General features: G+C 55.1%; 6 protein-coding genes and 1 long non-coding RNA gene across 7 annotated transcripts; all 7 read left to right on the top strand.

The window, feature by feature from the left end:
• The first annotated feature begins 15,952 nt into the window (after window positions 1-15,952).
• On the top strand, window positions 15,953-17,761 carry LOC145517356 (uncharacterized). Its single transcript, XR_014061993.1, has 2 exons — window positions 15,953-16,856; window positions 17,109-17,761. It is a non-coding gene; the product is annotated as an uncharacterized LOC145517356 (long non-coding RNA).
• A 5,847-nt stretch (window positions 17,762-23,608) lies between these two features.
• On the top strand, window positions 23,609-25,410 carry LOC145517320 (uncharacterized). The gene is made up of 3 exons (XM_081519599.1): window positions 23,609-23,785; window positions 24,185-24,497; window positions 24,750-25,410. The coding sequence occupies exons 1-3, from the start codon at window positions 23,651-23,653 to the stop codon at window positions 25,376-25,378; spliced, it is 1,077 nt and encodes a 358-aa protein (XP_081375725.1). The 5' UTR covers window positions 23,609-23,650; the 3' UTR covers window positions 25,379-25,410.
• Window positions 25,411-31,248: 5,838 nt separating this feature from the next.
• Window positions 31,249-33,051, top strand: LOC145517322 (uncharacterized). The gene is made up of 3 exons (XM_081519601.1): window positions 31,249-31,426; window positions 31,826-32,138; window positions 32,391-33,051. The coding sequence occupies exons 1-3, from the start codon at window positions 31,292-31,294 to the stop codon at window positions 33,017-33,019; spliced, it is 1,077 nt and encodes a 358-aa protein (XP_081375727.1). The 5' UTR covers window positions 31,249-31,291; the 3' UTR covers window positions 33,020-33,051.
• A 5,832-nt stretch (window positions 33,052-38,883) lies between these two features.
• Window positions 38,884-40,694, top strand: LOC145517229 (uncharacterized). Its single transcript, XM_081519499.1, has 3 exons — window positions 38,884-39,069; window positions 39,469-39,781; window positions 40,034-40,694. The coding sequence occupies exons 1-3, from the start codon at window positions 38,935-38,937 to the stop codon at window positions 40,660-40,662; spliced, it is 1,077 nt and encodes a 358-aa protein (XP_081375625.1). The 5' UTR covers window positions 38,884-38,934; the 3' UTR covers window positions 40,663-40,694.
• Window positions 40,695-46,517: 5,823 nt separating this feature from the next.
• LOC145517211 (uncharacterized) lies at window positions 46,518-48,335 on the top strand. The gene is made up of 3 exons (XM_081519479.1): window positions 46,518-46,710; window positions 47,110-47,422; window positions 47,675-48,335. The coding sequence occupies exons 1-3, from the start codon at window positions 46,576-46,578 to the stop codon at window positions 48,301-48,303; spliced, it is 1,077 nt and encodes a 358-aa protein (XP_081375605.1). The 5' UTR covers window positions 46,518-46,575; the 3' UTR covers window positions 48,304-48,335.
• Window positions 48,336-54,167: 5,832 nt separating this feature from the next.
• LOC145517247 (uncharacterized) lies at window positions 54,168-58,121 on the top strand. The gene is made up of 3 exons (XM_081519519.1): window positions 54,168-54,353; window positions 54,753-55,065; window positions 55,318-58,121. The coding sequence occupies exons 1-3, from the start codon at window positions 54,219-54,221 to the stop codon at window positions 55,944-55,946; spliced, it is 1,077 nt and encodes a 358-aa protein (XP_081375645.1). The 5' UTR covers window positions 54,168-54,218; the 3' UTR covers window positions 55,947-58,121.
• A 3,681-nt stretch (window positions 58,122-61,802) lies between these two features.
• On the top strand, window positions 61,803-63,609 carry LOC145517208 (uncharacterized). Its single transcript, XM_081519475.1, has 3 exons — window positions 61,803-61,995; window positions 62,395-62,707; window positions 62,960-63,609. Exons 1-3 carry the CDS (start codon window positions 61,861-61,863, stop codon window positions 63,586-63,588), a joined length of 1,077 nt encoding a protein of 358 aa, XP_081375601.1. The 5' UTR covers window positions 61,803-61,860; the 3' UTR covers window positions 63,589-63,609.
• Window positions 63,610-67,861: the final 4,252 nt, after the last annotated feature.

The following is a 67,861-nucleotide window of genomic DNA, read 5'->3' as shown; positions in this document are numbered from 1 at the left end:
CTCAGCCACCCGCAGAAGCCGAGCTGGGACACTTGAACAGAATCTCAATGGAAACAGAGGACCAGAAAGTTGGCCACTCTTTTCTATAAGAGAGGGAGACCTTCGAGTCTTCCTTTCGGTCCTCCAACTTGGATGCGGGGTCTCAAAACAGTCAGGAGGGGGAGTGCCTTTTCCTGGGTACCACGGCACATCCAGGCCTCGTTCTGCCCCATTCTGTGCTGTGTCAGCCCAGGAAGGAATCTTTCTTTCTGAAGTCTCAGCGCACACGCTCCACGTGATATCGGCCCCAGGTGGAAAGGCATGGAGCTGCTCGTAGGCCGACAGACCTAGGAAGCAGATGGGAGAATGACCGCCACTCTGCAGATGGAGAGACTGGGGAAACCCTGAGGGGCATATGCTTGTCCAGGGCCACACCACTTATGAGAAGAAGGAGCCTGGTCTGAGAGCAGCGGGGCCCTCGGAGCTCAGGCCCTGGCTGCACCCAGGCCTCCCCAGGGCTGTCGGCTGGGCTGGGTGGGTGTCACTGTGCCTGCACATGGCTTAAGGGTGGTGGTCGAGCAGTCAGAAACCCAGAGATTCCCTTGGGAAGTTTTGGGGAAGGGACCTCAGCACGAACCCCAGGAAATGATGTCACCTGCCGGCAACAGAACCCAACAGAACCCGCAACCCGGGTATCCAGGCCTCGAGAGCGGAGAGGAGCCCCCAGCCAGATCACTTGCTGCCGAGATGTTCTGCTGTTTGCCCCTGCCCAGAGGCCGGGGCCTCAGGAGAGCTCACAGGCAGTGTGCGTGGGCACCCTGTCGACGTTGGCTCAGGGCACCCCCGAGACGCCTCTGGCCCTTTGCCCGGAGAAACAGAAAGGTAACACGGGGAGCCCCAGGCCGGGCCAGGCCACCTCTCCCATGCCACCCGGAAACACCGGGTCCTTTGCCTGTGTGTGTGGATGCGGGTTTCTCGGGGTGTGTCTCCCTCAAGGAAGCCCAGGTGGATGTGGGGTCAGAAGCCTGCGGACAAGTTGTGTCCACACCCCAGGGGAGAGCATGCTGGGCGGGATGGGGAGAGTGCGGGCAGGGCCGGCCGCCCAGGCTGACCTCACACCCTCAGGTGGGTCTCTTTCCTCCCGGGTGGGGATCTGAGCAGACACACGTCTCTGACCCTTCTGGGCAGAGAAGTTCGAGCAGGCCGAAGCAGCGGCTCCACTGGCCAGGCCCAGCTCGGAAAACTCCCAGCATGGCTGGCTGACGGTCACTGTCGTTGCAGAGCTTCCCACGTGATGAGGCCGAGGACGGGGACACCCCACCCAGCTCCCGGAGGGAGGGGTCGGAGCACCACCCCCCCGCCCGTGAGGCCCAGTGCAGGCTCCAGGTGAGCGTGCCCACGGAGGCATCAGCCCCACCGGGGGCGAAGCGGAGGCGGGGAAGGCCTGCTGCCGAGACACCGCCCAGGATACACCCGGCGGCCCAGTCTGAGGCTGCCACGGAGCTCAGCACACCCGGCTCTGACCCAGAGTCCCGAGAACCCCGGCCTCTGAGGCAGCAGGAGGACCTGGAGCCCAGCACGCCAGAGCACAGAGGTGAGGACGCTGGGGCTGGTGTACGGGAGTGTGTGCGGAGGGGGTGCTGAGCTACACAGGGACGAGTCCCCGAAAGCTGCTGCTGGGCCTGCAGCAAGCGCTGGCCTCACACCCCCCGCCCCCCATCTTGCACACTTCAGTCCCAAAAGACATCCGACCCTGGGTATTCTTTGGGAATCTCTTGGAAGCTTTCTGTCCCGGGATACGCACATGCCAAGGCTGGCCTGCGGGCAAACGATGCTTCTCCCACAGCTCTAGCACTGGCCTCCAACTGGAACCAGGCTCCACTTCCCAGACCTGTCCCTACAGAGGTGGTGGCTCCAGGTGCAGGACCCAGGGATCCACCGAGGGCAGATGGAGAACCGAGACTTGCCCTCGCAGAGACACCAGGCCAGCTGGGTACTGGCCAGCACACCGGGCAGATCGGATCTCCGTGCCTGCAGGACCCCCAGCCCCAGGCACTGATGTCCCACCCCCTCAGCCAGAACCTCCACCTCCACGTGCACCTCTACCTGCTCGGCCTTTGGCAGGAGAACCCGAGGCAGAGGAGGAGTCACCGCCTCGGCAGGGAGAGCCTGCCCTGGCTCCCGCGCAACACCCAGACGCCCACGATGACTCACCCACCCCTGCAGGGAGAACGAGCCCCCGCTCTGGACAGAGACCCAGAGCCCTTGCCGGAAACACCACGTCCAGGGGAGCGGTCGGCTCTGCAGCCTCCATCCCTGTCTGCTCACCGTGGACGCCGTCAACTCGGTCTGCCCCCAGGGGACATGGAGTTCCTTTCCCCCGAACTGCTTTGCATTTGGTTTGTTTCCACCTTTCTGGTGATGTTTTCTTTTTTGCGTGGTTTCCTGTATTTTTGTTGGTTAAGTTGGGATTAGTAAACTTTTTCATCATTGTTGCAATTTGGGAACACTGTTGTGTAACTCTGGTGATACTGTGTTACCATCACCACTTTGTAGTTTCAGACCCGTTCCATCTTTATGCCCCACCCCCCAACAAAGCCTGGATTCAAGGCAAGCACGCCCTGTTCATCCCTCCGCCCGATCCTGAACACAATTTCATCTTTTCCTTCTGCATTCCTTCCTATATTCTTGGTGTCCCCAGTCAATGACTCTCAGTGAAATGACTGAAGGAGTTTTTTTTCGGACGCTCCACCTACTGTAAGACTCCACTGGAGAGTTCTCATGTTTATGTCCTTTGAACTAGCCTTTGATAGCTGAAAGGACGTTGTACGTCCTTTCAAGATACCATGTGCCAAACGAAGCCCTTTTGGCAAATGCCATCATTATCTCCAGGCAGGCATTGCTGTTTGATGGGTGCCATCTCAGCCAGAAGGCAGAGGCTGAGCTCCTCTTGTTGCACCAGCTCCCAAAAGAAGCCAAGAAAGGGAGCTGGAACAACAAACCACCCCAACGCCCAGGAAAGCGTTCTTCATGACAGAAGGCTAGAAAATGACCCAACATCCTTGTGGCCCAGAACCCCTCTAGAAATTCACTGTTCCATAAAAAAGAGAAACAGATGGGAAGTTCCAAGGAGAGGCAATGCCCATGGCCAGTGTATTTTAGAGACGGCCTGACCGCTCCGGGGAAGACACGCACTGACAGAACCCCTTGGGAAACAGCCGTGATAGTCCTCACAGTCGTAAGGGATTCCTCTGGGGACAACCTGCCCTGGGCACCACACGAGGGAGCAGACCGGCTTCTCTTCCTCTGCCCCCACACCATTCACTCATGAAGGCAGCTCAGGTGTTCTCATGCCCTGCCTGCCTGCCTGCCTGGCTCATCCGTGAGCTGTGACCACCTCCAGGACAGGACTCCACCTTCTGCTCTCTGTGTACCGTGAATCTGCACACAGTGGGCTTTCAGAACCTTAGGAGACTTGAGCCATTCCCACTCGAGCCAGAACCCTCCCCAGGAAGGAAAACAGCTGTGGAGTCCTTTTGGCCCCAGCACTGGTTCCGAAACCCTGGCGGCTCCTAGAGCCTCTACGGTGTGAAGAGGGAGGTCCCTTTTGACAGAGCTTTCCGGCCGTCAGATCTAAGCTGCTGTTTCACTGTCAGCTGTGTCTCTTCCGTTGCAGTGTTGCAGGTGGGCCACGCTGCTCCAAAGGAGCTCACAAGCTGAGTTTCAAGGGAGGTATTGAGAGGACAGGGATGGCTACAACGTGCTGCAAACTGAGTGAGGGTCCCCACAATCCTCAGCAAAGGTGTGTGGTGTGCAAGTGGGGAGTAGAGGGCCCCCAAGTTCCAAAGGAAGGGAGGTACTCGGGAGCTAAAGCCCTTGGCTGCTGTGGTAGCAGCTGCAGATGGCAGCTCGTCCACAGTGCACTTCGAATGAGGTCATATGAGCGGGACTCTGGAAATGGCTCCGAAATCCAGAGAAAGGGGTCAGGGTATGTGGGAATCCGGCGGGGGTGGGGGTGGATGAAGGAAGGTGTCCTTCCTCTCTCCAGTGCAATTTGGTTTGGTGAGTCTCAAAGCTACCAGATGGCACTTCCCAAGTCAGGCCCCCGCAGGAATCAGGGTGGGCTGCATGCCTCGGCCCCTGCCACAGGGACAAGCCACACCAGTGGCCTCCCTGAGCTCCAATGGCCGGATCTGGGGGTTCTGTCTGGGTGCACACCTGCTTGTTCTGGCCAAGTTCCCCGCTTCTCTGAGCACCAGCTTCAACCTCTCGAATGAGGACATCGATTGCTACCTTGGCACGTTACTCTCTTCATCCTGTGAAGACTCATTAGGCTTATCCTACAATTACTAGCTGGCCCGAGGAGATATCTCCTGAATCCAGATTAAGCTGGAGTCTCCCAGGCTCATCTGGCATGTCTTCCCTGAAGTCTGCCAAAACCCACACCCTTGCGTTTCCAGGGACTCCCCTTAGCCAGCTGGGCAGAAAACCCAGCATGTTTCAAACAAGCTGACAGACAAGCGGGAGAGGACTCACGGGCAGACGGCTTCCCTCAGGTCTCGGGTGGAGCTCTGGGACCACAGCAGCAACAGGCCATCCCAGTCCCTGGGCTCAGCAGCGCCCTCATTCTCACGCCGGCGGCTCTGCCCTGAGGGGAGCAGGAAGGTCACCAACTGCCGCAGGCGGACCTCACGCCCCTCCCACTTATGGAGCCTGACCTCCCCCGGCCCCACCCCTTCCCCTACCCCAGCAGGACGAGAGCTCCTCTTCCCCTGGCTTCTAACGTGAGGCCCGGCCCTGGGCCCCGATTGGGCACTGCCCCAGTCCGGAGCCAATCACAGTGGCCAAGGAGGTGGAAGGCACCGATTGGCCAGGGCCAGGTCATGTGACCATACTCCCCAGGAAACTCAAATATTACCAAGATTCCCTAAGAAACCAATGAACAAAATTATCCAGTAAAGGCAAACCGTACTTTTTAATGAGGCCAAAGTCACAGGAAAAAAAAAAAAAAAAGCTTCACAATGAAGTGCTCAAGGAAGCTGCAAAATAAACTTTCAGAAAAGTTTAGTAGTTTTTTTAATAGGGTGACGGAGAGCTATACCTATCCCATATATGTGAATTTAGGTTTAAACTAGATTTCCCTTGGCTATTTTATAAGACAAAAAAACCCACATCACCCCCTTTCACTCCCCCCCACACCCAAAAAGTGTTTTAATCTATTGAATTTTTGTGTCCTCAGTTGTGTCTGATTCACGGCAACTCACGATCTCTACACAGCCAGGCTCTTCCGTCCATGGAATTCAGGGCAATTTTTTCTGTCACAGTAAATGCCCACCCTGGGTGATCCAAACGGAAGGGCTCAGAGGCTCCTGAGAGACTAACTCCTTTCAGCTGAGCACAGAGCTGGCTCCTCACTGGGATGCCTGTGGCCTGGGGCTCCCAGAGGGGAGAGCAGCACTCGCCCCACCGTGTGGTCACTGCTGGAAGTGCAGGCTGCTCCTCACTCCCCCTTGACAGTGTCCCTGAGGGCAGAACAGTGTGAAGTTAATCAAGGTGGAAACGCAAACTCCAATGCAAGCAAACTTCCCTCAAGGTCTCCAATACCACTCAGGAACAGGGTATTGGAAACTGCAGGGGATGACATGAATGAAGATGGAGACTTGACACCTTACACCGAGTTCACTTCCAGTTATCCCTAGACAAACATTCCATGAAAACTTGTCACAAATCTAGAGGAACAATGAGCAGAAACCGGACACGTGCTTTGAGTCTTCACACACAAAACTAAAAGGCAGTCCACAAAAAAAACCAGGAGAATACAGTGGACTTTGCAAAATCAAAGATATCTACTGTGGGAAAGACCTCAGTACAAAAGCAAAAGACAGGTCATACATCGCGAGACGAATGAGTGGAAACACAAAGCTTATCAAGGATGTGTCTCCAAACAGACAAAGAACACCAACACAACAAGCCTGTGAAAACTAGGGAAAGGTCTGAAGGGACACCAGACTGAGGAAGACACACACAGAGTATCCCGGATGATGTCCAGCACTGAGGGCCTGAAGAATCAACAGTCTAGTTGTACCTCCTCAGGCCTGTGTGACCCTGGGTGAGGCCTCTGTTTCCCGGTGGCCCTGAGAGATGGACAGGGAGGAAGGGGAAGAGAAATCACTTGCATTTCTAATACTCACAGCAAAGTCTTCCAATGAGAAGGGAATTATCACCCCCACTGACAATGCCATTCACTGAAGTGATCCCCACGGGTCCATCTAACCCAGAAGGGAAGGAAGGACCTGTTCTCACAAAACGGCGAGAGATGGAAGAAGGAAGATCAAGCCCACACCAATCCCTGGAAAGAGAAGCTGTGCTCAGGGCTTGAAAGAATTCCTATTTGGAAAATGATATCCCAGCCCCACAAGGCAATCCACAGCTTCGATGCTATTCCTCCCAAAATGCCAATGCATTTTCGCACCCAACCAAGAATTGCAAAAGGGGTACGGAAACAGAAAAGAGCCTAAATTGTCAATACAATCCGACGAAAAAGCCCCGATACGGACATCCAAGGTTGTGTGAAAGGAAATTAGACGACCAAACTAGGATCCTCAGGAGAGTATCGGAGAAGGCGATGGCGACCCACTCCAGTACTCTTGCCTGGAAAATGCCCTGGACGGAGGAGCCTGGTAGGCTGCAGGCCATGGGGTCGCGCAGAGTCAGACACGACTGAAGTGACTTAGCCGCAGCAGCAGCAGCAGGAGCCGGACAGTATGCTATTGGGAATACAACAACACACACAGATCCAGATCGATGGAATAAAGTTGAGGGTCCAGACACAGACCCCAGCATCCATGCTCAACTCATCTCTGACACAGAAGGGGAGAATATCCAAATGGGAACAAGAAAGCCTCTTCAATACATGTCCATGGGAAAACCAGACAGCTACATCTGAAGAACGCTATTGGTTTTGATCTCAGACCACCTCAATATCGGGGAAAACCTCACCCTAAAGGCTGATGTCATGAGATAGCTAGAAAGAAGCGTAGGTCAAAGGCTCCTTAACATCAGAGTCTCCTTGCCATTTGCTGGGCGGAGGTAGAAATGGGTCTCTTCAAGTAAGGGAAAGAGGTACACGAAGTACACCAATGGGTTTCCATCCAATGGAACCTCTTCACAACAGAGAAGCTAAGCAAGCATTCACAAATGCAAAAGAGAGGAAACGGAACACGAGAGACTCCTTGCAAGTGGTGTATCTGAGAAGGGGTTCATATGGAAAGAGACGAAGAATGCACAGCACTCAGATTCCAAGAAACACCACCACCACCCTTGACCCTTCCCCCATGACCAACTCCGACCTAAAGCCTTTCTCTCCCTCTAACCTATCCCTAAAACATAACCCTCATCTAATCATATACATGTGCATTCCTAGCATCCATCCGTCCACACACGAGAGAGAAAGAGGAAGACACAGACTGAATTGAGAAAGGAAAAGAGAGGGACACAGCCAGAGAGAGACACGGAACCAAAGAGAGGAAAGGAGTCGATGGTCCAGACTTTTCATCAATCTGTCTCGAAGGTAGAAGCAATGACAGCGCCCATCCACCCCAGAAGGGGGAAAAGGACGGAAGGTTTGGAGAGGAAAAGACAAGAACGCAGGGAGCCATTAGAAGCTCAGCCACCCGCAGAAGCCGAGCTGGGACACTTGAACAGAATCTCAATGGAAACAGAGGACCAGAAAGTTGGCCACTCTTTTCTATAAGAGAGGGAGACCTTCGAGTCTTCCTTTCGGTCCTCCAACTTGGATGCGGGGTCTCAAAACAGTCAGGAGGGGGAGTGCCTTTTCCTGGGTACCACGGCACATCCAGGCCTCGTTCTGCCCCATTCTGTGCTGTGTCAGCCCAGGAAGGAATCTTTCTTTCTGAAGTCTCAGCGCACACGCTCCACGTGATATCGGCCCCAGGTGGAAAGGCATGGAGCTGCTCGTAGGCCGACAGACCTAGGAAGCAGATGGGAGAATGACCGCCACTCTGCAGATGGAGAGACTGGGGAAACCCTGAGGGGCATATGCTTGTCCAGGGCCACACCACTTATGAGAAGAAGGAGCCTGGTCTGAGAGCAGCGGGGCCCTCGGAGCTCAGGCCCTGGCTGCACCCAGGCCTCCCCAGGGCTGTCGGCTGGGCTGGGTGGGTGTCACTGTGCCTGCACATGGCTTAAGGGTGGTGGTCGAGCAGTCAGAAACCCAGAGATTCCCTTGGGAAGTTTTGGGGAAGGGACCTCAGCACGAACCCCAGGAAATGATGTCACCTGCCGGCAACAGAACCCAACAGAACCCGCAACCCGGGTATCCAGGCCTCGAGAGCGGAGAGGAGCCCCCAGCCAGATCACTTGCTGCCGAGATGTTCTGCTGTTTGCCCCTGCCCAGAGGCCGGGGCCTCAGGAGAGCTCACAGGCAGTGTGCGTGGGCACCCTGTCGACGTTGGCTCAGGGCACCCCCGAGACGCCTCTGGCCCTTTGCCCGGAGAAACAGAAAGGTAACACGGGGAGCCCCAGGCCGGGCCAGGCCACCTCTCCCATGCCACCCGGAAACACCGGGTCCTTTGCCTGTGTGTGTGGATGCGGGTTTCTCGGGGTGTGTCTCCCTCAAGGAAGCCCAGGTGGATGTGGGGTCAGAAGCCTGCGGACAAGTTGTGTCCACACCCCAGGGGAGAGCATGCTGGGCGGGATGGGGAGAGTGCGGGCAGGGCCGGCCGCCCAGGCTGACCTCACACCCTCAGGTGGGTCTCTTTCCTCCCGGGTGGGGATCTGAGCAGACACACGTCTCTGACCCTTCTGGGCAGAGAAGTTCGAGCAGGCCGAAGCAGCGGCTCCACTGGCCAGGCCCAGCTCGGAAAACTCCCAGCATGGCTGGCTGACGGTCACTGTCGTTGCAGAGCTTCCCACGTGATGAGGCCGAGGACGGGGACACCCCACCCAGCTCCCGGAGGGAGGGGTCGGAGCACCACCCCCCCGCCCGTGAGGCCCAGTGCAGGCTCCAGGTGAGCGTGCCCACGGAGGCATCAGCCCCACCGGGGGCGAAGCGGAGGCGGGGAAGGCCTGCTGCCGAGACACCGCCCAGGATACACCCGGCGGCCCAGTCTGAGGCTTCCACGGAGCTCAGCACACCCGGCTCTGACCCAGAGTCCCGAGAACCCCGGCCTCTGAGGCAGCAGGAGGACCTGGAGCCCAGCACGCCAGAGCACAGAGGTGAGGACGCTGGGGCTGGTGTACGGGAGTGTGTGCGGAGGGGGTGCTGAGCTACACAGGGACGAGTCCCCGAAAGCTGCTGCTGGGCCTGCAGCAAGCGCTGGCCTCACACCCCCCGCCCCCCATCTTGCACACTTCAGTCCCAAAAGACATCCGACCCTGGGTATTCTTTGGGAATCTCTTGGAAGCTTTCTGTCCCGGGATACGCACATGCCAAGGCTGGCCTGCGGGCAAACGATGCTTCTCCCACAGCTCTAGCACTGGCCTCCAACTGGAACCAGGCTCCACTTCCCAGACCTGTCCCTACAGAGGTGGTGGCTCCAGGTGCAGGACCCAGGGATCCACCGAGGGCAGATGGAGAACCGAGACTTGCCCTCGCAGAGACACCAGGCCAGCTGGGTACTGGCCAGCACACCGGGCAGATCGGATCTCCGTGCCTGCAGGACCCCCAGCCCCAGGCACTGATGTCCCACCCCCTCAGCCAGAACCTCCACCTCCACGTGCACCTCTACCTGCTCGGCCTTTGGCAGGAGAACCCGAGGCAGAGGAGGAGTCACCGCCTCGGCAGGGAGAGCCTGCCCTGGCTCCCGCGCAACACCCAGACGCCCACGATGACTCACCCACCCCTGCAGGGAGAACGAGCCCCCGCTCTGGACAGAGACCCAGAGCCCTTGCCGGAAACACCACGTCCAGGGGAGCGGTCGGCTCTGCAGCCTCCATCCCTGTCTGCTCACCGTGGACGCCGTCAACTCGGTCTGCCCCCAGGGGACATGGAGTTCCTTTCCCCCGAACTGCTTTGCATTTGGTTTGTTTCCACCTTTCTGGTGATGTTTTCTTTTTTGCGTGGTTTCCTGTATTTTTGTTGGTTAAGTTGGGATTAGTAAACTTTTTCATCATTGTTGCAATTTGGGAACACTGTTGTGTAACTCTGGTGATACTGTGTTACCATCACCACTTTGTAGTTTCAGACCCGTTCCATCTTTATGCCCCACCCCCCAACAAAGCCTGGATTCAAGGCAAGCACGCCCTGTTCATCCCTCCGCCCGATCCTGAACACAATTTCATCTTTTCCTTCTGCATTCCTTCCTATATTCTTGGTGTCCCCAATCAATGACTCTCAGTGAAATGACTGAAGGAGTTTTTTTCGGACGCTCCACCTACTGTAAGACTCCACTGGAGAGTTCTCATGTTTATGTCCTTTGAACTAGCCTTTGATAGCCGAAAGGACGTTGTACGTCCTTTCAAGATACCATGTGCCAAACGAAGCCCTTTTGGCAAATGCCATCATTATCTCCAGGCAGGCATTGCTGTTTGAAGGGTGCCATCTCAGCCAGAAGGCAGAGGCTGAGCTCCTCTTGTTGCACCAGCTCCCAAAAGAAGCCAAGAAAGGGAGCTGGAACAACAAACCACCCCAACGCCCAGGAAAGCGTTCTTCATGACAGAAGGCTAGAAAATGACCCAACATCCTTGTGGCCCAGAACCCCTCTAGAAATTCACTGTTCCATAAAAAAGAGAAACAGATGGGAAGTTCCAAGGAGAGGCAATGCCCATGGCCAGTGTATTTTAGAGACGGCCTGACCGCTCCGGGGAAGACACGCACTGACAGAACCCCTTGGGAAACAGCCGTGATAGTCCTCACTGTCGTAAGGGATTCCTCTGGGGACAACCTGCCCTGGGCACCACACGAGGGAGCAGACCGGCTTCTCTTCCTCTGCCCCCACACCATTCACTCATGAAGGCAGCTCAGGTGTTCTCATGCCCTGCCTGCCTGCCTGCCTGGCTCATCCGTGAGCTGTGGCCACCTCCAGGACAGGACTCCACCTTCTGCTCTCTGTGTACCGTGAATCTGCACACAGTGGGCTTTCAGAACCTTAGGAGACTTGAGCCATTCCCACTCGAGCCAGAACCCTCCCCAGGAAGGAAAACAGCTGTGGAGTCCTTTTGGCCCCAGCACTGGTTCCGAAACCCTGGCGGCTCCTAGAGCCTCTACGGTGTGAAGAGGGAGGTCCCTTTTGACAGAGCTTTCCGGCCGTCAGATCTAAGCTGCTGTTTCACTGTCAGCTGTGTCTCTTCCGTTGCAGTGTTGCAGGTGGGCCACGCTGCTCCAAAGGAGCTCACAAGCTGAGTTTCAAGGGAGGTATTGAGAGGACAGGGATGGCTACAACGTGCTGCAAACTGAGTGAGGGTCCCCACAATCCTCAGCAAAGGTGTGTGGTGTGCAAGTGGGGAGTAGAGGGCCCCCAAGTTCCAAAGGAAGGGAGGTACTCGGGAGCTAAAGCCCTTGGCTGCTGTGGTAGCAGCTGCAGATGGCAGCTCGTCCACAGTGCACTTCGAATGAGGTCATATGAGCGGGACTCTGGAAATGGCTCCAAAATCCAGAGAAAGGGGTCAGGGTATGTGGGAATCCGGCGGGGGTGGGGGGTGGATGAAGGAAGGTGTCCTTCCTCTCTCCAGTGCAATTTGGTTTGGTGAGTCTCAAAGCTACCAGATGGCACTTCCCAAGTCAGGCCCCCGCAGGAATCAGGGTGGGCTGCATGCCTCGGCCCCTGCCACAGGGACAAGCCACACCAGTGGCCTCCCTGAGCTCCAATGGCCGGATCTGGGGGTTCTGTCTGGGTGCACACCTGCTTGTTCTGGCCAAGTTCCCCGCTTCTCTGAGCACCAGCTTCAACCTCTCGAATGAGGACATCGATTGCTACCTTGGCACGTTACTCTCTTCATCCTGTGAAGACTCATTAGGCTTATCCTACAATTACTAGCTGGCCCGAGGAGATATCTCCTGAATCCAGATTAAGCTGGAGTCTCCCAGGCTCATCTGGCATGTCTTCCCTGAAGTCTGCCAAAACCCACACCCTTGCGTTTCCAGGGACTCCCCTTAGCCAGCTGGGCAGAAAACCCAGCATGTTTCAAACAAGCTGACAGACAAGCGGGAGAGGACTCACGGGCAGACGGCTTCCCTCAGGTCTCGGGTGGAGCTCTGGGACCACAGCAGCAACAGGCCATCCCAGTCCCTGGGCTCAGCAGCGCCCTCATTCTCACGCCGGCGGCTCTGCCCTGAGGGGAGCAGGAAGGTCACCAACTGCCGCAGGCGGACCTCACGCCCCTCCCACTTATGGAGCCTGACCTCCCCCGGCCCCACCCCTTCCCCTACCCCAGCAGGACGAGAGCTCCTCTTCCCCTGGCTTCTAACGTGAGGCCCGGCCCTGGGCCCCGATTGGGCACTGCCCCAGTCCGGAGCCAATCACAGTGGCCAAGGAGGTGGAAGGCACCGATTGGCCAGGGCCAGGTCATGTGACCATACTCCCCAGGAAACTCAAATATTACCAAGATTCCCTAAGAAACCAATGAACAAAATTACCCAGTAAAGGCAAACCGTACTTTTTAATGAGGCCAAAGTCACAGAAAAAAAAAAAAAAGCTTCACAATGAAGTGCTCAAGGAAGCTGCAAAATAAACTTTCAGAAAAGTTTAGTAGTTTTTTTAATAGGGTGACGGAGAGCTATACCTATCCCATATATGTGAATTTAGGTTTAAACTAGATTTCCCTTGGCTATTTTATAAGACAAAAAAACCCACATCACCCCCTTTCACTCCCCCCCACACCCAAAAAGTGTTTTAATCTATTGAATTTTTGTGTCCTCAGTTGTGTCTGATTCACGGCAACTCACGATCTCTACACAGCCAGGCTCTTCCGTCCATGGAATTCAGGGCAATTTTTTCTGTCACAGTAAATGCCCACCCTGGGTGATCCAAACGGAAGGGCTCAGAGGCTCCTGAGAGACTAACTCCTTTCAGCTGAGCACAGAGCTGGCTCCTCACTGGGATGCCTGTGGCCTGGGGCTCCCAGAGGGGAGAGCAGCACTCGCCCCACCGTGTGGTCACTGCTGGAAGTGCAGGCTGCTCCTCACTCCCCCTTGACAGTGTCCCTGAGGGCAGAACAGTGTGAAGTTAATCAAGGTGGAAACGCAAACTCCAATGCAAGCAAACTTCCCTCAAGGTCTCCAATACCACTCAGGAACAGGGTATTGGAAACTGCAGGGGATGACATGAATGAAGATGGAGACTTGACACCTTACACCGAGTTCACTTCCAGTTATCCCTAGACAAACATTCCATGAAAACTTGTCACAAATCTAGAGGAACAATGAGCAGAAACCGGACACGTGCTTTGAGTCTTCACACACAAAACTAAAAGGCAGTCCACAAAAAAAACCAGGAGAATACAGTGGACTTTGCAAAATCAAAGATATCTACTGTGGGAAAGACCTCAGTACCAAAGCAAAAGACAGGTCATACATCGCGAGACGAATGAGTGGAAACACAAAGCTTATCAAGGATGTGTCTCCAAACAGACAAAGAACACCAACACAACAAGCCTGTGAAAACTAGGGAAAGGTCTGAAGGGACACCAGACTGAGGAAGACACACACAGAGTATCCCGGATGATGTCCAGCACTGAGGGCCTGAAGAATCAACAGTCTAGTTGTACCTCCTCAGGCCTGTGTGACCCTGGGTGAGGCCTCTGTTTCCCGGTGGCCCTGAGAGATGGACAGGGAGGAAGGGGAAGAGAAATCACTTGCATTTCTAATACTCACAGCAAAGTCTTCCAATGAGAAGGGAATTATCACCCCCACTGACAATGCCATTCACTGAAGTGATCCCCACGGGTCCATCTAACCCAGAAGGGAAGGAAGGACCTGTTCTCACAAAACGGCGAGAGATGGAAGAAGGAAGATCAAGCCCACACCAATCCCTGGAAAGAGAAGCTGTGCTCAGGGCTTGAAAGAATTCCTATTTGGAAAATGATATCCCAGCCCCACAAGGCAATCCACAGCTTCGATGCTATTCCTCCCAAAATGCCAATGCATTTTCGCACCCAACCAAGAATTGCAAAAGGGGTACGGAAACAGAAAAGAGCCTAAATTGTCAATACAATCCGACGAAAAAGCCCCGATACGGACATCCAAGGTTGTGTGAAAGGAAATTAGACGACCAAACTAGGATCCTCAGGAGAGTATCGGAGAAGGCGATGGCGACCCACTCCAGTACTCTTGCCTGGAAAATGCCCTGGACGGAGGAGCCTGGTAGGCTGCAGGCCATGGGGTCGCGCAGAGTCAGACACGACTGAAGTGACTTAGCCGCAGCAGCAGCAGCAGGAGCCGGACAGTATGCTATTGGGAATACAACAACACACACAGATCCAGATCGATGGAATAAAGTTGAGGGTCCAGACACAGACCCCAGCATCCATGCTCAACTCATCTCTGACACAGAAGGGGAGAATATCCAAATGGGAACAAGAAAGCCTCTTCAATACATGTCCATGGGAAAACCAGACAGCTACATCTGAAGAACGCTATTGGTTTTGATCTCAGACCACCTCAATATCGGGGAAAACCTCACCCTAAAGGCTGATGTCATGAGATAGCTAGAAAGAAGCGTAGGTCAAAGGCTCCTTAACATCAGAGTCTCCTTGCCATTTGCTGGGCGGAGGTAGAAATGGGTCTCTTCAAGTAAGGGAAAGAGGTACACGAAGTACACCAATGGGTTTCCATCCAATGGAACCTCTTCACAACAGAGAAGCTAAGCAAGCATTCACAAATGCAAAAGAGAGGAAACGGAACACGAGAGACTCCTTGCAAGTGGTGTATCTGAGAAGGGGTTCATATGGAAAGAGACGAAGAATGCACAGCACTCAGATTCCAAGAAACACCACCACCACCCTTGACCCTTCCCCCATGACCAACTCCGACCTAAAGCCTTTCTCTCCCTCTAACCTATCCCTAAAACATAACCCTCATCTAATCATATACATGTGCATTCCTAGCATCCATCCGTCCACACACGAGAGAGAAAGAGGAAGACACAGACTGAATTGAGAAAGGAAAAGAGAGGGACACAGCCAGAGAGAGACACGGAACCAAAGAGAGGAAAGGAGTCGATGGTCCAGACTTTTCATCAATCTGTCTCGAAGGTAGAAGCAATGACAGCGCCCATCCACCCCAGAAGGGGGAAAAGGACGGAAGGTTTGGAGAGGAAAAGACAAGAACGCAGGGAGCCATTAGAAGCTCAGCCACCCGCAGAAGCCGAGCTGGGACACTTGAACAGAATCTCAATGGAAACAGAGGACCAGAAAGTTGGCCACTCTTTTCTATAAGAGAGGGAGACCTTCGAGTCTTCCTTTCGGTCCTCCAACTTGGATGCGGGGTCTCAAAACAGTCAGGAGGGGGAGTGCCTTTTCCTGGGTACCACGGCACATCCAGGCCTCGTTCTGCCCCATTCTGTGCTGTGTCAGCCCAGGAAGGAATCTTTCTTTCTGAAGTCTCAGCGCACACGCTCCACGTGATATCGGCCCCAGGTGGAAAGGCATGGAGCTGCTCGTAGGCCGACAGACCTAGGAAGCAGATGGGAGAATGACCGCCACTCTGCAGATGGAGAGACTGGGGAAACCCTGAGGGGCATATGCTTGTCCAGGGCCACACCACTTATGAGAAGAAGGAGCCTGGTCTGAGAGCAGCGGGGCCCTCGGAGCTCAGGCCCTGGCTGCACCCAGGCCTCCCCAGGGCTGTCGGCTGGGCTGGGTGGGTGTCACTGTGCCTGCACATGGCTTAAGGGTGGTGGTCGAGCAGTCAGAAACCCAGAGATTCCCTTGGGAAGTTTTGGGGAAGGGACCTCAGCACGAACCCCAGGAAATGATGTCACCTGCCGGCAACAGAACCCAACAGAACCCGCAACCCGGGTATCCAGGCCTCGAGAGCGGAGAGGAGCCCCCAGCCAGATCACTTGCTGCCGAGATGTTCTGCTGTTTGCCCCTGCCCAGAGGCCGGGGCCTCAGGAGAGCTCACAGGCAGTGTGCGTGGGCACCCTGTCGACGTTGGCTCAGGGCACCCCCGAGACGCCTCTGGCCCTTTGCCCGGAGAAACAGAAAGGTAACACGGGGAGCCCCAGGCCGGGCCAGGCCACCTCTCCCATGCCACCCGGAAACACCGGGTCCTTTGCCTGTGTGTGTGGATGCGGGTTTCTCGGGGTGTGTCTCCCTCAAGGAAGCCCAGGTGGATGTGGGGTCAGAAGCCTGCGGACAAGTTGTGTCCACACCCCAGGGGAGAGCATGCTGGGCGGGATGGGGAGAGTGCGGGCAGGGCCGGCCGCCCAGGCTGACCTCACACCCTCAGGTGGGTCTCTTTCCTCCCGGGTGGGGATCTGAGCAGACACACGTCTCTGACCCTTCTGGGCAGAGAAGTTCGAGCAGGCCGAAGCAGCGGCTCCACTGGCCAGGCCCAGCTCGGAAAACTCCCAGCATGGCTGGCTGACGGTCACTGTCGTTGCAGAGCTTCCCACGTGATGAGGCCGAGGACGGGGACACCCCATCCAGCTCCCGGAGGGAGGGGTCGGAGCATCACCCCCCCGCCCGTGAGGCCCAGTGCAGGCTCCAGGTGAGCGTGCCCACGGAGGCATCAGCCCCACCGGGGGCGAAGCGGAGGCGGGGAAGGCCTGCTGCCGAGACACCGCCCAGGATACACCCGGCGGCCCAGTCTGAGGCTGCCACGGAGCTCAGCACACCCGGCTCTGACCCAGAGTCCCGAGAACCCCGGCCTCTGAGGCAGCAGGAGGACCTGGAGCCCAGCACGCCAGAGCACAGAGGTGAGGACGCTGGGGCTGGTGTACGGGAGTGTGTGCGGAGGGGGTGCTGAGCTACACAGGGACGAGTCCCCGAAAGCTGCTGCTGGGCCTGCAGCAAGCGCTGGCCTCACACCCCCCGCCCCCCATCTTGCACACTTCAGTCCCAAAAGACATCCGACCCTGGGTATTCTTTGGGAATCTCTTGGAAGCTTTCTGTCCCGGGATACGCACATGCCAAGGCTGGCCTGCGGGCAAACGATGCTTCTCCCACAGCTCTAGCACTGGCCTCCAACTGGAACCAGGCTCCACTTCCCAGACCTGTCCCTACAGAGGTGGTGGCTCCAGGTGCAGGACCCAGGGATCCACCGAGGGCAGATGGAGAACCGAGACTTGCCCTCGCAGAGACACCAGGCCAGCTGGGTACTGGCCAGCACACCGGGCAGATCGGATCTCCGTGCCTGCAGGACCCCCAGCCCCAGGCACTGATGTCCCACCCCCTCAGCCAGAACCTCCACCTCCACGTGCACCTCTACCTGCTCGGCCTTTGGCAGGAGAACCCGAGGCAGAGGAGGAGTCACCGCCTCGGCAGGGAGAGCCTGCCCTGGCTCCCGCGCAACACCCAGACGCCCACGATGACTCACCCACCCCTGCAGGGAGAACGAGCCCCCGCTCTGGACAGAGACCCAGAGCCCTTGCCGGAAACACCACGTCCAGGGGAGCGGTCGGCTCTGCAGCCTCCATCCCTGTCTGCTCACCGTGGACGCCGTCAACTCGGTCTGCCCCCAGGGGACATGGAGTTCCTTTCCCCCGAACTGCTTTGCATTTGGTTTGTTTCCACCTTTCTGGTGATGTTTTCTTTTTTGCGTGGTTTCCTGTATTTTTGTTGGTTAAGTTGGGATTAGTAAACTTTTTCATCATTGTTGCAATTTGGGAACACTGTTGTGTAACTCTGGTGATACTGTGTTACCATCACCACTTTGTAGTTTCAGACCCGTTCCATCTTTATGCCCCACCCCCCAACAAAGCCTGGATTCAAGGCAAGCACGCCCTGTTCATCCCTCCGCCCGATCCTGAACACAATTTCATCTTTTCCTTCTGCATTCCTTCCTATATTCTTGGTGTCCCCAATCAATGACTCTCAGTGAAATGACTGAAGGAGTTTTTTTCGGACGCTCCACCTACTGTAAGACTCCACTGGAGAGTTCTCATGTTTATGTCCTTTGAACTAGCCTTTGATAGCCGAAAGTTCGTTGTACGTCCTTTCAAGATACCACGTGCCAAACGAAGCCCTTTTGGCAAATGCCATCATTATCTCCAGGCAGGCATTGCTGTTTGAAGGGTGCCATCTCAGCCAGAAGGCAGAGGCTGAGCTCCTCTTGTTGCACCAGCTCCCAAAAGAAGCCAAGAAAGGGAGCTGGAACAACAAACCACCCCAACGCCCAGGAAAGCGTTCTTCATGACAGAAGGCTAGAAAATGACCCAACATCCTTGTGGCCCAGAACCCCTCTAGAAATTCACTGTTCCATAAAAAAGAGAAACAGATGGGAAGTTCCAAGGAGAGGCAATGCCCATGGCCAGTGTATTTTAGAGACGGCCTGACCGCTCCGGGGAAGACACGCACTGACAGAACCCCTTGGGAAACAGCCGTGATAGTCCTCACTGTCGTAAGGGATTCCTCTGGGGACAACCTGCCCTGGGCACCACACGAGGGAGCAGACCGGCTTCTCTTCCTCTGCCCCCACACCATTCACTCATGAAGGCAGCTCAGGTGTTCTCATGCCCTGCCTGCCTGCCTGCCTGGCTCATCCGTGAGCTGTGACCACCTCCAGGACAGGACTCCACCTTCTGCTCTCTGTGTACCGTGAATCTGCACACAGTGGGCTTTCAGAACCTTAGGAGACTTGAGCCATTCCCACTCGAGCCAGAACCCTCCCCAGGAAGGAAAACAGCTGTGGAGTCCTTTTGGCCCCAGCACTGGTTCCGAAACCCTGGCGGCTCCTAGAGCCTCTACGGTGTGAAGAGGGAGGTCCCTTTTGACAGAGCTTTCCGGCCGTCAGATCTAAGCTGCTGTTTCACTGTCAGCTGTGTCTCTTCCGTTGCAGTGTTGCAGGTGGGCCACGCTGCTCCAAAGGAGCTCACAAGCTGAGTTTCAAGGGAGGTATTGAGAGGACAGGGATGGCTACAACGTGCTGCAAACTGAGTGAGGGTCCCCACAATCCTCAGCAAAGGTGTGTGGTGTGCAAGTGGGGAGTAGAGGGCCCCCAAGTTCCAAAGGAAGGGAGGTACTCGGGAGCTAAAGCCCTTGGCTGCTGTGGTAGCAGCTGCAGATGGCAGCTCGTCCACAGTGCACTTCGAATGAGGTCATATGAGCGGGACTCTGGAAATGGCTCCGAAATCCAGAGAAAGGGGTCAGGGTATGTGGGAATCCGGCGGGGGTGGGGGGTGGATGAAGGAAGGTGTCCTTCCTCTCTCCAGTGCAATTTGGTTTGGTGAGTCTCAAAGCTACCAGATGGCACTTCCCAAGTCAGGCCCCCGCAGGAATCAGGGTGGGCTGCATGCCTCGGCCCCTGCCACAGGGACAAGCCACACCAGTGGCCTCCCTGAGCTCCAATGGCCGGATCTGGGGGTTCTGTCTGGGTGCACACCTGCTTGTTCTGGCCAAGTTCCCCGCTTCTCTGAGCACCAGCTTCAACCTCTCGAATGAGGACATCGATTGCTACCTTGGCACGTTACTCTCTTCATCCTGTGAAGACTCATTAGGCTTATCCTACAATTACTAGCTGGCCCGAGGAGATATCTCCTGAATCCAGATTAAGCTGGAGTCTCCCAGGCTCATCTGGCATGTCTTCCCTGAAGTCTGCCAAAACCCACACCCTTGCGTTTCCAGGGACTCCCCTTAGCCAGCTGGGCAGAAAACCCAGCATGTTTCAAACAAGCTGACAGACAAGCGGGAGAGGACTCACGGGCAGACGGCTTCCCTCAGGTCTCGGGTGGAGCTCTGGGACCACAGCAGCAACAGGCCATCCCAGTCCCTGGGCTCAGCAGCGCCCTCATTCTCACGCCGGCGGCTCTGCCCTGAGGGGAGCAGGAAGGTCACCAACTGCCGCAGGCGGACCTCACGCCCCTCCCACTTATGGAGCCTGACCTCCCCCGGCCCCACCCCTTCCCCTACCCCAGCAGGACGAGAGCTCCTCTTCCCCTGGCTTCTAACGTGAGGCCCGGCCCTGGGCCCCGATTGGGCACTGCCCCAGTCCGGAGCCAATCACAGTGGCCAAGGAGGTGGAAGGCACCGATTGGCCAGGGCCAGGTCATGTGACCATACTCCCCAGGAAACTCAAATATTACCAAGATTCCCTAAGAAACCAATGAACAAAATTACCCAGTAAAGGCAAACCGTACTTTTTAATGAGGCCAAAGTCACAGAAAAAAAAAAAAAAAGCTTCACAATGAAGTGCTCAAGGAAGCTGCAAAATAAACTTTCAGAAAAGTTTAGTAGTTTTTTTAATAGGGTGACGGAGAGCTATACCTATCCCATATATGTGAATTTAGGTTTAAACTAGATTTCCCTTGGCTATTTTATAAGACAAAAAAACCCACATCACCCCCTTTCACTCCCCCCCACACCCAAAAAGTGTTTTAATCTATTGAATTTTTGTGTCCTCAGTTGTGTCTGATTCACGGCAACTCACGATCTCTACACAGCCAGGCTCTTCCGTCCATGGAATTCAGGGCAATTTTTTCTGTCACAGTAAATGCCCACCCTGGGTGATCCAAACGGAAGGGCTCAGAGGCTCCTGAGAGACTAACTCCTTTCAGCTGAGCACAGAGCTGGCTCCTCACTGGGATGCCTGTGGCCTGGGGCTCCCAGAGGGGAGAGCAGCACTCGCCCCACCGTGTGGTCACTGCTGGAAGTGCAGGCTGCTCCTCACTCCCCCTTGACAGTGTCCCTGAGGGCAGAACAGTGTGAAGTTAATCAAGGTGGAAACGCAAACTCCAATGCAAGCAAACTTCCCTCAAGGTCTCCAATACCACTCAGGAACAGGGTATTGGAAACTGCAGGGGATGACATGAATGAAGATGGAGACTTGACACCTTACACCGAGTTCACTTCCAGTTATCCCTAGACAAACATTCCATGAAAACTTGTCACAAATCTAGAGGAACAATGAGCCGAAACCGGACATGTGCTTTGAGTCTTCACACACAAAACTAAAAGGCAGTCCACAAAAAAAACCAGGAGAATACAGTGGACTTTGCAAAATCAAAGATATCTACTGTGGGAAAGACCTCAGTACAAAAGCAAAAGACAGGTCACACATCGCGAGACGAATGAGTGGAAACACAAAGCTTATCAAGGATGTGTCTCCAAACAGACAAAGAACACCAACACAACAAGCCTGTGAAAACTAGGGAAAGGTCTGAAGGGACACCAGACTGAGGAAGACACACACAGAGTATCCCGGATGATGTCCAGCACTGAGGGCCTGAAGAATCAACAGTCTAGTTGTACCTCCTCAGGCCTGTGTGACCCTGGGTGAGGCCTCTGTTTCCCGGTGGCCCTGAGAGATGGACAGGGAGGAAGGGGAAGAGAAATCACTTGCATTTCTAATACTCACAGCAAAGTCTTCCAATGAGAAGGGAATTATCACCCCCACTGACAATGCCATTCACTGAAGTGATCCCCACGGGTCCATCTAACCCAGAAGGGAAGGAAGGACCTGTTCTCACAAAACGGCGAGAGATGGAAGAAGGAAGATCAAGCCCACACCAATCCCTGGAAAGAGAAGCTGTGCTCAGGGCTTGAAAGAATTCCTATTTGGAAAATGATATCCCAGCCCCACAAGGCAATCCACAGCTTCGATGCTATTCCTCCCAAAATGCCAATGCATTTTCGCACCCAACCAAGAATTGCAAAAGGGGTACGGAAACAGAAAAGAGCCTAAATTGTCAATACAATCCGACGAAAAAGCCCCGATACGGACATCCAAGGTTGTGTGAAAGGAAATTAGACGACCAAACTAGGATCCTCAGGAGAGTATCGGAGAAGGCGATGGCGACCCACTCCAGTACTCTTGCCTGGAAAATGCCCTGGACGGAGGAGCCTGGTAGGCTGCAGGCCATGGGGTCGCGCAGAGTCAGACACGACTGAAGTGACTTAGCCGCAGCAGCAGCAGCAGGAGCCGGACAGTATGCTATTGGGAATACAACAACACACACAGATCCAGATCGATGGAATAAAGTTGAGGGTCCAGACACAGACCCCAGCATCCATGCTCAACTCATCTCTGACACAGAAGGGGAGAATATCCAAATGGGAACAAGAAAGCCTCTTCAATACATGTCCATGGGAAAACCAGACAGCTACATCTGAAGAACGCTATTGGTTTTGATCTCAGACCACCTCAATATCGGGGAAAACCTCACCCTAAAGGCTGATGTCATGAGATAGCTAGAAAGAAGCGTAGGTCAAAGGCTCCTTAACATCAGAGTCTCCTTGCCATTTGCTGGGCGGAGGTAGAAATGGGTCTCTTCAAGTAAGGGAAAGAGGTACACGAAGTACACCAATGGGTTTCCATCCAATGGAACCTCTTCACAACAGAGAAGCTAAGCAAGCATTCACAAATGCAAAAGAGAGGAAACGGAACACGAGAGACTCCTTGCAAGTGGTGTATCTGAGAAGGGGTTCATATGGAAAGAGACGAAGAATGCACAGCACTCAGATTCCAAGAAACACCACCACCACCCTTGACCCTTCCCCCATGACCAACTCCGACCTAAAGCCTTTCTCTCCCTCTAACCTATCCCTAAAACATAACCCTCATCTAATCATATACATGTGCATTCCTAGCATCCATCCGTCCACACACGAGAGAGAAAGAGGAAGACACAGACTGAATTGAGAAAGGAAAAGAGAGGGACACAGCCAGAGAGAGACACGGAACCAAAGAGAGGAAAGGAGTCGATGGTCCAGACTTTTCATCAATCTGTCTCGAAGGTAGAAGCAATGACAGCGCCCATCCACCCCAGAAGGGGGAAAAGGACGGAAGGTTTGGAGAGGAAAAGACAAGAACGCAGGGAGCCATTAGAAGCTCAGCCACCCGCAGAAGCCGAGCTGGGACACTTGAACAGAATCTCAATGGAAACAGAGGACCAGAAAGTTGGCCACTCTTTTCTATAAGAGAGGGAGACCTTCGAGTCTTCCTTTCGGTCCTCCAACTTGGATGCGGGGTCTCAAAACAGTCAGGAGGGGGAGTGCCTTTTCCTGGGTACCACGGCACATCCAGGCCTCGTTCTGCCCCATTCTGTGCTGTGTCAGCCCAGGAAGGAATCTTTCTTTCTGAAGTCTCAGCGCACACGCTCCACGTGATATCGGCCCCAGGTGGAAAGGCATGGAGCTGCTCGTAGGCCGACAGACCTAGGAAGCAGATGGGAGAATGACCGCCACTCTGCAGATGGAGAGACTGGGGAAACCCTGAGGGGCATATGCTTGTCCAGGGCCACACCACTTATGAGAAGAAGGAGCCTGGTCTGAGAGCAGCGGGGCCCTCGGAGCTCAGGCCCTGGCTGCACCCAGGCCTCCCCAGGGCTGTCGGCTGGGCTGGGTGGGTGTCACTGTGCCTGCACATGGCTTAAGGGTGGTGGTCGAGCAGTCAGAAACCCAGAGATTCCCTTGGGAAGTTTTGGGGAAGGGACCTCAGCACGAACCCCAGGAAATGATGTCACCTGCCGGCAACAGAACCCAACAGAACCCGCAACCCGGGTATCCAGGCCTCGAGAGCGGAGAGGAGCCCCCAGCCAGATCACTTGCTGCCGAGATGTTCTGCTGTTTGCCCCTGCCCAGAGGCCGGGGCCTCAGGAGAGCTCACAGGCAGTGTGCGTGGGCACCCTGTCGACGTTGGCTCAGGGCACCCCCGAGACGCCTCTGGCCCTTTGCCCGGAGAAACAGAAAGGTAACACGGGGAGCCCCAGGCCGGGCCAGGCCACCTCTCCCATGCCACCCGGAAACACCGGGTCCTTTGCCTGTGTGTGTGGATGCGGGTTTCTCGGGGTGTGTCTCCCTCAAGGAAGCCCAGGTGGATGTGGGGTCAGAAGCCTGCGGACAAGTTGTGTCCACACCCCAGGGGAGAGCATGCTGGGCGGGATGGGGAGAGTGCGGGCAGGGCCGGCCGCCCAGGCTGACCTCACACCCTCAGGTGGGTCTCTTTCCTCCCGGGTGGGGATCTGAGCAGACACACGTCTCTGACCCTTCTGGGCAGAGAAGTTCGAGCAGGCCGAAGCAGCGGCTCCACTGGCCAGGCCCAGCTCGGAAAACTCCCAGCATGGCTGGCTGACGGTCACTGTCGTTGCAGAGCTTCCCACGTGATGAGGCCGAGGACGGGGACACCCCATCCAGCTCCCGGAGGGAGGGGTCGGAGCATCACCCCCCCGCCCGTGAGGCCCAGTGCAGGCTCCAGGTGAGCGTGCCCACGGAGGCATCAGCCCCACCGGGGGCGAAGCGGAGGCGGGGAAGGCCTGCTGCCGAGACACCGCCCAGGATACACCCGGCGGCCCAGTCTGAGGCTGCCACGGAGCTCAGCACACCCGGCTCTGACCCAGAGTCCCGAGAACCCCGGCCTCTGAGGCAGCAGGAGGACCTGGAGCCCAGCACGCCAGAGCACAGAGGTGAGGACGCTGGGGCTGGTGTACGGGAGTGTGTGCGGAGGGGGTGCTGAGCTACACAGGGACGAGTCCCCGAAAGCTGCTGCTGGGCCTGCAGCAAGCGCTGGCCTCACACCCCCCGCCCCCCATCTTGCACACTTCAGTCCCAAAAGACATCCGACCCTGGGTATTCTTTGGGAATCTCTTGGAAGCTTTCTGTCCCGGGATACGCACATGCCAAGGCTGGCCTGCGGGCAAACGATGCTTCTCCCACAGCTCTAGCACTGGCCTCCAACTGGAACCAGGCTCCACTTCCCAGACCTGTCCCTACAGAGGTGGTGGCTCCAGGTGCAGGACCCAGGGATCCACCGAGGGCAGATGGAGAACCGAGACTTGCCCTCGCAGAGACACCAGGCCAGCTGGGTACTGGCCAGCACACCGGGCAGATCAGATCTCCGTGCCTGCAGGACCCCCAGCCCCAGGCACTGATGTCCCACCCCCTCAGCCAGAACCTCCACCTCCACGTGCACCTCTACCTGCTCGGCCTTTGGCAGGAGAACCCGAGGCAGAGGAGGAGTCACCGCCTCGGCAGGGAGAGCCTGCCCTGGCTCCCGCGCAACACCCAGACGCCCACGATGACTCACCCACCCCTGCAGGGAGAACGAGCCCCCGCTCTGGACAGAGACCCAGAGCCCTTGCCGGAAACACCACGTCCAGGGGAGCGGTCGGCTCTGCAGCCTCCATCCCTGTCTGCTCACCGTGGACGCCGTCAACTCGGTCTGCCCCCAGGGGACATGGAGTTCCTTTCCCCCGAACTGCTTTGCATTTGGTTTGTTTCCACCTTTCTGGTGATGTTTTCTTTTTTGCGTGGTTTCCTGTATTTTTGTTGGTTAAGTTGGGATTAGTAAACTTTTTCATCATTGTTGCAATTTGGGAACACTGTTGTGTAACTCTGGTGATACTGTGTTACCATCACCACTTTGTAGTTTCAGACCCGTTCCATCTTTATGCCCCACCCCCCAACAAAGCCTGGATTCAAGGCAAGCACGCCCTGTTCATCCCTCCGCCCGATCCTGAACACAATTTCATCTTTTCCTTCTGCATTCCTTCCTATATTCTTGGTGTCCCCAATCAATGACTCTCAGTGAAATGACTGAAGGAGTTTTTTTCGGACGCTCCACCTACTGTAAGACTCCACTGGAGAGTTCTCATGTTTATGTCCTTTGAACTAGCCTTTGATAGCCGAAAGTTCGTTGTACGTCCTTTCAAGATACCACGTGCCAAACGAAGCCCTTTTGGCAAATGCCATCATTATCTCCAGGCAGGCATTGCTGTTTGAAGGGTGCCATCTCAGCCAGAAGGCAGAGGCTGAGCTCCTCTTGTTGCACCAGCTCCCAAAAGAAGCCAAGAAAGGGAGCTGGAACAACAAACCACCCCAACGCCCAGGAAAGCGTTCTTCATGACAGAAGGCTAGAAAATGACCCAACATCCTTGTGGCCCAGAACCCCTCTAGAAATTCACTGTTCCATAAAAAAGAGAAACAGATGGGAAGTTCCAAGGAGAGGCAATGCCCATGGCCAGTGTATTTTAGAGACGGCCTGACCGCTCCGGGGAAGACACGCACTGACAGAACCCCTTGGGAAACAGCCGTGATAGTCCTCACTGTCGTAAGGGATTCCTCTGGGGACAACCTGCCCTGGGCACCACACGAGGGAGCAGACCGGCTTCTCTTCCTCTGCCCCCACACCATTCACTCATGAAGGCAGCTCAGGTGTTCTCATGCCCTGCCTGCCTGCCTGCCTGGCTCATCCGTGAGCTGTGACCACCTCCAGGACAGGACTCCACCTTCTGCTCTCTGTGTACCGTGAATCTGCACACAGTGGGCTTTCAGAACCTTAGGAGACTTGAGCCATTCCCACTCGAGCCAGAACCCTCCCCAGGAAGGAAAACAGCTGTGGAGTCCTTTTGGCCCCAGCACTGGTTCCGAAACCCTGGCGGCTCCTAGAGCCTCTACGGTGTGAAGAGGGAGGTCCCTTTTGACAGAGCTTTCCGGCCGTCAGATCTAAGCTGCTGTTTCACTGTCAGCTGTGTCTCTTCCGTTGCAGTGTTGCAGGTGGGCCACGCTGCTCCAAAGGAGCTCACAAGCTGAGTTTCAAGGGAGGTATTGAGAGGACAGGGATGGCTACAACGTGCTGCAAACTGAGTGAGGGTCCCCACAATCCTCAGCAAAGGTGTGTGGTGTGCAAGTGGGGAGTAGAGGGCCCCCAAGTTCCAAAGGAAGGGAGGTACTCGGGAGCTAAAGCCCTTGGCTGCTGTGGTAGCAGCTGCAGATGGCAGCTCGTCCACAGTGCACTTCGAATGAGGTCATATGAGCGGGACTCTGGAAATGTCTCCGAAATCCAGAGAAAGGGGTCAGGGTATGTGGGAATCCGGCGGGGGTGGGGGGTGGATGAAGGAAGGTGTCCTTCCTCTCTCCAGTGCAATTTGGTTTGGTGAGTCTCAAAGCTACCAGATGGCACTTCCCAAGTCAGGCCCCCGCAGGAATCAGGGTGGGCTGCATGCCTCGGCCCCTGCCACAGGGACAAGCCACACCAGTGGCCTCCCTGAGCTCCAATGGCCGGATCTGGGGGTTCTGTCTGGGTGCACACCTGCTTGTTCTGGCCAAGTTCCCCGCTTCTCTGAGCACCAGCTTCAACCTCTCGAATGAGGACATCGATTGCTACCTTGGCACGTTACTCTCTTCATCCTGTGAAGACTCATTAGGCTTATCCTACAATTACTAGCTGGCCCGAGGAGATATCTCCTGAATCCAGATTAAGCTGGAGTCTCCCAGGCTCATCTGGCATGTCTTCCCTGAAGTCTGCCAAAACCCACACCCTTGCGTTTCCAGGGACTCCCCTTAGCCAGCTGGGCAGAAAACCCAGCATGTTTCAAACAAGCTGACAGACAAGCGGGAGAGGACTCACGGGCAGACGGCTTCCCTCAGGTCTCGGGTGGAGCTCTGGGACCACAGCAGCAACAGGCCATCCCAGTCCCTGGGCTCAGCAGCGCCCTCATTCTCACGCCGGCGGCTCTGCCCTGAGGGGAGCAGGAAGGTCACCAACTGCCGCAGGCGGACCTCACGCCCCTCCCACTTATGGAGCCTGACCTCCCCCGGCCCCACCCCTTCCCCTACCCCAGCAGGACGAGAGCTCCTCTTCCCCTGGCTTCTAACGTGAGGCCCGGCCCTGGGCCCCGATTGGGCACTGCCCCAGTCCGGAGCCAATCACAGTGGCCAAGGAGGTGGAAGGCACCGATTGGCCAGGGCCAGGTCATGTGACCATACTCCCCAGGAAACTCAAATATTACCAAGATTCCCTAAGAAACCAATGAACAAAATTACCCAGTAAAGGCAAACCGTACTTTTTAATGAGGCCAAAGTCACAGAAAAAAAAAAAAAAAGCTTCACAATGAAGTGCTCAAGGAAGCTGCAAAATAAACTTTCAGAAAAGTTTAGTAGTTTTTTTAATAGGGTGACGGAGAGCTATACCTATCCCATATATGTGAATTTAGGTTTAAACTAGATTTCCCTTGGCTATTTTATAAGACAAAAAAACCCACATCACCCCCTTTCACTCCCCCCCACACCCAAAAAGTGTTTTAATCTATTGAATTTTTGTGTCCTCAGTTGTGTCTGATTCACGGCAACTCACGATCTCTACACAGCCAGGCTCTTCCGTCCATGGAATTCAGGGCAATTTTTTCTGTCACAGTAAATGCCCACCCTGGGTGATCCAAACGGAAGGGCTCAGAGGCTCCTGAGAGACTAACTCCTTTCAGCTGAGCACAGAGCTGGCTCCTCACTGGGATGCCTGTGGCCTGGGGCTCCCAGAGGGGAGAGCAGCACTCGCCCCACCGTGTGGTCACTGCTGGAAGTGCAGGCTGCTCCTCACTCCCCCTTGACAGTGTCCCTGAGGGCAGAACAGTGTGAAGTTAATCAAGGTGGAAACGCAAACTCCAATGCAAGCAAACTTCCCTCAAGGTCTCCAATACCACTCAGGAACAGGGTATTGGAAACTGCAGGGGATGACATGAATGAAGATGGAGACTTGACACCTTACACCGAGTTCACTTCCAGTTATCCCTAGACAAACATTCCATGAAAACTTGTCACAAATCTAGAGGAACAATGAGCCGAAACCGGACACGTGCTTTGAGTCTTCACACACAAAACTAAAAGGCAGTCCACAAAAAAAACCAGGAGAATACAGTGGACTTTGCAAAATCAAAGATATCTACTGTGGGAAAGACCTCAGTACAAAAGCAAAAGACAGGTCACACATCGCGAGACGAATGAGTGGAAACACAAAGCTTATCAAGGATGTGTCTCCAAACAGACAAAGAACACCAACACAACAAGCCTGTGAAAACTAGGGAAAGGTCTGAAGGGACACCAGACTGAGGAAGACACACACAGAGTATCCCGGATGATGTCCAGCACTGAGGGCCTGAAGAATCAACAGTCTAGTTGTACCTCCTCAGGCCTGTGTGACCCTGGGTGAGGCCTCTGTTTCCCGGTGGCCCTGAGAGATGGACAGGGAGGAAGGGGAAGAGAAATCACTTGCATTTCTAATACTCACAGCAAAGTCTTCCAATGAGAAGGGAATTATCACCCCCACTGACAATGCCATTCACTGAAGTGATCCCCACGGGTCCATCTAACCCAGAAGGGAAGGAAGGACCTGTTCTCACAAAACGGCGAGAGATGGAAGAAGGAAGATCAAGCCCACACCAATCCCTGGAAAGAGAAGCTGTGCTCAGGGCTTGAAAGAATTCCTATTTGGAAAATGATATCCCAGCCCCACAAGGCAATCCACAGCTTCGATGCTATTCCTCCCAAAATGCCAATGCATTTTCGCACCCAACCAAGAATTGCAAAAGGGGTACGGAAACAGAAAAGAGCCTAAATTGTCAATACAATCCGACGAAAAAGCCCCGATACGGACATCCAAGGTTGTGTGAAAGGAAATTAGACGACCAAACTAGGATCCTCAGGAGAGTATCGGAGAAGGCAATGGCGACCCACTCCAGTACTCTTGCCTGGAAAATGCCCTGGATGGAGGAGCCTGGTAGGCTGCAGGCCATGGGGTCGCGCAGAGTCAGACACGACTGAAGTGACTTAGCCGCAGCAGCAGCAGCAGGAGCCGGACAGTATGCTATTGGGAATACAACAACACACACAGATCCAGATCGATGGAATAAAGTTGAGGGTCCAGACACAGACCCCAGCATCCATGCTCAACTCATCTCTGACACAGAAGGGGAGAATATCCAAATGGGAACAAGAAAGCCTCTTCAATACATGTCCATGGGAAAACCAGACAGCTACATCTGAAGAACGCTATTGGTTTTGATCTCAGACCACCTCAATATCGGGGAAAACCTCACCCTAAAGGCTGATGTCATGAGATAGCTAGAAAGAAGCGTAGGTCAAAGGCTCCTTAACATCAGAGTCTCCTTGCCATTTGCTGGGCGGAGGTAGAAATGGGTCTCTTCAAGTAAGGGAAAGAGGTACACGAAGTACACCAATGGGTTTCCATCCAATGGAACCTCTTCACAACAGAGAAGCTAAGCAAGCATTCACAAATGCAAAAGAGAGGAAACGGAACACGAGAGACTCCTTGCAAGTGGTGTATCTGAGAAGGGGTTCATATGGAAAGAGACGAAGAATGCACAGCACTCAGATTCCAAGAAACACCACCACCACCCTTGACCCTTCCCCCATGACCAACTCCGACCTAAAGCCTTTCTCTCCCTCTAACCTATCCCTAAAACATAACCCTCATCTAATCATATACATGTGCATTCCTAGCATCCATCCGTCCACACACGAGAGAGAAAGAGGAAGACACAGACTGAATTGAGAAAGGAAAAGAGAGGGACACAGCCAGAGAGAGACACGGAACCAAAGAGAGGAAAGGAGTCGATGGTCCAGACTTTTCATCAATCTGTCTCGAAGGTAGAAGCAATGACAGCGCCCATCCACCCCAGAAGGGGGAAAAGGACGGAAGGTTTGGAGAGGAAAAGACAAGAACGCAGGGAGCCATTAGAAGCTCAGCCACCCGCAGAAGCCGAGCTGGGACACTTGAACAGAATCTCAATGGAAACAGAGGACCAGAAAGTTGGCCACTCTTTTCTATAAGAGAGGGAGACCTTCGAGTCTTCCTTTCGGTCCTCCAACTTGGATGCGGGGTCTCAAAACAGTCAGGAGGGGGAGTGCCTTTTCCTGGGTACCACGGCACATCCAGGCCTCGTTCTGCCCCATTCTGTGCTGTGTCAGCCCAGGAAGGAATCTTTCTTTCTGAAGTCTCAGCGCACACGCTCCACGTGATATCGGCCCCAGGTGGAAAGGCATGGAGCTGCTCGTAGGCCGACAGACCTAGGAAGCAGATGGGAGAATGACCGCCACTCTGCAGATGGAGAGACTGGGGAAACCCTGAGGGGCATATGCTTGTCCAGGGCCACACCACTTATGAGAAGAAGGAGCCTGGTCTGAGAGCAGCGGGGCCCTCGGAGCTCAGGCCCTGGCTGCACCCAGGCCTCCCCAGGGCTGTCGGCTGGGCTGGGTGGGTGTCACTGTGCCTGCACATGGCTTAAGGGTGGTGGTCGAGCAGTCAGAAACCCAGAGATTCCCTTGGGAAGTTTTGGGGAAGGGACCTCAGCACGAACCCCAGGAAATGATGTCACCTGCCGGCAACAGAACCCAACAGAACCCGCAACCCGGGTATCCAGGCCTCGAGAGCGGAGAGGAGCCCCCAGCCAGATCACTTGCTGCCGAGATGTTCTGCTGTTTGCCCCTGCCCAGAGGCCGGGGCCTCAGGAGAGCTCACAGGCAGTGTGCGTGGGCACCCTGTCGACGTTGGCTCAGGGCACCCCCGAGACGCCTCTGGCCCTTTGCCCGGAGAAACAGAAAGGTAACACGGGGAGCCCCAGGCCGGGCCAGGCCACCTCTCCCATGCCACCCGGAAACACCGGGTCCTTTGCCTGTGTGTGTGGATGCGGGTTTCTCGGGGTGTGTCTCCCTCAAGGAAGCCCAGGTGGATGTGGGGTCAGAAGCCTGCGGACAAGTTGTGTCCACACCCCAGGGGAGAGCATGCTGGGCGGGATGGGGAGAGTGCGGGCAGGGCCGGCCGCCCAGGCTGACCTCACACCCTCAGGTGGGTCTCTTTCCTCCCGGGTGGGGATCTGAGCAGACACACGTCTCTGACCCTTCTGGGCAGAGAAGTTCGAGCAGGCCGAAGCAGCGGCTCCACTGGCCAGGCCCAGCTCGGAAAACTCCCAGCATGGCTGGCTGACGGTCACTGTCGTTGCAGAGCTTCCCACGTGATGAGGCCGAGGACGGGGACACCCCATCCAGCTCCCGGAGGGAGGGGTCGGAGCATCACCCCCCCGCCCGTGAGGCCCAGTGCAGGCTCCAGGTGAGCGTGCCCACGGAGGCATCAGCCCCACCGGGGGCGAAGCGGAGGCGGGGAAGGCCTGCTGCCGAGACACCGCCCAGGATACACCCGGCGGCCCAGTCTGAGGCTGCCACGGAGCTCAGCACACCCGGCTCTGACCCAGAGTCCCGAGAACCCCGGCCTCTGAGGCAGCAGGAGGACCTGGAGCCCAGCACGCCAGAGCACAGAGGTGAGGACGCTGGGGCTGGTGTACGGGAGTGTGTGCGGAGGGGGTGCTGAGCTACACAGGGACGAGTCCCCGAAAGCTGCTGCTGGGCCTGCAGCAAGCGCTGGCCTCACACCCCCCGCCCCCCATCTTGCACACTTCAGTCCCAAAAGACATCCGACCCTGGGTATTCTTTGGGAATCTCTTGGAAGCTTTCTGTCCCGGGATACGCACATGCCAAGGCTGGCCTGCGGGCAAACGATGCTTCTCCCACAGCTCTAGCACTGGCCTCCAACTGGAACCAGGCTCCACTTCCCAGACCTGTCCCTACAGAGGTGGTGGCTCCAGGTGCAGGACCCAGGGATCCACCGAGGGCAGATGGAGAACCGAGACTTGCCCTCGCAGAGACACCAGGCCAGCTGGGTACTGGCCAGCACACCGGGCAGATCGGATCTCCGTGCCTGCAGGACCCCCAGCCCCAGGCACTGATGTCCCACCCCCTCAGCCAGAACCTCCACCTCCACGTGCACCTCTACCTGCTCGGCCTTTGGCAGGAGAACCCGAGGCAGAGGAGGAGTCACCGCCTCGGCAGGGAGAGCCTGCCCTGGCTCCCGCGCAACACCCAGACGCCCACGATGACTCACCCACCCCTGCAGGGAGAACGAGCCCCCGCTCTGGACAGAGACCCAGAGCCCTTGCCGGAAACACCACGTCCAGGGGAGCGGTCGGCTCTGCAGCCTCCATCCCTGTCTGCTCACCGTGGACGCCGTCAACTCGGTCTGCCCCCAGGGGACATGGAGTTCCTTTCCCCCGAACTGCTTTGCATTTGGTTTGTTTCCACCTTTCTGGTGATGTTTTCTTTTTTGCGTGGTTTCCTGTATTTTTGTTGGTTAAGTTGGGATTAGTAAACTTTTTCATCATTGTTGCAATTTGGGAACACTGTTGTGTAACTCTGGTGATACTGTGTTACCATCACCACTTTGTAGTTTCAGACCCGTTCCATCTTTATGCCCCACCCCCCAACAAAGCCTGGATTCAAGGCAAGCACGCCCTGTTCATCCCTCCGCCCGATCCTGAACACAATTTCATCTTTTCCTTCTGCATTCCTTCCTATATTCTTGGTGTCCCCAATCAATGACTCTCAGTGAAATGACTGAAGGAGTTTTTTTCGGACGCTCCACCTACTGTAAGACTCCACTGGAGAGTTCTCATGTTTATGTCCTTTGAACTAGCCTTTGATAGCCGAAAGTTCGTTGTACGTCCTTTCAAGATACCACGTGCCAAACGAAGCCCTTTTGGCAAATGCCATCATTATCTCCAGGCAGGCATTGCTGTTTGAAGGGTGCCATCTCAGCCAGAAGGCAGAGGCTGAGCTCCTCTTGTTGCACCAGCTCCCAAAAGAAGCCAAGAAAGGGAGCTGGAACAACAAACCACCCCAACGCCCAGGAAAGCGTTCTTCATGACAGAAGGCTAGAAAATGACCCAACATCCTTGTGGCCCAGAACCCCTCTAGAAATTCACTGTTCCATAAAAAAGAGAAACAGATGGGAAGTTCCAAGGAGAGGCAATGCCCATGGCCAGTGTATTTTAGAGACGGCCTGACCGCTCCGGGGAAGACACGCACTGACAGAACCCCTTGGGAAACAGCCGTGATAGTCCTCACTGTCGTAAGGGATTCCTCTGGGGACAACCTGCCCTGGGCACCACACGAGGGAGCAGACCGGCTTCTCTTCCTCTGCCCCCACACCATTCACTCATGAAGGCAGCTCAGGTGTTCTCATGCCCTGCCTGCCTGCCTGCCTGGCTCATCCGTGAGCTGTGACCACCTCCAGGACAGGACTCCACCTTCTGCTCTCTGTGTACCGTGAATCTGCACACAGTGGGCTTTCAGAACCTTAGGAGACTTGAGCCATTCCCACTCGAGCCAGAACCCTCCCCAGGAAGGAAAACAGCTGTGGAGTCCTTTTGGCCCCAGCACTGGTTCCGAAACCCTGGCGGCTCCTAGAGCCTCTACGGTGTGAAGAGGGAGGTCCCTTTTGACAGAGCTTTCCGGCCGTCAGATCTAAGCTGCTGTTTCACTGTCAGCTGTGTCTCTTCCGTTGCAGTGTTGCAGGTGGGCCACGCTGCTCCAAAGGAGCTCACAAGCTGAGTTTCAAGGGAGGTATTGAGAGGACAGGGATGGCTACAACGTGCTGCAAACTGAGTGAGGGTCCCCACAATCCTCAGCAAAGGTGTGTGGTGTGCAAGTGGGGAGTAGAGGGCCCCCAAGTTCCAAAGGAAGGGAGGTACTCGGGAGCTAAAGCCCTTGGCTGCTGTGGTAGCAGCTGCAGATGGCAGCTCGTCCACAGTGCACTTCGAATGAGGTCATATGAGCGGGACTCTGGAAATGGCTCCGAAATCCAGAGAAAGGGGTCAGGGTATGTGGGAATCCGGCGGGGGTGGGGGGTGGATGAAGGAAGGTGTCCTTCCTCTCTCCAGTGCAATTTGGTTTGGTGAGTCTCAAAGCTACCAGATGGCACTTCCCAAGTCAGGCCCCCGCAGGAATCAGGGTGGGCTGCATGCCTCGGCCCCTGCCACAGGGACAAGCCACACCAGTGGCCTCCCTGAGCTCCAATGGCCGGATCTGGGGGTTCTGTCTGGGTGCACACCTGCTTGTTCTGGCCAAGTTCCCCGCTTCTCTGAGCACCAGCTTCAACCTCTCGAATGAGGACATCGATTGCTACCTTGGCACGTTACTCTCTTCATCCTGTGAAGACTCATTAGGCTTATCCTACAATTACTAGCTGGCCCGAGGAGATATCTCCTGAATCCAGATTAAGCTGGAGTCTCCCAGGCTCATCTGGCATGTCTTCCCTGAAGTCTGCCAAAACCCACACCCTTGCGTTTCCAGGGACTCCCCTTAGCCAGCTGGGCAGAAAACCCAGCATGTTTCAAACAAGCTGACAGACAAGCGGGAGAGGACTCACGGGCAGACGGCTTCCCTCAGGTCTCGGGTGGAGCTCTGGGACCACAGCAGCAACAGGCCATCCCAGTCCCTGGGCTCAGCAGCGCCCTCATTCTCACGCCGGCGGCTCTGCCCTGAGGGGAGCAGGAAGGTCACCAACTGCCGCAGGCGGACCTCACGCCCCTCCCACTTATGGAGCCTGACCTCCCCCGGCCCCACCCCTTCCCCTACCCCAGCAGGACGAGAGCTCCTCTTCCCCTGGCTTCTAACGTGAGGCCCGGCCCTGGGCCCCGATTGGGCACTGCCCCAGTCCGGAGCCAATCACAGTGGCCAAGGAGGTGGAAGGCACCGATTGGCCAGGGCCAGGTCATGTGACCATACTCCCCAGGAAACTCAAATATTACCAAGATTCCCTAAGAAACCAATGAACAAAATTATCCAGTAAAGGCAAACCGTACTTTTTAATGAGGCCAAAGTCACAGGAAAAAAAAAAAAAAAAGCTTCACAATGAAGTGCTCAAGGAAGCTACAAAATAAACTTTCAAAAAAGTTTAGTAGTTTTTTTAATAGGGTGACGGAGAGCTATACCTATCCCATATATGTGAATTTAGGTTTAAACTAGATTTCCCTTGGCTATTTTATAAGACAAAAAAACCCACATCACCCCCTTTCACTCCCCCCCACACCCAAAAAGTGTTTTAATCTATTGAATTTTTGTGTCCTCAGTTGTGTCTGATTCACGGCAACTCACGATCTCTACACAGCCAGGCTCTTCCGTCCATGGAATTCAGGGCAATTTTTTCTGTCACAGTAAATGCCCACCCTGGGTGATCCAAACGGAAGGGCTCAGAGGCTCCTGAGAGACTAACTCCTTTCAGCTGAGCACAGAGCTGGCTCCTCACTGGGATGCCTGTGGCCTGGGGCTCCCAGAGGGGAGAGCAGCACTCGCCCCACCGTGTGGTCACTGCTGGAAGTGCAGGCTGCTCCTCACTCCCCCTTGACAGTGTCCCTGAGGGCAGAACAGTGTGAAGTTAATCAAGGTGGAAACGCAAACTCCAATGCAAGCAAACTTCCCTCAAGGTCTCCAATACCACTCAGGAACAGGGTATTGGAAACTGCAGGGGATGACATGAATGAAGATGGAGACTTGACACCTTACACCGAGTTCACTTCCAGTTATCCCTAGACAAACATTCCATGAAAACTTGTCACAAATCTAGAGGAACAATGAGCCGAAACCGGACACGTGCTTTGAGTCTTCACACACAAAACTAAAAGGCAGTCCACAAAAAAAACCAGGAGAATACAGTGGACTTTGCAAAATCAAAGATATCTACTGTGGGAAAGACCTCAGTACAAAAGCAAAAGACAGGTCACACATCGCGAGACGAATGAGTGGAAACACAAAGCTTATCAAGGATGTGTCTCCAAACAGACAAAGAACACCAACACAACAAGCCTGTGAAAACTAGGGAAAGGTCTGAAGGGACACCAGACTGAGGAAGACACACACAGAGTATCCCGGATGATGTCCAGCACTGAGGGCCTGAAGAATCAACAGTCTAGTTGTACCTCCTCAGGCCTGTGTGACCCTGGGTGAGGCCTCTGTTTCCCGGTGGCCCTGAGAGATGGACAGGGAGGAAGGGGAAGAGAAATCACTTGCATTTCTAATACTCACAGCAAAGTCTTCCAATGAGAAGGGAATTATCACCCCCACTGACAATGCCATTCACTGAAGTGATCCCCACGGGTCCATCTAACCCAGAAGGGAAGGAAGGACCTGTTCTCACAAAACGGCGAGAGATGGAAGAAGGAAGATCAAGCCCACACCAATCCCTGGAAAGAGAAGCTGTGCTCAGGGCTTGAAAGAATTCCTATTTGGAAAATGATATCCCAGCCCCACAAGGCAATCCACAGCTTCGATGCTATTCCTCCCAAAATGCCAATGCATTTTCGCACCCAACCAAGAATTGCAAAAGGGGTACGGAAATAGAAAAGAGCCTAAATTGTCAATACAATCCGACGAAAAAGCCCCGATACGGACATCCAAGGTTGTGTGAAAGGAAATTAGACGACCAAACTAGGATCCTCAGGAGAGTATCGGAGAAGGCAATGGCGACCCACTCCAGTACTCTTGCCTGGAAAATGCCCTGGACGGAGGAGCCTGGTAGGCTGCAGGCCATGGGGTCGCGCAGAGTCAGACACGACTGAAGTGACTTAGCCGCAGCAGCAGCAGCAGGAGCCGGACAGTATGCTATTGGGAATACAACAACACACACAGATCCAGATCGATGGAATAAAGTTGAGGGTCCAGACACAGACCCCAGCATCCATGCTCAACTCATCTCTGACACAGAAGGGGAGAATATCCAAATGGGAACAAGAAAGCCTCTTCAATACATGTCCATGGGAAAACCAGACAGCTACATCTGAAGAACGCTATTGGTTTTGATCTCAGACCACCTCAATATCGGGGAAAACCTCACCCTAAAGGCTGATGTCATGAGATAGCTAGAAAGAAGCGTAGGTCAAAGGCTCCTTAACATCAGAGTCTCCTTGCCATTTGCTGGGCGGAGGTAGAAATGGGTCTCTTCAAGTAAGGGAAAGAGGTACACGAAGTACACCAATGGGTTTCCATCCAATGGAACCTCTTCACAACAGAGAAGCTAAGCAAGCATTCACAAATGCAAAAGAGAGGAAACGGAACACGAGAGACTCCTTGCAAGTGGTGTATCTGAGAAGGGGTTCATATGGAAAGAGACGAAGAATGCACAGCACTCAGATTCCAAGAAACACCACCACCACCCTTGACCCTTCCCCCATGACCAACTCCGACCTAAAGCCTTTCTCTCCCTCTAACCTATCCCTAAAACATAACCCTCATCTAATCATATACATGTGCATTCCTAGCATCCATCCGTCCACACACGAGAGAGAAAGAGGAAGACACAGACTGAATTGAGAAAGGAAAAGAGAGGGACACAGCCAGAGAGAGACACGGAACCAAAGAGAGGAAAGGAGTCGATGGTCCAGACTTTTCATCAATCTGTCTCGAAGGTAGAAGCAATGACAGCGCCCATCCACCCCAGAAGGGGGAAAAGGACGGAAGGTTTGGAGAGGAAAAGACAAGAACGCAGGGAGCCATTAGAAGCTCAGCCACCCGCAGAAGCCGAGCTGGGACACTTGAACAGAATCTCAATGGAAACAGAGGACCAGAAAGTTGGCCACTCTTTTCTATAAGAGAGGGAGACCTTCGAGTCTTCCTTTCGGTCCTCCAACTTGGATGCGGGGTCTCAAAACAGTCAGGAGGGGGAGTGCCTTTTCCTGGGTACCACGGCACATCCAGGCCTCGTTCTGCCCCATTCTGTGCTGTGTCAGCCCAGGAAGGAATCTTTCTTTCTGAAGTCTCAGCGCACACGCTCCACGTGATATCGGCCCCAGGTGGAAAGGCATGGAGCTGCTCGTAGGCCGACAGACCTAGGAAGCAGATGGGAGAATGACCGCCACTCTGCAGATGGAGAGACTGGGGAAACCCTGAGGGGCATATGCTTGTCCAGGGCCACACCACTTATGAGAAGAAGGAGCCTGGTCTGAGAGCAGCGGGGCCCTCGGAGCTCAGGCCCTGGCTGCACCCAGGCCTCCCCAGGGCTGTCGGCTGGGCTGGGTGGGTGTCACTGTGCCTGCACATGGCTTAAGGGTGGTGGTCGAGCAGTCAGAAACCCAGATATTCCCTTGGGAAGTTTTGGGGAAGGGACCTCAGCACGAACCCCAGGAAATGATGTCACCTGCCGGCAACAGAACCCAACAGAACCCGCAACCCGGGTATCCAGGCCTCGAGAGCGGAGAGGAGCCCCCAGCCAGATCACTTGCTGCCGAGATGTTCTGCTGTTTGCCCCTGCCCAGAGGCCGGGGCCTCAGGAGAGCTCACAGGCAGTGTGCGTGGGCACCCTGTCGACGTTGGCTCAGGGCACCCCCGAGACGCCTCTGGCCCTTTGCCCGGAGAAACAGAAAGGTAACACGGGGAGCCCCAGGCCGGGCCAGGCCACCTCTCCCATGCCACCCGGAAACACCGGGTCCTTTGCCTGTGTGTGTGGATGCGGGTTTCTCGGGGTGTGTCTCCCTCAAGGAAGCCCAGGTGGATGTGGGGTCAGAAGCCTGCGGACAAGTTGTGTCCACACCCCAGGGGAGAGCATGCTGGGCGGGATGGGGAGAGTGCGGGCAGGGCCGGCCGCCCAGGCTGACCTCACACCCTCAGGTGGGTCTCTTTCCTCCCGGGTGGGGATCTGAGCAGACACACGTCTCTGACCCTTCTGGGCAGAGAAGTTCGAGCAGGCCGAAGCAGCGGCTCCACTGGCCAGGCCCAGCTCGGAAAACTCCCAGCATGGCTGGCTGACGGTCACTGTCGTTGCAGAGCTTCCCACGTGATGAGGCCGAGGACGGGGACACCCCATCCAGCTCCCGGAGGGAGGGGTCGGAGCACCACCCCCCCGCCCGTGAGGCCCAGTGCAGGCTCCAGGTGAGCGTGCCCACGGAGGCATCAGCCCCACCGGGGGCGAAGCGGAGGCGGGGAAGGCCTGCTGCCGAGACACCGCCCAGGATACACCCGGCGGCCCAGTCTGAGGCTGCCACGGAGCTCAGCACACCCGGCTCTGACCCAGAGTCCCGAGAACCCCGGCCTCTGAGGCAGCAGGAGGACCTGGAGCCCAGCACGCCAGAGCACAGAGGTGAGGACGCTGGGGCTGGTGTACGGGAGTGTGTGCGGAGGGGGTGCTGAGCTACACAGGGACGAGTCCCCGAAAGCTGCTGCTGGGCCTGCAGCAAGCGCTGGCCTCACACCCCCCGCCCCCCATCTTGCACACTTCAGTCCCAAAAGACATCCGACCCTGGGTATTCTTTGGGAATCTCTTGGAAGCTTTCTGTCCCGGGATACGCACATGCCAAGGCTGGCCTGCGGGCAAACGATGCTTCTCCCACAGCTCTAGCACTGGCCTCCAACTGGAACCAGGCTCCACTTCCCAGACCTGTCCCTACAGAGGTGGTGGCTCCAGGTGCAGGACCCAGGGATCCACCGAGGGCAGATGGAGAACCGAGACTTGCCCTCGCAGAGACACCAGGCCAGCTGGGTACTGGCCAGCACACCGGGCAGATCGGATCTCCGTGCCTGCAGGACCCCCAGCCCCAGGCACTGATGTCCCACCCCCTCAGCCAGAACCTCCACCTCCACGTGCACCTCTACCTGCTCGGCCTTTGGCAGGAGAACCCGAGGCAGAGGAGGAGTCACCGCCTCGGCAGGGAGAGCCTGCCCTGGCTCCCGCGCAACACCCAGACGCCCACGATGACTCACCCACCCCTGCAGGGAGAACGAGCCCCCGCTCTGGACAGAGACCCAGAGCCCTTGCCGGAAACACCACGTCCAGGGGAGCGGTCGGCTCTGCAGCCTCCATCCCTGTCTGCTCACCGTGGACGCCGTCAACTCGGTCTGCCCCCAGGGGACATGGAGTTCCTTTCCCCCGAACTGCTTTGCATTTGGTTTGTTTCCACCTTTCTGGTGATGTTTTCTTTTTTGCGTGGTTTCCTGTATTTTTGTTGGTTAAGTTGGGATTAGTAAACTTTTTCATCATTGTTGCAATTTGGGAACACTGTTGTGTAACTCTGGTGATACTGTGTTACCATCACCACTTTGTAGTTTCAGACCCGTTCCATCTTTATGCCCCACCCCCCAACAAAGCCTGGATTCAAGGCAAGCACGCCCTGTTCATCCCTCCGCCCGATCCTGAACACAATTTCATCTTTTCCTTCTGCATTCCTTCCTATATTCTTGGTGTCCCCAATCAATGACTCTCAGTGAAATGACTGAAGGAGTTTTTTTCGGACGCTCCACCTACTGTAAGACTCCACTGGAGAGTTCTCATGTTTATGTCCTTTGAACTAGCCTTTGATAGCCGAAAGGACGTTGTACGTCCTTTCAAGATACCATGTGCCAAACGAAGCCCTTTTGGCAAATGCCATCATTATCTCCAGGCAGGCATTGCTGTTTGAAGGGTGCCATCTCAGCCAGAAGGCAGAGGCTGAGCTCCTCTTGTTGCACCAGCTCCCAAAAGAAGCCAAGAAAGGGAGCTGGAACAACAAACCACCCCAACGCCCAGGAAAGCGTTCTTCATGACAGAAGGCTAGAAAATGACCCAACATCCTTGTGGCCCAGAACCCCTCTAGAAATTCACTGTTCCATAAAAAAGAGAAACAGATGGGAAGTTCCAAGGAGAGGCAATGCCCATGGCCAGTGTATTTTAGAGACGGCCTGACCGCTCCGGGGAAGACACGCACTGACAGAACCCCTTGGGAAACAGCCGTGATAGTCCTCACTGTCGTAAGGGATTCCTCTGGGGACAACCTGCCCTGGGCACCACACGAGGGAGCAGACCGGCTTCTCTTCCTCTGCCCCCACACCATTCACTCATGAAGGCAGCTCAGGTGTTCTCATGCCCTGCCTGCCTGCCTGCCTGGCTCATCCGTGAGCTGTGACCACCTCCAGGACAGGACTCCACCTTCTGCTCTCTGTGTACCGTGAATCTGCACACAGTGGGCTTTCAGAACCTTAGGAGACTTGAGCCATTCCCACTCGAGCCAGAACCCTCCCCAGGAAGGAAAACAGCTGTGGAGTCCTTTTGGCCCCAGCACTGGTTCCGAAACCCTGGCGGCTCCTAGAGCCTCTACGGTGTGAAGAGGGAGGTCCCTTTTGACAGAGCTTTCCGGCCGTCAGATCTAAGCTGCTGTTTCACTGTCAGCTGTGTCTCTTCCGTTGCAGTGTTGCAGGTGGGCCACGCTGCTCCAAAGGAGCTCACAAGCTGAGTTTCAAGGGAGGTATTGAGAGGACAGGGATGGCTACAACGTGCTGCAAACTGAGTGAGGGTCCCCACAATCCTCAGCAAAGGTGTGTGGTGTGCAAGTGGGGAGTAGAGGGCCCCCAAGTTCCAAAGGAAGGGAGGTACTCGGGAGCTAAAGCCCTTGGCTGCTGTGGTAGCAGCTGCAGATGGCAGCTCGTCCACAGTGCACTTCGAATGAGGTCATATGAGCGGGACTCTGGAAATGGCTCCGAAATCCAGAGAAAGGGGTCAGGGTATGTGGGAATCCGGCGGGGGTGGGGGGTGGATGAAGGAAGGTGTCCTTCCTCTCTCCAGTGCAATTTGGTTTGGTGAGTCTCAAAGCTACCAGATGGCACTTCCCAAGTCAGGCCCCCGCAGGAATCAGGGTGGGCTGCATGCCTCGGCCCCTGCCACAGGGACAAGCCACACCAGTGGCCTCCCTGAGCTCCAATGGCCGGATCTGGGGGTTCTGTCTGGGTGCACACCTGCTTGTTCTGGCCAAGTTCCCCGCTTCTCTGAGCACCAGCTTCAACCTCTCGAATGAGGACATCGATTGCTACCTTGGCACGTTACTCTCTTCATCCTGTGAAGACTCATTAGGCTTATCCTACAATTACTAGCTGGCCCGAGGAGATATCTCCTGAATCCAGATTAAGCTGGAGTCTCCCAGGCTCATCTGGCATGTCTTCCCTGAAGTCTGCCAAAACCCACACCCTTGCGTTTCCAGGGACTCCCCTTAGCCAGCTGGGCAGAAAACCCAGCATGTTTCAAACAAGCTGACAGACAAGCGGGAGAGGACTCACGGGCAGACGGCTTCCCTCAGGTCTCGGGTGGAGCTCTGGGACCACAGCAGCAACAGGCCATCCCAGTCCCTGGGCTCAGCAGCGCCCTCATTCTCACGCCGGCGGCTCTGCCCTGAGGGGAGCAGGAAGGTCAACAACTGCCGCAGGCGGACCTCACGCCCCTCCCACTTATGGAGCCTGACCTCCCCCGGCCCCACCCCTTCCCCTACCCCAGCAGGACGAGAGCTCCTCTTCCCCTGGCTTCTAACGTGAGGCCCGGCCCTGGGCCCCGATTGGGCACTGCCCCAGTCCGGAGCCAATCACAGTGGCCAAGGAGGTGGAAGGCACCGATTGGCCAGGGCCAGGTCATGTGACCATACTCCCCAGGAAACTCAAATATTACCAAGATTCCCTAAGAAACCAATGAACAAAATTATCCAGTAAAGGCAAACCGTACTTTTTAATGAGGCCAAAGTCACAGAAAAAAAAAAAAAAAGCTTCACAATGAAGTGCTCAAGGAAGCTACAAAATAAACTTTCAAAAAAGTTTAGTAGTTTTTTTAATAGGGTGACGGAGAGCTATACCTATCCCATATATGTGAATTTAGGTTTAAACTAGATTTCCCTTGGCTATTTTATAAGACAAAAAAACCCACATCACCCCCTTTCACTCCCCCCCACACCCAAAAAGTGTTTTAATCTATTGAATTTTTGTGTCCTCAGTTGTGTCTGATTCACGGCAACTCACGATCTCTACACAGCCAGGCTCTTCCGTCCATGGAATTCAGGGCAATTTTTTCTGTCACAGTAAATGCCCACCCTGGGTGATCCAAACGGAAGGGCTCAGAGGCTCCTGAGAGACTAACTCCTTTCAGCTGAGCACAGAGCTGGCTCCTCACTGGGATGCCTGTGGCCTGGGGCTCCCAGAGGGGAGAGCAGCACTCGCCCCACCGTGTGGTCACTGCTGGAAGTGCAGGCTGCTCCTCACTCCCCCTTGACAGTGTCCCTGAGGGCAGAACAGTGTGAAGTTAATCAAGGTGGAAACGCAAACTCCAATGCAAGCAAACTTCCCTCAAGGTCTCCAATACCACTCAGGAACAGGGTATTGGAAACTGCAGGGGATGACATGAATGAAGATGGAGACTTGACACCTTACACCGAGTTCACTTCCAGTTATCCCTAGACAAACATTCCATGAAAACTTGTCACAAATCTAGAGGAACAATGAGCCGAAACCGGACACGTGCTTTGAGTCTTCACACACAAAACTAAAAGGCAGTCCACAAAAAAAACCAGGAGAATACAGTGGACTTTGCAAAATCAAAGATATCTACTGTGGGAAAGACCTCAGTACAAAAGCAAAAGACAGGTCACACATCGCGAGACGAATGAGTGGAAACACAAAGCTTATCAAGGATGTGTCTCCAAACAGACAAAGAACACCAACACAACAAGCCTGTGAAAACTAGGGAAAGGTCTGAAGGGACACCAGACTGAGGAAGACACACACAGAGTATCCCGGATGATGTCCAGCACTGAGGGCCTGAAGAATCAACAGTCTAGTTGTACCTCCTCAGGCCTGTGTGACCCTGGGTGAGGCCTCTGTTTCCCGGTGGCTCTGAGAGATGGACAGGGAGGAAGGGGAAGAGAAATCACTTGCATTTCTAATACTCACAGCAAAGTCTTCCAATGAGAAGGGAATTATCACCCCCACTGACAATGCCATTCACTGAAGTGATCCCCACGGGTCCATCTAACCCAGAAGGGAAGGAAGGACCTGTTCTCACAAAACGGCGAGAGATGGAAGAAGGAAGATCAAGCCCACACCAATCCCTGGAAAGAGAAGCTGTGCTCAGGGCTTGAAAGAATTCCTATTTGGAAAATGATATCCCAGCCCCACAAGGCAATCCACAGCTTCGATGCTATTCCTCCCAAAATGCCAATGCATTTTCGCACCCAACCAAGAATTGCAAAAGGGGTACGGAAACAGAAAAGAGCCTAAATTGTCAATACAATCCGACGAAAAAGCCCCGATACGGACATCCAAGGTTGTGTGAAAGGAAATTAGACGACCAAACTAGGATCCTCAGGAGAGTATCGGAGAAGGCAATGGCGACCCACTCCAGTACTCTTGCCTGGAAAATGCCCTGGACGGAGGAGCCTGGTAGGCTGCAGGCCATGGGGTCGCGCAGAGTCAGACACGACTGAAGTGACTTAGCCGCAGCAGCAGCAGCAGGAGCCGGACAGTATGCTATTGGGAATACAACAACACACACAGATCCAGATCGATGGAATAAAGTTGAGGGTCCAGACACAGACCCCAGCATCCATGCTCAACTCATCTCTGACACAGAAGGGGAGAATATCCAAATGGGAACAAGAAAGCCTCTTCAATACATGTCCATGGGAAAACCAGACAGCTACATCTGAAGAACGCTATTGGTTTTGATCTCAGACCACCTCAATATCGGGGAAAACCTCACCCTAAAGGCTGATGTCATGAGATAGCTAGAAAGAAGCGTAGGTCAAAGGCTCCTTAACATCAGAGTCTCCTTGCCATTTGCTGGGCGGAGGTAGAAATGGGTCTCTTCAAGTAAGGGAAAGAGGTACACGAAGTACACCAATGGGTTTCCATCCAATGGAACCTCTTCACAACAGAGAAGCTAAGCAAGCATTCACAAATGCAAAAGAGAGGAAACGGAACACGAGAGACTCCTTGCAAGTGGTGTATCTGAGAAGGGGTTCATATGGAAAGAGACGAAGAATGCACAGCACTCAGATTCCAAGAAACACCACCACCACCCTTGACCCTTCCCCCATGACCAACTCCGACCTAAAGCCTTTCTCTCCCTCTAACCTATCCCTAAAACATAACCCTCATCTAATCATATACATGTGCATTCCTAGCATCCATCCGTCCACACACGAGAGAGAAAGAGGAAGACACAGACTGAATTGAGAAAGGAAAAGAGAGGGACACAGCCAGAGAGAGACACGGAACCAAAGAGAGGAAAGGAGTCGATGGTCCAGACTTTTCATCAATCTGTCTCGAAGGTAGAAGCAATGACAGCGCCCATCCACCCCAGAAGGGGGAAAAGGACGGAAGGTTTGGAGAGGAAAAGACAAGAACGCAGGGAGCCATTAGAAGCTCAGCCACCCGCAGAAGCCGAGCTGGGACACTTGAACAGAATCTCAATGGAAACAGAGGACCAGAAAGTTGGCCACTCTTTTCTATAAGAGAGGGAGACCTTCGAGTCTTCCTTTCGGTCCTCCAACTTGGATGCGGGGTCTCAAAACAGTCAGGAGGGGGAGTGCCTTTTCCTGGGTACCACGGCACATCCAGGCCTCGTTCTGCCCCATTCTGTGCTGTGTCAGCCCAGGAAGGAATCTTTCTTTCTGAAGTCTCAGCGCACACGCTCCACGTGATATCGGCCCCAGGTGGAAAGGCATGGAGCTGCTCGTAGGCCGACAGACCTAGGAAGCAGATGGGAGAATGACCGCCACTCTGCAGATGGAGAGACTGGGGAAACCCTGAGGGGCATATGCTTGTCCAGGGCCACACCACTTATGAGAAGAAGGAGCCTGGTCTGAGAGCAGCGGGGCCCTCGGAGCTCAGGCCCTGGCTGCACCCAGGCCTCCCCAGGGCTGTCGGCTGGGCTGGGTGGGTGTCACTGTGCCTGCACATGGCTTAAGGGTGGTGGTCGAGCAGTCAGAAACCCAGAGATTCCCTTGGGAAGTTTTGGGGAAGGGACCTCAGCACGAACCCCAGGAAATGATGTCACCTGCCGGCAACAGAACCCAACAGAACCCGCAACCCGGGTATCCAGGCCTCGAGAGCGGAGAGGAGCCCCCAGCCAGATCACTTGCTGCCGAGATGTTCTGCTGTTTGCCCCTGCCCAGAGGCCGGGGCCTCAGGAGAGCTCACAGGCAGTGTGCGTGGGCACCCTGTCGACGTTGGCTCAGGGCACCCCCGAGACGCCTCTGGCCCTTTGCCCGGAGAAACAGAAAGGTAACACGGGGAGCCCCAGGCCGGGCCAGGCCACCTCTCCCATGCCACCCGGAAACACCGGGTCCTTTGCCTGTGTGTGTGGATGCGGGTTTCTCGGGGTGTGTCTCCCTCAAGGAAGCCCAGGTGGATGTGGGGTCAGAAGCCTGCGGACAAGTTGTGTCCACACCCCAGGGGAGAGCATGCTGGGCGGGATGGGGAGAGTGCGGGCAGGGCCGGCCGCCCAGGCTGACCTCACACCCTCAGGTGGGTCTCTTTCCTCCCGGGTGGGGATCTGAGCAGACACACGTCTCTGACCCTTCTGGGCAGAGAAGTTCGAGCAGGCCGAAGCAGCGGCTCCACTGGCCAGGCCCAGCTCGGAAAACTCCCAGCATGGCTGGCTGACGGTCACTGTCGTTGCAGAGCTTCCCACGTGATGAGGCCGAGGACGGGGACACCCCATCCAGCTCCCGGAGGGAGGGGTCGGAGCACCACCCCCCCGCCCGTGAGGCCCAGTGCAGGCTCCAGGTGAGCGTGCCCACGGAGGCATCAGCCCCACCGGGGGCGAAGCGGAGGCGGGGAAGGCCTGCTGCCGAGACACCGCCCAGGATACACCCGGCGGCCCAGTCTGAGGCTGCCACGGAGCTCAGCACACCCGGCTCTGACCCAGAGTCCCGAGAACCCCGGCCTCTGAGGCAGCAGGAGGACCTGGAGCCCAGCACGCCAGAGCACAGAGGTGAGGACGCTGGGGCTGGTGTACGGGAGTGTGTGCGGAGGGGGTGCTGAGCTACACAGGGACGAGTCCCCGAAAGCTGCTGCTGGGCCTGCAGCAAGCGCTGGCCTCACACCCCCCGCCCCCCATCTTGCACACTTCAGTCCCAAAAGACATCCGACCCTGGGTATTCTTTGGGAATCTCTTGGAAGCTTTCTGTCCCGGGATACGCACATGCCAAGGCTGGCCTGCGGGCAAACGATGCTTCTCCCACAGCTCTAGCACTGGCCTCCAACTGGAACCAGGCTCCACTTCCCAGACCTGTCCCTACAGAGGTGGTGGCTCCAGGTGCAGGACCCAGGGATCCACCGAGGGCAGATGGAGAACCGAGACTTGCCCTCGCAGAGACACCAGGCCAGCTGGGTACTGGCCAGCACACCGGGCAGATCGGATCTCCGTGCCTGCAGGACCCCCAGCCCCAGGCACTGATGTCCCACCCCCTCAGCCAGAACCTCCACCTCCACGTGCACCTCTACCTGCTCGGCCTTTGGCAGGAGAACCCGAGGCAGAGGAGGAGTCACCGCCTCGGCAGGGAGAGCCTGCCCTGGCTCCCGCGCAACACCCAGACGCCCACGATGACTCACCCACCCCTGCAGGGAGAACGAGCCCCCGCTCTGGACAGAGACCCAGAGCCCTTGCCGGAAACACCACGTCCAGGGGAGCGGTCGGCTCTGCAGCCTCCATCCCTGTCTGCTCACCGTGGACGCCGTCAACTCGGTCTGCCCCCAGGGGACATGGAGTTCCTTTCCCCCGAACTGCTTTGCATTTGGTTTGTTTCCACCTTTCTGGTGATGTTTTCTTTTTTGCGTGGTTTCCTGTATTTTTGTTGGTTAAGTTGGGATTAGTAAACTTTTTCATCATTGTTGCAATTTGGGAACACTGTTGTGTAACTCTGGTGATACTGTGTTACCATCACCACTTTGTAGTTTCAGACCCGTTCCATCTTTATGCCCCACCCCCCAACAAAGCCTGGATTCAAGGCAAGCACGCCCTGTTCATCCCTCCGCCCGATCCTGAACACAATTTCATCTTTTCCTTCTGCATTCCTTCCTATATTCTTGGTGTCCCCAATCAATGACTCTCAGTGAAATGACTGAAGGAGTTTTTTTCGGACGCTCCACCTACTGTAAGACTCCACTGGAGAGTTCTCATGTTTATGTCCTTTGAACTAGCCTTTGATAGCCGAAAGGACGTTGTACGTCCTTTCAAGATACCATGTGCCAAACGAAGCCCTTTTGGCAAATGCCATCATTATCTCCAGGCAGGCATTGCTGTTTGAAGGGTGCCATCTCAGCCAGAAGGCAGAGGCTGAGCTCCTCTTGTTGCACCAGCTCCCAAAAGAAGCCAAGAAAGGGAGCTGGAACAACAAACCACCCCAACGCCCAGGAAAGCGTTCTTCATGACAGAAGGCTAGAAAATGACCCAACATCCTTGTGGCCCAGAACCCCTCTAGAAATTCACTGTTCCATAAAAAAGAGAAACAGATGGGAAGTTCCAAGGAGAGGCAATGCCCATGGCCAGTGTATTTTAGAGACGGCCTGACCGCTCCGGGGAAGACACGCACTGACAGAACCCCTTGGGAAACAGCCGTGATAGTCCTCACTGTCGTAAGGGATTCCTCTGGGGACAACCTGCCCTGGGCACCACACGAGGGAGCAGACCGGCTTCTCTTCCTCTGCCCCCACACCATTCACTCATGAAGGCAGCTCAGGTGTTCTCATGCCCTGCCTGCCTGCCTGCCTGGCTCATCCGTGAGCTGTGACCACCTCCAGGACAGGACTCCACCTTCTGCTCTCTGTGTACCGTGAATCTGCACACAGTGGGCTTTCAGAACCTTAGGAGACTTGAGCCATTCCCACTCGAGCCAGAACCCTCCCCAGGAAGGAAAACAGCTGTGGAGTCCTTTTGGCCCCAGCACTGGTTCCGAAACCCTGGCGGCTCCTAGAGCCTCTACGGTGTGAAGAGGGAGGTCCCTTTTGACAGAGCTTTCCGGCCGTCAGATCTAAGCTGCTGTTTCACTGTCAGCTGTGTCTCTTCCGTTGCAGTGTTGCAGGTGGGCCACGCTGCTCCAAAGGAGCTCACAAGCTGAGTTTCAAGGGAGGTATTGAGAGGACAGGGATGGCTACAACGTGCTGCAAACTGAGTGAGGGTCCCCACAATCCTCAGCAAAGGTGTGTGGTGTGCAAGTGGGGAGTAGAGGGCCCCCAAGTTCCAAAGGAAGGGAGGTACTCGGGAGCTAAAGCCCTTGGCTGCTGTGGTAGCAGCTGCAGATGGCAGCTCGTCCACAGTGCACTTCGAATGAGGTCATATGAGCGGGACTCTGGAAATGGCTCCGAAATCCAGAGAAAGGGGTCAGGGTATGTGGGAATCCGGCGGGGGTGGGGGGTGGATGAAGGAAGGTGTCCTTCCTCTCTCCAGTGCAATTTGGTTTGGTGAGTCTCAAAGCTACCAGATGGCACTTCCCAAGTCAGGCCCCCGCAGGAATCAGGGTGGGCTGCATGCCTCGGCCCCTGCCACAGGGACAAGCCACACCAGTGGCCTCCCTGAGCTCCAATGGCCGGATCTGGGGGTTCTGTCTGGGTGCACACCTGCTTGTTCTGGCCAAGTTCCCCGCTTCTCTGAGCACCAGCTTCAACCTCTCGAATGAGGACATCGATTGCTACCTTGGCACGTTACTCTCTTCATCCTGTGAAGACTCATTAGGCTTATCCTACAATTACTAGCTGGCCCGAGGAGATATCTCCTGAATCCAGATTAAGCTGGAGTCTCCCAGGCTCATCTGGCATGTCTTCCCTGAAGTCTGCCAAAACCCACACCCTTGCGTTTCCAGGGACTCCCCTTAGCCAGCTGGGCAGAAAACCCAGCATGTTTCAAACAAGCTGACAGACAAGCGGGAGAGGACTCACGGGCAGACGGCTTCCCTCAGGTCTCGGGTGGAGCTCTGGGACCACAGCAGCAACAGGCCATCCCAGTCCCTGGGCTCAGCAGCGCCCTCATTCTCACGCCGGCGGCTCTGCCCTGAGGGGAGCAGGAAGGTCACCAACTGCCGCAGGCGGACCTCACGCCCCTCCCACTTATGGAGCCTGACCTCCCCCGGCCCCACCCCTTCCCCTACCCCAGCAGGACGAGAGCTCCTCTTCCCCTGGCTTCTAACGTGAGGCCCGGCCCTGGGCCCCGATTGGGCACTGCCCCAGTCCGGAGCCAATCACAGTGGCCAAGGAGGTGGAAGGCACCGATTGGCCAGGGCCAGGTCATGTGACCATACTCCCCAGGAAACTCAAATATTACCAAGATTCCCTAAGAAACCAATGAACAAAATTATCCAGTAAAGGCAAACCGTACTTTTTAATGAGGCCAAAGTCACAGGAAAAAAAAAAAAAAAAGCTTCACAATGAAGTGCTCAAGGAAGCTGCAAAATAAACTTTCAGAAAAGTTTAGTAGTTTTTTTAATAGGGTGACGGAGAGCTATACCTATCCCATATATGTGAATTTAGGTTTAAACTAGATTTCCCTTGGCTATTTTATAAGACAAAAAAACCCACATCACCCCCTTTCACTCCCCCCCACACCCAAAAAGTGTTTTAATCTATTGAATTTTTGTGTCCTCAGTTGTGTCTGATTCACGGCAACTCACGATCTCTACACAGCCAGGCTCTTCCGTCCATGGAATTCAGGGCAATTTTTTCTGTCACAGTAAATGCCCACCCTGGGTGATCCAAACGGAAGGGCTCAGAGGCTCCTGAGAGACTAACTCCTTTCAGCTGAGCACAGAGCTGGCTCCTCACTGGGATGCCTGTGGCCTGGGGCTCCCAGAGGGGAGAGCAGCACTCGCCCCACCGTGTGGTCACTGCTGGAAGTGCAGGCTGCTCCTCACTCCCCCTTGACAGTGTCCCTGAGGGCAGAACAGTGTGAAGTTAATCAAGGTGGAAACGCAAACTCCAATGCAAGCAAACTTCCCTCAAGGTCTCCAATACCACTCAGGAACAGGGTATTGGAAACTGCAGGGGATGACATGAATGAAGATGGAGACTTGACACCTTACACCGAGTTCACTTCCAGTTATCCCTAGACAAACATTCCATGAAAACTTGTCACAAATCTAGAGGAACAATGAGCCGAAACCGGACACGTGCTTTGAGTCTTCACACACAAAACTAAAAGGCAGTCCACAAAAAAAACCAGGAGAATACAGTGGACTTTGCAAAATCAAAGATATCTACTGTGGGAAAGACCTCAGTACAAAAGCAAAAGACAGGTCACACATCGCGAGACGAATGAGTGGAAACACAAAGCTTATCAAGGATGTGTCTCCAAACAGACAAAGAACACCAACACAACAAGCCTGTGAAAACTAGGGAAAGGTCTGAAGGGACACCAGACTGAGGAAGACACACACAGAGTATCCCGGATGATGTCCAGCACTGAGGGCCTGAAGAATCAACAGTCTAGTTGTACCTCCTCAGGCCTGTGTGACCCTGGGTGAGGCCTCTGTTTCCCGGTGGCCCTGAGAGATGGACAGGGAGGAAGGGGAAGAGAAATCACTTGCATTTCTAATACTCACAGCAAAGTCTTCCAATGAGAAGGGAATTATCACCCCCACTGACAATGCCATTCACTGAAGTGATCCCCACGGGTCCATCTAACCCAGAAGGGAAGGAAGGACCTGTTCTCACAAAACGGCGAGAGATGGAAGAAGGAAGATCAAGCCCACACCAATCCCTGGAAAGAGAAGCTGTGCTCAGGGCTTGAAAGAATTCCTATTTGGAAAATGATATCCCAGCCCCACAAGGCAATCCACAGCTTCGATGCTATTCCTCCCAAAATGCCAATGCATTTTCGCACCCAACCAAGAATTGCAAAAGGGGTACGGAAACAGAAAAGAGCCTAAATTGTCAATACAATCCGACGAAAAAGCCCCGATACGGACATCCAAGGTTGTGTGAAAGGAAATTAGACGACCAAACTAGGATCCTCAGGAGAGTATCGGAGAAGGCAATGGCGACCCACTCCAGTACTCTTGCCTGGAAAATGCCCTGGACGGAGGAGCCTGGTAGGCTGCAGGCCATGGGGTCGCGCAGAGTCAGACACGACTGAAGTGACTTAGCCGCAGCAGCAGCAGCAGGAGCCGGACAGTATGCTATTGGGAATACAACAACACACACAGATCCAGATCGATGGAATAAAGTTGAGGGTCCAGACACAGACCCCAGCATCCATGCTCAACTCATCTCTGACACAGAAGGGGAGAATATCCAAATGGGAACAAGAAAGCCTCTTCAATACATGTCCATGGGAAAACCAGACAGCTACATCTGAAGAACGCTATTGGTTTTGATCTCAGACCACCTCAATATCGGGGAAAACCTCACCCTAAAGGCTGATGTCATGAGATAGCTAGAAAGAAGCGTAGGTCAAAGGCTCCTTAACATCAGAGTCTCCTTGCCATTTGCTGGGCGGAGGTAGAAATGGGTCTCTTCAAGTAAGGGAAAGAGGTACACGAAGTACACCAATGGGTTTCCATCCAATGGAACCTCTTCACAACAGAGAAGCTAAGCAAGCATTCACAAATGCAAAAGAGAGGAAACGGAACACGAGAGACTCCTTGCAAGTGGTGTATCTGAGAAGGGGTTCATATGGAAAGAGACGAAGAATGCACAGCACTCAGATTCCAAGAAACACCACCACCACCCTTGACCCTTCCCCCATGACCAACTCCGACCTAAAGCCTTTCTCTCCCTCTAACCTATCCCTAAAACATAACCCTCATCTAATCATATACATGTGCATTCCTAGCATCCATCCGTCCACACACGAGAGAGAAAGAGGAAGACACAGACTGAATTGAGAAAGGAAAAGAGAGGGACACAGCCAGAGAGAGACACGGAACCAAAGAGAGGAAAGGAGTCGATGGTCCAGACTTTTCATCAATCTGTCTCGAAGGTAGAAGCAATGACAGCGCCCATCCACCCCAGAAGGGGGAAAAGGACGGAAGGTTTGGAGAGGAAAAGACAAGAACGCAGGGAGCCATTAGAAGCTCAGCCACCCGCAGAAGCCGAGCTGGGACACTTGAACAGAATCTCAATGGAAACAGAGGACCAGAAAGTTGGCCACTCTTTTCTATAAGAGAGGGAGACCTTCGAGTCTTCCTTTCGGTCCTCCAACTTGGATGCGGGGTCTCAAAACAGTCAGGAGGGGGAGTGCCTTTTCCTGGGTACCACGGCACATCCAGGCCTCGTTCTGCCCCATTCTGTGCTGTGTCAGCCCAGGAAGGAATCTTTCTTTCTGAAGTCTCAGCGCACACGCTCCACGTGATATCGGCCCCAGGTGGAAAGGCATGGAGCTGCTCGTAGGCCGACAGACCTAGGAAGCAGATGGGAGAATGACCGCCACTCTGCAGATGGAGAGACTGGGGAAACCCTGAGGGGCATATGCTTGTCCAGGGCCACACCACTTATGAGAAGAAGGAGCCTGGTCTGAGAGCAGCGGGGCCCTCGGAGCTCAGGCCCTGGCTGCACCCAGGCCTCCCCAGGGCTGTCGGCTGGGCTGGGTGGGTGTCACTGTGCCTGCACATGGCTTAAGGGTGGTGGTCGAGCAGTCAGAAACCCAGAGATTCCCTTGGGAAGTTTTGGGGAAGGGACCTCAGCACGAACCCCAGGAAATGATGTCACCTGCCGGCAACAGAACCCAACAGAACCCGCAACCCGGGTATCCAGGCCTCGAGAGCGGAGAGGAGCCCCCAGCCAGATCACTTGCTGCCGAGATGTTCTGCTGTTTGCCCCTGCCCAGAGGCCGGGGCCTCAGGAGAGCTCACAGGCAGTGTGCGTGGGCACCCTGTCGACGTTGGCTCAGGGCACCCCCGAGACGCCTCTGGCCCTTTGCCCGGAGAAACAGAAAGGTAACACGGGGAGCCCCAGGCCGGGCCAGGCCACCTCTCCCATGCCACCCGGAAACACCGGGTCCTTTGCCTGTGTGTGTGGATGCGGGTTTCTCGGGGTGTGTCTCCCTCAAGGAAGCCCAGGTGGATGTGGGGTCAGAAGCCTGCGGACAAGTTGTGTCCACACCCCAGGGGAGAGCATGCTGGGCGGGATGGGGAGAGTGCGGGCAGGGCCGGCCGCCCAGGCTGACCTCACACCCTCAGGTGGGTCTCTTTCCTCCCGGGTGGGGATCTGAGCAGACACACGTCTCTGACCCTTCTGGGCAGAGAAGTTCGAGCAGGCCGAAGCAGCGGCTCCACTGGCCAGGCCCAGCTCGGAAAACTCCCAGCATGGCTGGCTGACGGTCACTGTCGTTGCAGAGCTTCCCACGTGATGAGGCCGAGGACGGGGACACCCCATCCAGCTCCCGGAGGGAGGGGTCGGAGCACCACCCCCCCGCCCGTGAGGCCCAGTGCAGGCTCCAGGTGAGCGTGCCCACGGAGGCATCAGCCCCACCGGGGGCGAAGCGGAGGCGGGGAAGGCCTGCTGCCGAGACACCGCCCAGGATACACCCGGCGGCCCAGTCTGAGGCTGCCACGGAGCTCAGCACACCCGGCTCTGACCCAGAGTCCCGAGAACCCCGGCCTCTGAGGCAGCAGGAGGACCTGGAGCCCAGCACGCCAGAGCACAGAGGTGAGGACGCTGGGGCTGGTGTACGGGAGTGTGTGCGGAGGGGGTGCTGAGCTACACAGGGACGAGTCCCCGAAAGCTGCTGCTGGGCCTGCAGCAAGCGCTGGCCTCACACCCCCCGCCCCCCATCTTGCACACTTCAGTCCCAAAAGACATCCGACCCTGGGTATTCTTTGGGAATCTCTTGGAAGCTTTCTGTCCCGGGATACGCACATGCCAAGGCTGGCCTGCGGGCAAACGATGCTTCTCCCACAGCTCTAGCACTGGCCTCCAACTGGAACCAGGCTCCACTTCCCAGACCTGTCCCTACAGAGGTGGTGGCTCCAGGTGCAGGACCCAGGGATCCACCGAGGGCAGATGGAGAACCGAGACTTGCCCTCGCAGAGACACCAGGCCAGCTGGGTACTGGCCAGCACACCGGGCAGATCGGATCTCCGTGCCTGCAGGACCCCCAGCCCCAGGCACTGATGTCCCACCCCCTCAGCCAGAACCTCCACCTCCACGTGCACCTCTACCTGCTCGGCCTTTGGCAGGAGAACCCGAGGCAGAGGAGGAGTCACCGCCTCGGCAGGGAGAGCCTGCCCTGGCTCCCGCGCAACACCCAGACGCCCACGATGACTCACCCACCCCTGCAGGGAGAACGAGCCCCCGCTCTGGACAGAGACCCAGAGCCCTTGCCGGAAACACCACGTCCAGGGGAGCGGTCGGCTCTGCAGCCTCCATCCCTGTCTGCTCACCGTGGACGCCGTCAACTCGGTCTGCCCCCAGGGGACATGGAGTTCCTTTCCCCCGAACTGCTTTGCATTTGGTTTGTTTCCACCTTTCTGGTGATGTTTTCTTTTTTGCGTGGTTTCCTGTATTTTTGTTGGTTAAGTTGGGATTAGTAAACTTTTTCATCATTGTTGCAATTTGGGAACACTGTTGTGTAACTCTGGTGATACTGTGTTACCATCACCACTTTGTAGTTTCAGACCCGTTCCATCTTTATGCCCCACCCCCCAACAAAGCCTGGATTCAAGGCAAGCACGCCCTGTTCATCCCTCCGCCCGATCCTGAACACAATTTCATCTTTTCCTTCTGCATTCCTTCCTATATTCTTGGTGTCCCCAATCAATGACTCTCAGTGAAATGACTGAAGGAGTTTTTTTCGGACGCTCCACCTACTGTAAGACTCCACTGGAGAGTTCTCATGTTTATGTCCTTTGAACTAGCCTTTGATAGCCGAAAGTTCGTTGTACGTCCTTTCAAGATACCATGTGCCAAACGAAGCCCTTTTGGCAAATGCCATCATTATCTCCAGGCAGGCATTGCTGTTTGAAGGGTGCCATCTCAGCCAGAAGGCAGAGGCTGAGCTCCTCTTGTTGCACCAGCTCCCAAAAGAAGCCAAGAAAGGGAGCTGGAACAACAAACCACCCCAACGCCCAGGAAAGCGTTCTTCATGACAGAAGGCTAGAAAATGACCCAACATCCTTGTGGCCCAGAACCCCTCTAGAAATTCACTGTTCCATAAAAAAGAGAAACAGATGGGAAGTTCCAAGGAGAGGCAATGCCCATGGCCAGTGTATTTTAGAGACGGCCTGACCGCTCCGGGGAAGACACGCACTGACAGAACCCCTTGGGAAACAGCCGTGATAGTCCTCACTGTCGTAAGGGATTCCTCTGGGGACAACCTGCCCTGGGCACCACACGAGGGAGCAGACCGGCTTCTCTTCCTCTGCCCCCACACCATTCACTCATGAAGGCAGCTCAGGTGTTCTCATGCCCTGCCTGCCTGCCTGCCTGGCTCATCCGTGAGCTGTGACCACCTCCAGGACAGGACTCCACCTTCTGCTCTCTGTGTACCGTGAATCTGCACACAGTGGGCTTTCAGAACCTTAGGAGACTTGAGCCATTCCCACTCGAGCCAGAACCCTCCCCAGGAAGGAAAACAGCTGTGGAGTCCTTTTGGCCCCAGCACTGGTTCCGAAACCCTGGCGGCTCCTAGAGCCTCTACGGTGTGAAGAGGGAGGTCCCTTTTGACAGAGCTTTCCGGCCGTCAGATCTAAGCTGCTGTTTCACTGTCAGCTGTGTCTCTTCCGTTGCAGTGTTGCAGGTGGGCCACGCTGCTCCAAAGGAGCTCACAAGCTGAGTTTCAAGGGAGGTATTGAGAGGACAGGGATGGCTACAACGTGCTGCAAACTGAGTGAGGGTCCCCACAATCCTCAGCAAAGGTGTGTGGTGTGCAAGTGGGGAGTAGAGGGCCCCCAAGTTCCAAAGGAAGGGAGGTACTCGGGAGCTAAAGCCCTTGGCTGCTGTGGTAGCAGCTGCAGATGGCAGCTCGTCCACAGTGCACTTCGAATGAGGTCATATGAGCGGGACTCTGGAAATGGCTCCGAAATCCAGAGAAAGGGGTCAGGGTATGTGGGAATCCGGCGGGGGTGGGGGGTGGATGAAGGAAGGTGTCCTTCCTCTCTCCAGTGCAATTTGGTTTGGTGAGTCTCAAAGCTACCAGATGGCACTTCCCAAGTCAGGCCCCCGCAGGAATCAGGGTGGGCTGCATGCCTCGGCCCCTGCCACAGGGACAAGCCACACCAGTGGCCTCCCTGAGCTCCAATGGCCGGATCTGGGGGTTCTGTCTGGGTGCACACCTGCTTGTTCTGGCCAAGTTCCCCGCTTCTCTGAGCACCAGCTTCAACCTCTCGAATGAGGACATCGATTGCTACCTTGGCACGTTACTCTCTTCATCCTGTGAAGACTCATTAGGCTTATCCTACAATTACTAGCTGGCCCGAGGAGATATCTCCTGAATCCAGATTAAGCTGGAGTCTCCCAGGCTCATCTGGCATGTCTTCCCTGAAGTCTGCCAAAACCCACACCCTTGCGTTTCCAGGGACTCCCCTTAGCCAGCTGGGCAGAAAACCCAGCATGTTTCAAACAAGCTGACAGACAAGCGGGAGAGGACTCACGGGCAGACGGCTTCCCTCAGGTCTCGGGTGGAGCTCTGGGACCACAGCAGCAACAGGCCATCCCAGTCCCTGGGCTCAGCAGCGCCCTCATTCTCACGCCGGCGGCTCTGCCCTGAGGGGAGCAGGAAGGTCACCAACTGCCGCAGGCGGACCTCACGCCCCTCCCACTTATGGAGCCTGACCTCCCCCGGCCCCACCCCTTCCCCTACCCCAGCAGGACGAGAGCTCCTCTTCCCCTGGCTTCTAACGTGAGGCCCGGCCCTGGGCCCCGATTGGGCACTGCCCCAGTCCGGAGCCAATCACAGTGGCCAAGGAGGTGGAAGGCACCGATTGGCCAGGGCCAGGTCATGTGACCATACTCCCCAGGAAACTCAAATATTACCAAGATTCCCTAAGAAACCAATGAACAAAATTATCCAGTAAAGGCAAACCGTACTTTTTAATGAGGCCAAAGTCACAGGAAAAAAAAAAAAAAAGCTTCACAATGAAGTGCTCAAGGAAGCTGCAAAATAAACTTTCAGAAAAGTTTAGTAGTTTTTTTAATAGGGTGACGGAGAGCTATACCTATCCCATATATGTGAATTTAGGTTTAAACTAGATTTCCCTTGGCTATTTTATAAGACAAAAAAACCCACATCACCCCCTTTCACTCCCCCCCACACCCCAAAAGTGTTTTAATCTATTGAATTTTTGTGTCCTCAGTTGTGTCTGATTCACGGCAACTCACGATCTCTACACAGCCAGGCTCTTCCGTCCATGGAATTCAGGGCAATTTTTTCTGTCACAGTAAATGCCCACCCTGGGTGATCCAAACGGAAGGGCTCAGAGGCTCCTGAGAGACTAACTCCTTTCAGCTGAGCACAGAGCTGGCTCCTCACTGGGATGCCTGTGGCCTGGGGCTCCCAGAGGGGAGAGCAGCACTCGCCCCACCGTGTGGTCACTGCTGGAAGTGCAGGCTGCTCCTCACTCCCCCTTGACAGTGTCCCTGAGGGCAGAACAGTGTGAAGTTAATCAAGGTGGAAACGCAAACTCCAATGCAAGCAAACTTCCCTCAAGGTCTCCAATACCACTCAGGAACAGGGTATTGGAAACTGCAGGGGATGACATGAATGAAGATGGAGACTTGACACCTTACACCGAGTTCACTTCCAGTTATCCCTAGACAAACATTCCATGAAAACTTGTCACAAATCTAGAGGAACAATGAGCCGAAACCGGACACGTGCTTTGAGTCTTCACACACAAAACTAAAAGGCAGTCCACAAAAAAAACCAGGAGAATACAGTGGACTTTGCAAAATCAAAGATATCTACTGTGGGAAAGACCTCAGTACAAAAGCAAAAGACAGGTCACACATCGCGAGACGAATGAGTGGAAACACAAAGCTTATCAAGGATGTGTCTCCAAACAGACAAAGAACACCAACACAACAAGCCTGTGAAAACTAGGGAAAGGTCTGAAGGGACACCAGACTGAGGAAGACACACACAGAGTATCCCGGATGATGTCCAGCACTGAGGGCCTGAAGAATCAACAGTCTAGTTGTACCTCCTCAGGCCTGTGTGACCCTGGGTGAGGCCTCTGTTTCCCGGTGGCTCTGAGAGATGGACAGGGAGGAAGGGGAAGAGAAATCACTTGCATTTCTAATACTCACAGCAAAGTCTTCCAATGAGAAGGGAATTATCACCCCCACTGACAATGCCATTCACTGAAGTGATCCCCACGGGTCCATCTAACCCAGAAGGGAAGGAAGGACCTGTTCTCACAAAACGGCGAGAGATGGAAGAAGGAAGATCAAGCCCACACCAATCCCTGGAAAGAGAAGCTGTGCTCAGGGCTTGAAAGAATTCCTATTTGGAAAATGATATCCCAGCCCCACAAGGCAATCCACAGCTTCGATGCTATTCCTCCCAAAATGCCAATGCATTTTCGCACCCAACCAAGAATTGCAAAAGGGGTACGGAAACAGAAAAGAGCCTAAATTGTCAATACAATCCGACGAAAAAGCCCCGATACGGACATCCAAGGTTGTGTGAAAGGAAATCAGACGACCAAACTAGGATCCTCAGGAGAGTATCGGAGAAGGCAATGGCGACCCACTCCAGTACTCTTGCCTGGAAAATGCCCTGGACGGAGGAGCCTGGTAGGCTGCAGGCCATGGGGTCGCGCAGAGTCAGACACGACTGAAGTGACTTAGCCGCAGCAGCAGCAGCAGGAGCCGGACAGTATGCTATTGGGAATACAACAACACACACAGATCCAGATCGATGGAATAAAGTTGAGGGTCCAGACACAGACCCCAGCATCCATGCTCAACTCATCTCTGACACAGAAGGGGAGAATATCCAAATGGGAACAAGAAAGCCTCTTCAATACATGTCCATGGGAAAACCAGACAGCTACATCTGAAGAACGCTATTGGTTTTGATCTCAGACCACCTCAATATCGGGGAAAACCTCACCCTAAAGGCTGATGTCATGAGATAGCTAGAAAGAAGCGTAGGTCAAAGGCTCCTTAACATCAGAGTCTCCTTGCCATTTGCTGGGCGGAGGTAGAAATGGGTCTCTTCAAGTAAGGGAAAGAGGTACACGAAGTACACCAATGGGTTTCCATCCAATGGAACCTCTTCACAACAGAGAAGCTAAGCAAGCATTCACAAATGCAAAAGAGAGGAAACGGAACACGAGAGACTCCTTGCAAGTGGTGTATCTGAGAAGGGGTTCATATGGAAAGAGACGAAGAATGCACAGCACTCAGATTCCAAGAAACACCACCACCACCCTTGACCCTTCCCCCATGACCAACTCCGACCTAAAGCCTTTCTCTCCCTCTAACCTATCCCTAAAACATAACCCTCATCTAATCATATACATGTGCATTCCTAGCATCCATCCGTCCACACACGAGAGAGAAAGAGGAAGACACAGACTGAATTGAGAAAGGAAAAGAGAGGGACACAGCCAGAGAGAGACACGGAACCAAAGAGAGGAAAGGAGTCGATGGTCCAGACTTTTCATCAATCTGTCTCGAAGGTAGAAGCAATGACAGCGCCCATCCACCCCAGAAGGGGGAAAAGGACGGAAGGTTTGGAGAGGAAAAGACAAGAACGCAGGGAGCCATTAGAAGCTCAGCCACCCGCAGAAGCCGAGCTGGGACACTTGAACAGAATCTCAATGGAAACAGAGGACCAGAAAGTTGGCCACTCTTTTCTATAAGAGAGGGAGACCTTCGAGTCTTCCTTTCGGTCCTCCAACTTGGATGCGGGGTCTCAAAACAGTCAGGAGGGGGAGTGCCTTTTCCTGGGTACCACGGCACATCCAGGCCTCGTTCTGCCCCATTCTGTGCTGTGTCAGCCCAGGAAGGAATCTTTCTTTCTGAAGTCTCAGCGCACACGCTCCACGTGATATCGGCCCCAGGTGGAAAGGCATGGAGCTGCTCGTAGGCCGACAGACCTAGGAAGCAGATGGGAGAATGACCGCCACTCTGCAGATGGAGAGACTGGGGAAACCCTGAGGGGCATATGCTTGTCCAGGGCCACACCACTTATGAGAAGAAGGAGCCTGGTCTGAGAGCAGCGGGGCCCTCGGAGCTCAGGCCCTGGCTGCACCCAGGCCTCCCCAGGGCTGTCGGCTGGGCTGGGTGGGTGTCACTGTGCCTGCACATGGCTTAAGGGTGGTGGTCGAGCAGTCAGAAACCCAGGGATTCCCTTGGGAAGTTTTGGGGAAGGGACCTCAGCACGAACCCCAGGAAATGATGTCACCTGCCGGCAACAGAACCCAACAGAACCCGCAACCCGGGTATCCAGGCCTCGAGAGCGGAGAGGAGCCCCCAGCCAGATCACTTGCTGCCGAGATGTTCTGCTGTTTGCCCCTGCCCAGAGGCCGGGGCCTCAGGAGAGCTCACAGGCAGTGTGCGTGGGCACCCTGTCGACGTTGGCTCAGGGCACCCCCGAGACGCCTCTGGCCCTTTGCCCGGAGAAACAGAAAGGTAACACGGGGAGCCCCAGGCCGGGCCAGGCCACCTCTCCCATGCCACCCGGAAACACCGGGTCCTTTGCCTGTGTGTGTGGATGCGGGTTTCTCGGGGTGTGTCTCCCTCAAGGAAGCCCAGGTGGATGTGGGGTCAGAAGCCTGCGGACAAGTTGTGTCCACACCCCAGGGGAGAGCATGCTGGGCGGGATGGGGAGAGTGCGGGCAGGGCCGGCCGCCCAGGCTGACCTCACACCCTCAGGTGGGTCTCTTTCCTCCCGGGTGGGGATCTGAGCAGACACACGTCTCTGACCCTTCTGGGCAGAGAAGTTCGAGCAGGCCGAAGCAGCGGCTCCACTGGCCAGGCCCAGCTCGGAAAACTCCCAGCATGGCTGGCTGACGGTCACTGTCGTTGCAGAGCTTCCCACGTGATGAGGCCGAGGACGGGGACACCCCATCCAGCTCCCGGAGGGAGGGGTCGGAGCACCACCCCCCCGCCCGTGAGGCCCAGTGCAGGCTCCAGGTGAGCGTGCCCACGGAGGCATCAGCCCCACCGGGGGCGAAGCGGAGGCGGGGAAGGCCTGCTGCCGAGACACCGCCCAGGATACACCCGGCGGCCCAGTCTGAGGCTGCCACGGAGCTCAGCACACCCGGCTCCGACCCAGAGTCCCGAGAACCCCGGCCTCTGAGGCAGCAGGAGGACCTGGAGCCCAGCACGCCAGAGCACAGAGGTGAGGACGCTGGGGCTGGTGTACGGGAGTGTGTGCGGAGGGGGTGCTGAGCTACACAGGGACGAGTCCCCGAAAGCTGCTGCTGGGCCTGCAGCAAGCGCTGGCCTCACACCCCCCGCCCCCCATCTTGCACACTTCAGTCCCAAAAGACATCCGACCCTGGGTATTCTTTGGGAATCTCTTGGAAGCTTTCTGTCCCGGGATACGCACATGCCAAGGCTGGCCTGCGGGCAAACGATGCTTCTCCCACAGCTCTAGCACTGGCCTCCAACTGGAACCAGGCTCCACTTCCCAGACCTGTCCCTACAGAGGTGGTGGCTCCAGGTGCAGGACCCAGGGATCCACCGAGGGCAGATGGAGAACCGAGACTTGCCCTCGCAGAGACACCAGGCCAGCTGGGTACTGGCCAGCACACCGGGCAGATCGGATCTCCGTGCCTGCAGGACCCCCAGCCCCAGGCACTGATGTCCCACCCCCTCAGCCAGAACCTCCACCTCCACGTGCACCTCTACCTGCTCGGCCTTTGGCAGGAGAACCCGAGGCAGAGGAGGAGTCACCGCCTCGGCAGGGAGAGCCTGCCCTGGCTCCCGCGCAACACCCAGACGCCCACGATGACTCACCCACCCCTGCAGGGAGAACGAGCCCCCGCTCTGGACAGAGACCCAGAGCCCTTGCCGGAAACACCACGTCCAGGGGAGCGGTCGGCTCTGCAGCCTCCATCCCTGTCTGCTCACCGTGGACGCCGTCAACTCGGTCTGCCCCCAGGGGACATGGAGTTCCTTTCCCCCGAACTGCTTTGCATTTGGTTTGTTTCCACCTTTCTGGTGATGTTTTCTTTTTTGCGTGGTTTCCTGTATTTTTGTTGGTTAAGTTGGGATTAGTAAACTTTTTCATCATTGTTGCAATTTGGGAACACTGTTGTGTAACTCTGGTGATACTGTGTTACCATCACCACTTTGTAGTTTCAGACCCGTTCCATCTTTATGCCCCACCCCCCAACAAAGCCTGGATTCAAGGCAAGCACGCCCTGTTCATCCCTCCGCCCGATCCTGAACACAATTTCATCTTTTCCTTCTGCATTCCTTCCTATATTCTTGGTGTCCCCAATCAATGACTCTCAGTGAAATGACTGAAGGAGTTTTTTTCGGACGCTCCACCTACTGTAAGACTCCACTGGAGAGTTCTCATGTTTATGTCCTTTGAACTAGCCTTTGATAGCCGAAAGGACGTTGTACGTCCTTTCAAGATACCATGTGCCAAACGAAGCCCTTTTGGCAAATGCCATCATTATCTCCAGGCAGGCATTGCTGTTTGAAGGGTGCCGTCTCAGCCAGAAGGCAGAGGCTGAGCTCCTCTTGTTGCACCAGCTCCCAAAAGAAGCCAAGAAAGGGAGCTGGAACAACAAACCACCCCAACGCCCAGGAAAGCGTTCTTCATGACAGAAGGCTAGAAAATGACCCAACATCCTTGTGGCCCAGAACCCCTCTAGAAATTCACTGTTCCATAAAAAAGAGAAACAGATGGGAAGTTCCAAGGAGAGGCAATGCCCATGGCCAGTGTATTTTAGAGACGGCCTGACCGCTCCGGGGAAGACACGCACTGACAGAACCCCTTGGGAAACAGCCGTGATAGTCCTCACTGTCGTAAGGGATTCCTCTGGGGACAACCTGCCCTGGGCACCACACGAGGGAGCAGACCGGCTTCTCTTCCTCTGCCCCCACACCATTCACTCATGAAGGCAGCTCAGGTGTTCTCATGCCCTGCCTGCCTGCCTGCCTGGCTCATCCGTGAGCTGTGACCACCTCCAGGACAGGACTCCACCTTCTGCTCTCTGTGTACCGTGAATCTGCACACAGTGGGCTTTCAGAACCTTAGGAGACTTGAGCCATTCCCACTCGAGCCAGAACCCTCCCCAGGAAGGAAAACAGCTGTGGAGTCCTTTTGGCCCCAGCACTGGTTCCGAAACCCTGGCGGCTCCTAGAGCCTCTACGGTGTGAAGAGGGAGGTCCCTTTTGACAGAGCTTTCCGGCCGTCAGATCTAAGCTGCTGTTTCACTGTCAGCTGTGTCTCTTCCGTTGCAGTGTTGCAGGTGGGCCACGCTGCTCCAAAGGAGCTCACAAGCTGAGTTTCAAGGGAGGTATTGAGAGGACAGGGATGGCTACAACGTGCTGCAAACTGAGTGAGGGTCCCCACAATCCTCAGCAAAGGTGTGTGGTGTGCAAGTGGGGAGTAGAGGGCCCCCAAGTTCCAAAGGAAGGGAGGTACTCGGGAGCTAAAGCCCTTGGCTGCTGTGGTAGCAGCTGCAGATGGCAGCTCGTCCACAGTGCACTTCGAATGAGGTCATATGAGCGGGACTCTGGAAATGGCTCCGAAATCCAGAGAAAGGGGTCAGGGTATGTGGGAATCCGGCGGGGGTGGGGGGTGGATGAAGGAAGGTGTCCTTCCTCTCTCCAGTGCAATTTGGTTTGGTGAGTCTCAAAGCTACCAGATGGCACTTCCCAAGTCAGGCCCCCGCAGGAATCAGGGTGGGCTGCATGCCTCGGCCCCTGCCACAGGGACAAGCCACACCAGTGGCCTCCCTGAGCTCCAATGGCCGGATCTGGGGGTTCTGTCTGGGTGCACACCTGCTTGTTCTGGCCAAGTTCCCCGCTTCTCTGAGCACCAGCTTCAACCTCTCGAATGAGGACATCGATTGCTACCTTGGCACGTTACTCTCTTCATCCTGTGAAGACTCATTAGGCTTATCCTACAATTACTAGCTGGCCCGAGGAGATATCTCCTGAATCCAGATTAAGCTGGAGTCTCCCAGGCTCATCTGGCATGTCTTCCCTGAAGTCTGCCAAAACCCACACCCTTGCGTTTCCAGGGACTCCCCTTAGCCAGCTGGGCAGAAAACCCAGCATGTTTCAAACAAGCTGACAGACAAGCGGGAGAGGACTCACGGGCAGACGGCTTCCCTCAGGTCTCGGGTGGAGCTCTGGGACCACAGCAGCAACAGGCCATCCCAGTCCCTGGGCTCAGCAGCGCCCTCATTCTCACGCCGGCGGCTCTGCCCTGAGGGGAGCAGGAAGGTCACCAACTGCCGCAGGCGGACCTCACGCCCCTCCCACTTATGGAGCCTGACCTCCCCCGGCCCCACCCCTTCCCCTACCCCAGCAGGACGAGAGCTCCTCTTCCCCTGGCTTCTAACGTGAGGCCCGGCCCTGGGCCCCGATTGGGCACTGCCCCAGTCCGGAGCCAATCACAGTGGCCAAGGAGGTGGAAGGCACCGATTGGCCAGGGCCAGGTCATGTGACCATACTCCCCAGGAAACTCAAATATTACCAAGATTCCCTAAGAAACCAATGAACAAAATTATCCAGTAAAGGCAAACCGTACTTTTTAATGAGGCCAAAGTCACAGAAAAAAAAAAAAAAAAAGCTTCACAATGAAGTGCTCAAGGAAGCTACAAAATAAACTTTCAAAAAAGTTTAGTAGTTTTTTTAATAGGGTGACGGAGAGCTATACCTATCCCATATATGTGAATTTAGGTTTAAACTAGATTTCCCTTGGCTATTTTATAAGACAAAAAAACCCACATCACCCCCTTTCACTCCCCCCCACACCCAAAAAGTGTTTTAATCTATTGAATTTTTGTGTCCTCAGTTGTGTCTGATTCACGGCAACTCACGATCTCTACACAGCCAGGCTCTTCCGTCCATGGAATTCAGGGCAATTTTTTCTGTCACAGTAAATGCCCACCCTGGGTGATCCAAACGGAAGGGCTCAGAGGCTCCTGAGAGACTAACTCCTTTCAGCTGAGCACAGAGCTGGCTCCTCACTGGGATGCCTGTGGCCTGGGGCTCCCAGAGGGGAGAGCAGCACTCGCCCCACCGTGTGGTCACTGCTGGAAGTGCAGGCTGCTCCTCACTCCCCCTTGACAGTGTCCCTGAGGGCAGAACAGTGTGAAGTTAATCAAGGTGGAAACGCAAACTCCAATGCAAGCAAACTTCCCTCAAGGTCTCCAATACCACTCAGGAACAGGGTATTGGAAACTGCAGGGGATGACATGAATGAAGATGGAGACTTGACACCTTACACCGAGTTCACTTCCAGTTATCCCTAGACAAACATTCCATGAAAACTTGTCACAAATCTAGAGGAACAATGAGCCGAAACCGGACACGTGCTTTGAGTCTTCACACACAAAACTAAAAGGCAGTCCACAAAAAAAACCAGGAGAATACAGTGGACTTTGCAAAATCAAAGATATCTACTGTGGGAAAGACCTCAGTACAAAAGCAAAAGACAGGTCACACATCGCGAGACGAATGAGTGGAAACACAAAGCTTATCAAGGATGTGTCTCCAAACAGACAAAGAACACCAACACAACAAGCCTGTGAAAACTAGGGAAAGGTCTGAAGGGACACCAGACTGAGGAAGACACACACAGAGTATCCCGGATGATGTCCAGCACTGAGGGCCTGAAGAATCAACAGTCTAGTTGTACCTCCTCAGGCCTGTGTGACCCTGGGTGAGGCCTCTGTTTCCCGGTGGCTCTGAGAGATGGACAGGGAGGAAGGGGAAGAGAAATCACTTGCATTTCTAATACTCACAGCAAAGTCTTCCAATGAGAAGGGAATTATCACCCCCACTGACAATGCCATTCACTGAAGTGATCCCCACGGGTCCATCTAACCCAGAAGGGAAGGAAGGACCTGTTCTCACAAAACGGCGAGAGATGGAAGAAGGAAGATCAAGCCCACACCAATCCCTGGAAAGAGAAGCTGTGCTCAGGGCTTGAAAGAATTCCTATTTGGAAAATGATATCCCAGCCCCACAAGGCAATCCACAGCTTCGATGCTATTCCTCCCAAAATGCCAATGCATTTTCGCACCCAACCAAGAATTGCAAAAGGGGTACGGAAACAGAAAAGAGCCTAAATTGTCAATACAATCCGACGAAAAAGCCCCGATACGGACATCCAAGGTTGTGTGAAAGGAAATCAGACGACCAAACTAGGATCCTCAGGAGAGTATCGGAGAAGGCAATGGCGACCCACTCCAGTACTCTTGCCTGGAAAATGCCCTGGACGGAGGAGCCTGGTAGGCTGCAGGCCATGGGGTCGCGCAGAGTCAGACACGACTGAAGTGACTTAGCCGCAGCAGCAGCA

Source organism: Giraffa tippelskirchi, chromosome 8 (genome assembly GCF_054371585.1).
Source record: "Giraffa tippelskirchi isolate mGirTip1 chromosome 8, T2T-mGirTip1v1.2.pri, whole genome shotgun sequence".
In the NCBI taxonomy this organism is placed as follows: Eukaryota; Metazoa; Chordata; class Mammalia; order Artiodactyla; family Giraffidae; genus Giraffa; species Giraffa tippelskirchi.
This window is presented reverse-complemented; position numbering and strand designations above follow the sequence as displayed.

Coding starts and splice junctions, on each gene's coding strand:
- LOC145517229 (XM_081519499.1), top strand. CDS start 38,935: ATGTTCTGCTGTTTGCCCCTGCCCAGAGGCCGGGGCCTCAGGAGAGCT. Junction 39,070..39,468: donor TTGCCCGGAGAAACAGAAAG/GTAACACGGGGA, acceptor CTGTCGTTGCAG/AGCTTCCCACGTGATGAGGC. Junction 39,782..40,033: donor CAGCACGCCAGAGCACAGAG/GTGAGGACGCTG, acceptor CTTCTCCCACAG/CTCTAGCACTGGCCTCCAAC.
- LOC145517211 (XM_081519479.1), top strand. CDS start 46,576: ATGTTCTGCTGTTTGCCCCTGCCCAGAGGCCGGGGCCTCAGGAGAGCT. Junction 46,711..47,109: donor TTGCCCGGAGAAACAGAAAG/GTAACACGGGGA, acceptor CTGTCGTTGCAG/AGCTTCCCACGTGATGAGGC. Junction 47,423..47,674: donor CAGCACGCCAGAGCACAGAG/GTGAGGACGCTG, acceptor CTTCTCCCACAG/CTCTAGCACTGGCCTCCAAC.
- LOC145517320 (XM_081519599.1), top strand. CDS start 23,651: ATGTTCTGCTGTTTGCCCCTGCCCAGAGGCCGGGGCCTCAGGAGAGCT. Junction 23,786..24,184: donor TTGCCCGGAGAAACAGAAAG/GTAACACGGGGA, acceptor CTGTCGTTGCAG/AGCTTCCCACGTGATGAGGC. Junction 24,498..24,749: donor CAGCACGCCAGAGCACAGAG/GTGAGGACGCTG, acceptor CTTCTCCCACAG/CTCTAGCACTGGCCTCCAAC.
- LOC145517322 (XM_081519601.1), top strand. CDS start 31,292: ATGTTCTGCTGTTTGCCCCTGCCCAGAGGCCGGGGCCTCAGGAGAGCT. Junction 31,427..31,825: donor TTGCCCGGAGAAACAGAAAG/GTAACACGGGGA, acceptor CTGTCGTTGCAG/AGCTTCCCACGTGATGAGGC. Junction 32,139..32,390: donor CAGCACGCCAGAGCACAGAG/GTGAGGACGCTG, acceptor CTTCTCCCACAG/CTCTAGCACTGGCCTCCAAC.
- LOC145517208 (XM_081519475.1), top strand. CDS start 61,861: ATGTTCTGCTGTTTGCCCCTGCCCAGAGGCCGGGGCCTCAGGAGAGCT. Junction 61,996..62,394: donor TTGCCCGGAGAAACAGAAAG/GTAACACGGGGA, acceptor CTGTCGTTGCAG/AGCTTCCCACGTGATGAGGC. Junction 62,708..62,959: donor CAGCACGCCAGAGCACAGAG/GTGAGGACGCTG, acceptor CTTCTCCCACAG/CTCTAGCACTGGCCTCCAAC.
- LOC145517247 (XM_081519519.1), top strand. CDS start 54,219: ATGTTCTGCTGTTTGCCCCTGCCCAGAGGCCGGGGCCTCAGGAGAGCT. Junction 54,354..54,752: donor TTGCCCGGAGAAACAGAAAG/GTAACACGGGGA, acceptor CTGTCGTTGCAG/AGCTTCCCACGTGATGAGGC. Junction 55,066..55,317: donor CAGCACGCCAGAGCACAGAG/GTGAGGACGCTG, acceptor CTTCTCCCACAG/CTCTAGCACTGGCCTCCAAC.